At 39.4% G+C, this 58148-nt stretch overlaps 3 protein-coding genes across 4 annotated transcripts; 1 reads left to right on the plus strand and 2 right to left on the minus strand.

Moving 5' to 3' along the window:
* The first annotated feature begins 5313 nt into the window (after positions 1 to 5313).
* tmem125b (transmembrane protein 125b) lies at positions 5314 to 7094 on the plus strand. The gene is made up of 2 exons (XM_017420245.3): positions 5314 to 5771; positions 5853 to 7094. Exon 2 carries the CDS (start codon positions 5878 to 5880, stop codon positions 6565 to 6567), a length of 690 nt encoding a protein of 229 aa, XP_017275734.1. The 5' UTR covers positions 5314 to 5771; positions 5853 to 5877; the 3' UTR covers positions 6568 to 7094.
* A 1329-nt stretch (positions 7095 to 8423) lies between these two features.
* Positions 8424 to 12791, minus strand: LOC108238269. The gene is made up of 3 exons (XM_017420235.3): positions 12654 to 12791; positions 9970 to 10156; positions 8424 to 9817 (listed from the first exon to the last, which is right to left on the minus strand). Exons 1-3 carry the CDS (start codon positions 12774 to 12776, stop codon positions 9426 to 9428), a joined length of 702 nt encoding a protein of 233 aa, XP_017275724.2. The 5' UTR covers positions 12777 to 12791; the 3' UTR covers positions 8424 to 9425.
* A 14621-nt stretch (positions 12792 to 27412) lies between these two features.
* On the minus strand, positions 27413 to 35194 carry shisal2a (shisa like 2A). Of its 2 annotated transcripts, none has more exons than XM_037981773.1 (3): positions 34904 to 35194; positions 34230 to 34366; positions 27413 to 31976 (listed from the first exon to the last, which is right to left on the minus strand). In XM_037981773.1, the coding sequence occupies exons 1-3, from the start codon at positions 35083 to 35085 to the stop codon at positions 31795 to 31797; spliced, it is 501 nt and encodes a 166-aa protein (XP_037837701.1). In that variant the 5' UTR covers positions 35086 to 35194; the 3' UTR covers positions 27413 to 31794. The 2 variants fall into 2 exon arrangements, with proteins under 2 accessions (XP_037837701.1, XP_017275733.1); XM_017420244.3 differs by having other exon boundaries at positions 27413 to 31979.
* Between the last annotated feature and the right edge of the window lie 22954 nt (positions 35195 to 58148).

The following is a 58148-nucleotide window of genomic DNA, read 5'->3' on the forward strand; positions in this document are numbered from 1 at the left end:
TGGGAAGCTTCTTTATTTCTGTGATAGAGGTTTAGGTAGAGATATCGGCCTATCACAGATACATATGTATATGTCATTCTGTTCTTCATTTATATGATTATATATGTTTGTGCTTGCGTCTGTGTGTGTTGAGAACTGTAAGAACAAATAATCCTTCATTAGCACCCTCAATAAAATGCTTAGCACCCCCTTAGCACCTGCAGAAAAAAATCTCTGGAGCCGCCACTGGTGTCAGATGATATTGAGTCTACAGATGACTTGTCAAAAATCCATAAAATTCTCTTGTTGGTGCAGAATACCAAACCTTCTGACTGTAGGACAATGCAATAAACAGTGCAAAAATTAACAAACAGAACTAAAACAATTTTTTTGTGGAATAGTTATTGCAAAACCCACTTTCCCACCCCCTACTTCTACTCGCCCTCAGCCTGGCGTCCCTAGTCTGCAGCCGCAGTCTGACCCTCCCCACGGGGGCAGATCTTGCAGCGCACGTCCACTGTTTTCATCCAACTATACATTTTCTGTACGCTTTTCTTTTCTGGGTCACAGGGGAGCTGGTGCCTATCTCCTGCAGTCCCTGTGTGAGAGGTGGGGGACAGCCTGGACAGGTCTCCAGTCCATCACAGGAACACATAAAGACAAAGGAGAGAAACAACCATTCACGGTCTCACATAGGGACAGTGTAGAATTACCAATGAACCTAACATGCATGCTTTTAGGAAACTGGCGTACCCGAAGAAAAGCCACATGTGCACTGGGAGAACATGTAAAGTCCACCCAGAAAGGTCGGGAGGTACGACATTCTTGCTGTGAGGCTTTTAAAAAAATAAAATAAAATAAGGCTGCAGTAAAAATCAGAGAAGCCCAGAATGTGACTTAATTGATACAGAAATGCCCTCTTGAATGTCATTCCTCTCTGATACAATCAGGTGTTCTTATAGTTTTAAGGAGTGTCTTTCTACTTTCTTCCTGTTAAAATCTGTGAGAAAACACAGAGAGATGTCTCTCTTTCTGTCACTTACGTTGCTTATGTGTTTGTTATAGATGGCCGTATTTCAATTATGCCACAATGACAACAGAGTTCTGCTGTGTTCTGATGCTAAAACAGTGCCGATTTCTCACAACTTGATCGTGTTTGCACCTGTGTGTCCATAACTTGGACGGCAGCATGCCCTAACATCTGTGAAAATTGTGTGCGTGTTAAAAAAGTCAGTGATCAAAGTTCTGATGCATCTCTAGAATCTGAGGACCCTGCTGACAGATTGAGAAAGAGAACAGCGATGAAAATACAAAACATGCAGGTGAGAGGTGCAAGCAATGATACCATAAAAATGGATGACAAGAGAAAATGGATGACGTGTCAGGGCACCATGGGATTTCCCTCATCAGTACCGGCTGAACTAAAAAAAACTGAGAGTCGGTTCAGCAGGAGAGGAGACTGAAATACAAGGATTCATCCAAATAAAATGTTCCAGCCTCTGATGAAAGGAGTCCTGCAGGACAAGACCAGAGACAAGTCTAATAGGTGAGAAAATAAGAATGCACTTCTCTGTTCTGTGCTTTTGCAGTCAGACAGCTTAAATGTAGATTTTTTATTTTATTTGAATGCTGTTTTAGGGAAACCATTTTAAAGCAGTTCATTGGAGATGAAATACCTGTTGATCAGTCAGATGAAATTGTTGGTAAAGTTTTCTCAAAGCAATCAGCTAGAGAAAAGTAGTCACAACACAAGTTTGACCTTTTTATTGTTGTATTCAGTTTATCTATGAAGCATGTGCAGACTAGTAAAAATCAAAGTTTGGATGTTGAAAGGCTAATTTACTCACTGCTACTGAAAACTTAGGGGATAAATTATTCAACTGTTACTCTCTGTGAGCCTGTGCTGATAAATGGGCCTTCTTTGATTCTCTCTTTTTTAAAAGGCTCCCACTTTAGAAATTTAGAGATAAATTGTTCTTACATGTACTAAAATACTAAAATCAACCTTTTATTAATTTATTCATTTAAATGAATGCAGCAGGAAACCCAGACATCCCTCTCCCCACTGATACTCTCCTGCTCCTCCTGGGGGATCCCGAGGCGTTCCCAGGCCACAGAGCATACAGAATCCCTCCAGAGAGTTCAGGGTTTCCATCATGCACATCTCCTGACCATAGGTGAGGGCTGGAACATTGACAGACCAATAAATCCAGAGCTTTGCCTTTCCACACAGTTTCATCCTCATGATAAACTGGAGCATCGCTGCCTTTGGTGTGAACGGAGCCCCATCTGTAGATCCATCTCCTGCTCCATCCTGCCATCACTTGTTTAAAGCGAACCCTCACCCCGACCCAGAAGGTGCATTCCACCGACTTGAAAGTACGAAACTTGTAAATTACTGTTCAGCTTTTGGAAAAAGCCTTGACCACAACACCATTAAAACTATGTGGTTTGTGCTTACTTCATGTGTCCAGAGTCAGAAGAAGATTCCACTGATGTGGATGATATCCTGTCTTGATCTAGCTGACTTAAGATCCCGTATTATAGGTTCAGGTTGTGTTTTGGCCTCCTGAGAACACCATACAAGTACCTCTAAGTGCACTTTACTTATCATCCAGTGGTTGAATTTAAAACTGCTTTTATCTACCTGCTTTAGTCGAACCTTATCCAAACCTGGCAGCACCGGGAGGATCATGTTCTTTAAGTTCTTCAGTCTTTAAAACACAGTTCAGCTCGATCTGTTATGTGTGAAGCTCCACAATCACAGACAGACAAAGCTACATTTGTACAAGTGAAAGGTTGTGTGTGTGTGTGTGTGAGAGTGAGAGAGAGAGCTTTGAGTCAGCAGCACAGGAGCACCACAGAGGACTGATCTCTGCTGTTTCTAATTTACTCTGAACACCTCAGAGTCCCGTTGTCTGTAGAACCACTTCAAATCCTACCAGTTCTGGAGCTCCTAGAGCGAACAGGAAAAGGAACATTTTTTAAAAAGTTGCCTAACATAATGAAAAGTCTTTACACAGCAGATCGACGAACCAATAAATGCGTTTAGTCAGTTTTCTTCAGCTTTGCTCCACTATAAAATTCTAGAAATCAGCAACTTTTAGGATCGAATGCCTCGCTTCATTAGTTTGGTTTTAATTTGCCTTTTGAGTCAAACAGATTAAATAACTAGTTTTCGATGTAATTTCAGTTTAGTTGAAAGACAGGTTAGTGCAGATGCATCAGCTAGTTTAGTTGAAGTGCAACACTTTCGTTCAAAAAAGTGCTCAGTCGTTTCAACAAATTATAGAGTATTGTATTATAATGCAGTGATTCCCAACCCTGGTCCTCAAGGAACACTATCCTGCATGTTTTAGTTGTTTCCCTGCTTTGACACACCTGATTTGAATGAGTGATTAACAGGCTTCTGCAGAACTTAAAGACCTGGTGAGGAGCAGAGAAACAATGAAAACACTATTGCAGCCTGCCAGCTGCTGTCCAAACCTAGAGACTGCTTCCCCCTGCTGGTCTTTGTCTACAGGAAAAGTCACAAAAAAATTGTAAAATATTGGTTTAATATCAAGACTGTGTAAACGGAAGAGTAAAGTCACTCTGAAGCATACTGGGTTATTGTCATATTTCTTGGGGACACTAAATGCAACTGAGCCTGTTCGTTAATAATAATAATAATAATATTAAAAGCTATTATTATTATTATTATATCACCTTATAGATGAAGAGAGGATCTTTTGAGATTTCTTTTGTTTTATATAAATCTTTTCATCATTGTGTAGGACTGATCGTGTGTAGCACTTGGTGATTTTATTTTTGTCCTTTCTCCGCACATTTCACTCACAGCAACAATAAGGAAAGAAAAAAGGGGCTAGAAGTGTTTTAGGTTTAGCTCGTCAGTGTGTAAATGTTTAAAAAAAGGGGGGAAATTACTAAGCTATATGAACAATGTGTGTTTGATGAGGACAAATTACAATTTTTATAAGAGTAGCATGAATTTAGAACTGCAGATCTTTTACAAAATAAACTTTCTTTTTGTTTTGCTAGTCAGCTTTGTCAGCTGTGACAAAGAAGTCAGCAAAATATAGAATGATATTATTTATGCTGAGAAATTTAGTTGTTAATTTTTTCCATTAGTTTTTCTGTTAGTATATAAGTTTTCTGTGCCCAGATGTAATATAGCCATGAAAGGTGGCCAATCATTGCCTTGTGTGTGGTTCACTAATGGTAAATGGTAAATGGCTTGCACTTATATAGCGTTTTATCTAGTCCAAGGACCCCAAAGCGCTTTGCACTACAATCATTCACCCATTCACCCATTCATTCACACACTGATGGCGGTAAGCTACATCATAGCCACAGCTGCCCTGGGGCGGGCTGACAGAAGTGAGGCTTCCATCACACCGGCGCCACCGAGCCCTCTGACCACCACCAGTAGGCAAGGCGGATGAAGTGTCTTGCCCAAGGACACAACGGCTGAGACAGCTGGAGCGGGGGCTCGAACCAGCAACCCTCAGATTACAGGACAAACCCCTACCTCCTGAGCCAATGCAAGCCATTTACTAATAATTTACAATCCATTTTTATTCTCTGCTGAATTAGGCTCAGGCAACAAAACTACTTGGTGAGGTTAAAAAGCCTGAATGTGGTTTGGTTTATTAATGATTTCGCAACTTCCACACTTTGGCTGATCAGTTTAGGTCTTATTTGAATGTGAGACATTTTAATATAGTGTAACCAGACATAAATCCAAACAATTAACAATAAAGACAGTTTTGAAGAAGCTGGAGTAAAACTTTACAGATCATCAATTAATGAACCTATTGCAAGTGTGCTATGATACCCTCATTTGGACAACCCAAACCAAAAAGTAGCTTGTTAACTGTTCACATTCTGAAAAAACATCCAATAAAGTTTTTACAGGCATGGGTCTCTGTTATTAAAGGGGGAAACATCTAGCTCGTTTTTGCTAAAAGTTTAATTTGGAGCCAAAGAATTTGCTTAGAGCCAACTAAATATTGTGTTTCCAGTCTAAGCAGGAGTAAATCCCAACAGAGAAATAATCCTGAGATGTATTTTTAGCGCTGCGTTAGCATCACAGAGCAGAAAACAGCCTTCTCTGGCAGATCAACGAGGCCAGCCCAGTGTGTGGATGATGCTATCCTCAGGATCACAGACATGCCATTATCAGGACACACTGACATCACCCGGCCCTCCACAGCACCAACGGAGCCCCCCTCAATGCCCCCCTCTCTTCCTCACACATCGCCGTTCGCCTTCAGCAACACAGTCATTGTGTTCATCGTTCAGCCTTTTGTTTGCGTTGGGGCAAAGTGGACAATGTCTCTGAGCACATCCAACACGGCCATTGTGACCTGCGTTTTTCCCACTTAACCAGATAAGATGGACATGCTGAGTGATGAGAGGAGGACGTGAGTGACGTTCTGCCCGACACTGGGGTGGGGAGTGAACAGAGGACAGAGGTTATTGATCTGTTAGACCAGTGTGGTCACTGAAAGCTTAGGGAAACCCATCTGAAGGGGTTAATGTTGCTGTTATTTCTCTCGAGGAGGATGCTTCTTCCATCAACAAACAGTTTCGTCCCCTAAACCAGCTGCCGTGGATGAATCCTGTAGGACTCCTGGATCACTAGAAGCTCTTTCTTCAAGCAGACATGTTTCTCTTCTTAAGAATGAAACAGAACCATGACCAACGGATCTTTTAAACCATTGTAACGCTTTGACCCAAACTGCTTGATGGGATGCAGAGGCATGGGCAGTATTTTTCTCCAACTCTGAGTAAGTCTACAAAACATTTTTCTTGGATGTGATTGATGTAAAGAGAACATTTTAAATCTGTTAACTGTCTGTACATTGAAGGTGTTGCCCTGGTTTCACCCTTGCCATGTCTGAGATGCAGACCTTCTATTACACCATCCAGCGGTCCCCCGGCCTCTACCCCACGCTCACACAGCAACGTCTCCTGGAAGACCAAGTGGAGTTCTGGTGGTTCAGAGAGCCAAGGCACTCCTTCTGTTACTGCGTCTCACTGGCCCTCATACTGGGGTTGGGCCTCGGTGGCGTGGGTCTACTGTCCACCACCACTACCAGCCTGTCTGGGGAATGGCGTCTCGGGGTGGGCACCACCCTCTGCCTCTTGGCCCTGGCTGTTTTGCTCAAGCAGCTCCTCAGCTCTGCCATCCAGGACATGAACTGCGTGCACAGCCGGCGTCGGATCGAGCAGTTGAGGAGCGGCGGGAGGGCCGACCCAGCACTGATTTTGGCCGTGGGGGTGGCGGTGACGCTGTGCGGGATGGTGCTGCTCTGTGTGGCCACGGTCGGCAGCCGGGCTCGTGACAGCAGAGAAACGCTGGTGTCTGGTATGGTGCTGCTGGCTGCCGGCGCAGGTATGACTCTGGCTGTAGTGGGCTACGGTGTGGGGGTGCACCTCAAGAGGAGAAGGGAACAGAGGAGGAGAAGGATGAGCAGAGCGAGGAGGCTGGGAAGTCGATCTGTTCGAGTGTTCAGTGTCTCAAGTGGACAGATGAGTCAGGCCAGGAGAGACACGTTTGCTAGCAGAACTAGTCTCATCTGAATGACAAAACACTTGTATGTCCTGTTGCTTTAGAGTCTGTCCATCTGTCGGATGGCAGAAGCTTTCTTTGATGTTAGTTCATTGCCTTCTGTGATTCCTGTTAAAAGTACAAAATGTCCCACCTACAGAAATAAGCTGGTTATCTCATGCTCGGCAGTGGACAACACAAACTGTCAGGGGACACACACCAATCTGCTTTTCCAGAAGAACGACCGAGAGCAGAGGTTAAATGGACTGCGATATGGAGCTAACAAATTCTGTACTTCAAGAGACCGAAAAACGTTTAGAAAAAACATGAGAAGTTGATGCACTCAAAAAATGTTTGATTTTTCGTGGGAAAAATTGTCAAATTTACCATCAAATCTCTTAAGAGAGATTCAGCTGAATGGCTTAAAATCTGTTAAGTGTGGAAAATTTGCCCAATTTTGCCTACCCGGACCTTGTCATGGTCAAAGTGTGTTTGGTGTGTGTGTGTGTGTGGCCATGTATTTGATACATTGTGGGGACAATTTTCCTACTATATACTACCTTGTGAGGACCAATTGCTCCTTGTGGGGACCAAAGCCTGGTCCCCACGAGGAGAAATTATGTTTTTGGGTTAGGGGTTAGGTTTAGGACTAAGGTGTGAATTGAGTTTAGGTTTGGTTTAGGGTTAGCTATGTACTGGTAATGCTTAGGATTAGGGTAAGGGTCAGGGTTAGGCTGTAGTTAGGGTGTAGAAATGAATGGAAGTCAATGGAAATTCCCTGCAAAGATAGAGAGACATAACACGGGTGTGTGTGTGTGTGTAGTCAAGTAGGTCTATCAGTACTGTCATTCATCCATCCATCCATTTTTTTACACACTTTTCCAGCAGAGCCACACACAGCTGGTGCCTATCTCCAGCGGTCACCGGACAGAGCACCAGTCCATCACAGGGACACACAGAGACAAACGAGCCAGACAACTATTTATCACACTCACACCTAGCGCCAATTTGGAATTACCAGTACTGTAATGTGTAGCTAAAATATGGAGTGGATTATTTGCTCAGTCTTTGTTTAGGTACAAAGTATAAAGAGGCGGCTTCCTTTGTTGGAGCTGGAAATGGTTAATGTACCTGATGTTTCATGATTATCAGTGGTTTTGTCATGGTAACCCAGAGAAAACTACTTAGAGCCAGAATGTCTTCCACTGTTACAAAAACATGTTCATCTGTAAAGATAATGTTTGTTTGTGTAATTTTGTGTCTTGTCTTTGCCTTAAAGATAACTGGAGAAATATAAGTTTTATGATGCTGCTCTCTCAGAGGGAAGTCCAGATTGCAAGACTGTTCGAGCTTTGTGAAACTGTGTCTCTGGTTGTTTAAATAAATTCTCTTTTGCTGTCAGTCCTTGAATCCTTTTACTTTGAATGTTATTGTTGAGTCTCAAGTGATGCTCCTCCTCTTGCATATCTGACATAGTATGTGGAGAGCTGTAAACAGATCTGTACCATGATCAGGGGTCGTCAAAATAAGGTGAGTGATAAAACTGCTATAAAAAATATGGAAATTAATTGAAAATGTGGTACAAAACAGCAGATGTTACCCTCTAAACTGCAAAACTGTAATCTATTTAACCTCTGCTCTGGGTTGTTGTTCAGAAAAACAAAGAGAAAAGCGAGTTTGGTTTGTCTCTCAATGATTTTGTTCCCTGCCTGTTGCCGAGCAGATAACAATTTTGCTGATATTAGGGTGTTTTTTATAATTTCACAAAATCACACAATGCATAAACTAACAAGAAAGAAAGCTTCTAAGATTGTGTGGTTCTCTGACACTGGTTAGATGTCACTATATGCTGTAAAAACAGAAATAAATATGAAAGAACAATTTCAGATTCTCATTTACCGCATCACTTGTTTTATTTCTAGTTTTATGTCATAAAAACATAACAGAAAATGATTCAAAAATTGTATAAGTGCATATTTTTCCCCCCTTTTTGGGCAGTCTGAAAAAAACTATGTTGTGTTTCAGCAAATCAGTCAAACATTACTGTGCTGGGTGACGTTTGTGAGTTCAGTGCTGCTGGTGCAAACACAAAGGCTGAGGAAGTACATCTGAATGAATAAACGAATAAATTGTTTGAATGGTTAAACTTGTTTACATTACACATTCTGTACAATCAGTCAAAATATGACAAATATTGTTCTTCTGAAGCCATATTATAATGAAGCAACCAATTTAAAATGTGAATAATTTACTCTTGATTAACACATGCAAAAAAAAAATTTCTTGGATGATTTTAAAGACCAACTTAAGCATTGGTAATGTTTTTTATGCATATGTTGTGCTTCACATACAAATTTACATAGACATTATATGATCATCTCTAAAAAGAAATGTTAAAAATGTTGTCTTTGAATTAAATAATTTCAAAGCAACAAACAGGAAAAACAATGAGCTTTTGACAATGGCAAACAATACAGGTCATTTTACAAAATTTGCAAGTTTAGACTTTCAAACTTCAAACCCTTTGTAATTAAAAAGACATTCTTAGTCTAATAACATCTTTATAGCTGTTTCTCGAAATGAAATCCACTTTTATTGAATCTATCTTCAACGTTTTGAACAAATCTTGAGCGCAGCAGGTTTTACATAAACCTAATTCTCAAACTTGACGTTTCAAATAATAAACTTATGAGTTGCAAACTGTATCATTAGAGGGCAGGGGGAAAAAAAATCTGACAAACTTCTTTAATGGCTTCACAGGAAACAGGTTTTTTTGTGACGTTTGTGCACCTGCTTGGCTGCCAAAGCCACAAAGCAAACCTCTCTCTGTTAGAGATTTTTGATTTCAGTTGTAAACCATCAGTTTGTGATCAAATCTCTCTTTATAAAATCAGCCTATGGTGAACTGAAGATCATCATCGCTGTCCTCCTCCTCCTGCCCCTCCTCCTCCTGGATTTCTCTCTCAGCACGGACTTTCTCACTGGTCTGGATGTAGTTGTCCTCAATGAAACCGTCGTCGTCATCGTCCAGGCCTCTGTGAGTCTGTCCCACTACAGCCAGTTGACCTGACATGTTGGGGAAGGACAAGTCATCTTGACCGTACTGGCTGACCCCGTCGGTCTCCTGCAGCAGGGAGTGTCTGTAGCTGGCCAGAAACCGATGGAAGAGGCGGAACTTGACCACCATCACGATGAGGAGTGAGAGGGTGAGGACTGTACCCAGTCCTGCTGCCAGATAGGACCACTGTATGGATGGCTGGCTCTCATCTGCACTGGCTGACTCTGTCAAACATCAAAAATATTTTTATTTAATGACTTTACAATGATTCATTATTGCTGTTTGGATATAGAGCATTAATGTCTTGAAACAGACTTGGTTTGTGAATAATTAGGAGCTGGTAAAATACATAACAAACTGATTTTTTGTGACTTACTTTCAAAGTTCAAAGTTTCATTACTCCTGTTTTCTTCTTCTGGCTCAATCAGAAGACGCCTCCGAGAGCCATGAAGTCCTTCAACATTCAGTATGGATGCAGAATGTGCATTTCTGACCAAAACTTTGCAGAGAAACACTGCCACAAAGATACTGCTACTCCACTTATCCATCGCTCTGTCCTCAGGCTGAATCGGAAGAAATAAAATCAGAAGGATGATCAGAGGTAAAATAAATACATAAATAAATAAAATGTTCATCAGGTAAACATGAGCACAAATAGTTGGATTGAAAGGACTGGAATTAACTTTTAAATGTGATTTGATTTGTGAAACAAAGTCTGAGCCAGACTGAAAGTGATGGTTCAGTCAAGCTAATGCCTTCCTTCTTATAGCTTTTAGGTAGGATTCTGCTTCTTTTAGCTTTAACAAATGTTTTAGCTTCTTCAGCAGATTTCAGCTCTCTCATTCACATTTTTTTTTACAGAAAATACAAATTCTCTAGTTATATTATACCATAAGTAGTTTTTACATCAGTTCTTGAGAGCAGTCTTTTTTAAACCTTTACATCGCCATCAAATTCTTCTGACACAGTTACTCCAGAATAAATATTGTATACCCGCCAGAAAGCTGCAGGTTGCACCTGAACTGCTACACCTAGCGGCTTCATCAACCTAATTTTTTTTAAAAAAGCATTTAAATGAACCACCATAAAATGAAATTATTGGTGACTTGCTTTTGACGAGGATGACGTCACAGCCAGCATGGAAAGCGGAATCATTAAAGTCAGTATCTGCTGTCACATGTGATGTTGTCAGCTGCTTAGAGCACACTTTAAAACTCATCCTTTAGTTGAAAGCTTCCCTGCTGACCGATCTTTAAATAAATACGACCCTGTGGGAGGAATGAATGCATCCTGATTGGGCTCAGGTTGTCTTTGGTGAGAGTCTTTTTATTCTACATTTTAGTATTTGCTAAATTTGAGTTTCATCTTTTCTGTCCACTAGAGGTCCTCCGTTACTTTCTTTGTCAACTCACCTGCTTCCATTGACCTCCTTCATTTCCTCATCTGTATTTCAGCCTTCAAGTTTTTGCTGCTCCTTGCTAAAAGGTATCAGTTCAGCTACTACACCCTGCAGTTAGATATAGCCTAATGTAGTTCATTATTGCTGGATTACTTGGATATTTCTTTTTTCATCGCCCTCTCCAGAAAGGTGAAAGGAGATGGAAATATTTTTGTGTGTGTGTCTGTTTGTTTGTCTGTCTTTGAGCAAAATATCTCATAAATCATTCAATGGATTTTAATGACACTTCCAAAGAGTAATCACTGGATGTCTGCAACTGATTACCTTTGAGAATCAACCCAACTCAAGATGCCTGACAAAACTAATGGACCTTAAACAACACAAAAACAGCCCTACTTCTGTCAGTTTTACAGAGACTGAGCTGAAATTTGATGTGATACAAGCTGAGAGTCGTCCCCACTCATAATCTGAGATTTTTGTTTAAAAGGTTGCTAATAAGTTATTAGCAACATTAGTTCTAAGTTGTTAGTAATAACTATCAACTTGACCTATTAGCAAAATATTGCATGAACCACTAGAGAGATTTAAGTGAAACTCTCAGAAAGTATTTATTGGAGGAACATCTACAACTGATTAACTTTTGTAGTCAACTCAATTCAAGATGGCCACCATAGCTAACTGAGCTTAGAAAAGACAGAAATATCTTTAACTTGCTGAAATTTTCAGATATTGAGGCAAAATTTGGTGTGCTAGTACCTGAGATACATTCCCAACACATTCTTTGAGCACTATCAGACCGTGCAAGATCTCACACTGTCAAACGGGATTTCATATAAAGTTATTTTCACGATTTACCCAAAATGGTTAAAATGCCATCAGTTGTCATCATAAAACCTTAGTTTAAAACTCTGGCAGGTGGTCGGTCATATGTGTTCCTTTAAGAAAAGCTTGGCCTTTAATTGATTCAACCATAAACTTCATCGCTGTTTGTCACCAAACTGCCTCCTGTGCAGGCGTGTTGATTTGGGGCCTTTTTTCCACTGAGCTTGTTGTAAATTTGACTTGAAACTTAGTTTCAAATTTCACTCTTTGTTCTTGGTCCTTTTCCCGCTCAAATATATTATCTGTTCATCATTTTCAACTGTTCAGTTGAAGTGAGAAACAAAATATCTAAAAAAAAAAAAAAGAAAGAAAGAAAACACTTTCTTTATAAATTGTGTAACTTAAAATTAAAATGGGAGCTGACCATTTTTTGGAGGCAAATATGAGTCTTGAATAAAGTAATTAGAAATATAAAAAGTAAGTTTAAAAAAATATGCAAACATTAAGGTGCTTTTGCCCATAAGTGTCACATGATGTTCAAGAACTGACCTGCTGGATGAGTGACACTCATAATTGCAGTTTTTACAAATTAACTTTCAAAATGGATCATAAAGGCTATCTGTCGTTACTCCAAGAGGTCAGACACATGTAACCACAGCTTTTCTTTCTAAAAATAATAATACTTATAAGGATTTATTTGGTGATCAACACACAGTTTCAGTGTCACATGACTCACACAATATGGCAGTATGATCGGAGCTATACCCATCGCAGGAAACCAACAAACAAACATTAAAACACACTAAATACAGAAACAAACAGACAAATAAAAGGCTGACCTGTACAGAAAAGGTTTGACAGTGAAGCTGGAGCCTTCGTCTCAACGAATAGTTTCTGTCTTCCTCTTCTGCTCCTTTGGAAATAATAAAAACTTGCTGGGCAAAGGTTGCAGGACAGAGCATAATACCGCCCTTCCTGCACTTTATTCTTGAGACAGAGACGTTAATCAGTAACTTCATCAGAGTTTATCATTTGTCTCGCGTCTGTAAGTCATACCTTAGTAATAAGTTTCAAACCTGGAGAGGAAGTGAACACGTTTTTGTGTCAGAATTTGAAATAAACCTAAAAAATATTAACGTAGACAATCAGCTGAGCAGAAGTATTAAAGAGTTTGTGAACAAACAACATTGAATTTATGACTTTATGATTCATCCCAGCTGTTGTATTTGTGCTCTCAGGCCAGCATGTGGCACTGTCGCCACATTAGACTTATGGGACAAAATCACTTCTCGGGGTCTACAGGCTGAGGGGACAAGAATGACACCAACATCTGATGGAAAACACAACGTGAAAATGCTCACACTTCTAACTGAGGCATACATTAAAACCAGATAAAACAACATATGGTTACTGCTGCTGATGAGTAAATGTGAGTCAGCCTTTTACTGCAGCTGTTTCTGCTCTGTCAGTTAGAAAAGTGAATCATTTTATGGCTGTTTTATGTTTTATGTGGGCAAAATCCTGACCCAAAGTGTTGTGAAGAACAGGCATCCACCATATAATGGTCAGTGGAGCGCCATCAGGCCTGACCGGACAGACAGCGGTCGTGGGACGTCTTCCATTCTCCAAGACACTACTTCCCATCAAATCACTGCCATCTATTAGAAAGATAAATACATTTTAAAGTGGGGCTGTGTGCAAAGGTTATGAACAATTATCTCACCTGTTTTACCTCTTTGAACAACCTCAGCTTGGAGTTTTTTTTTATTTTCAGTATTGCTTACAATGACAATAATTACAGCACACTGTGAGTACCATGAAAGAAAGAAAAAACAATAAACAAAAACAAATAAAAAAAAACACAAAATGTAATACATTGGTAAAATAGAGGAAAAAACAAAACATAAACTATATTTACAAAAGTGATAAGTTCTTTTCTGTTAATGAATTAAAAAGTAGCGTTTTATGATGTCGTTTTCCTCTGTAATCTATTTTCAAGTTGGGTTGTATGTAGTTCCACGACATCAATCTGTAAAATGTGGAATGGCACCTGTCATATTGAAAGTATGGAAACTAGTGCTGTTGACAGTAACAACTGTAGTGAAAATAAAAACTAAAAATAGTGAATAACAAAAAACAACAGGACAGTGAACATGATATAATTTGATAATGATAGTAACCGTAGAGAACCCCCAAAGAAACCACGAAGCACCCAGACACGCAAAGTCCAACCCCCTGTGACCCCCGCCCAAACTCTTAATGATGTCATTGAACGACACCGTCTCTAACTCTGTCCACAACTCACCAAGTACAGTTTAAGTTTGAAAAGACTGACAAACTAACAATTAGTCCATTTCATAACAGTTCGTGTGAATCCTAAATTATCAGTTTTAACAAAACACAATTTTTGCATTCCATGTTTTTGATATGGAATTTTATGGTTATTTGCAAGCACGAATAGTAGCAGCAGCAGCTGGCTATAGCTCGTCTGGTGCAACCTAATAATACTTCTGTCAAAAATCGATGCAACATTTTTAAGATCCCAGATTTGTTAAGACGACGACAGTCTCCTTTTGGTCTTGGCTGCTGTTAAACTAGACATTAGCTCATCAGTCTGGTCAGAATTAAATTCTATTTCTCCAAACTGAGCTAATTTAAGAAGCTGTCTACAACAGGTGAGATATTAATACATCATATTCTTTTCACAGAAGCCCACTTCAAAGGTCCTGAACATTTGCTTTAATTGTGCTCATAATGACATCTCTGCACCAGTGGGAGGAAATAAAGTGTCTTACTTGTGGCTTTAAATATCTCATGACTTTTGGCACTTGACCCAGACATTAGTCATTAAAACTCAGGGCTTATTATAGTATGAATAGTTTTAATCATTGAGTGCAGCTTAGAGACATCCTTCACCAGGGAAAGCAAAGAATTCCTGGAACAGGGGAGCTGTGAGCCTTTTTACCTCTCTAAAATTACCAGGTTCTTTTTTATGCGCACATAATGAATGTATTTAGCATTTTAAAATAATAGCACATCACATCTTTCAATCAACCCAAAACATTGGAGAGACATTTCTAGGCTAAAAAAAACTCCAACAACTTCAAAGTGACACACAGAAAGTGGGCTATAATCTCTTTAATTAGGGCTGGTTTCTCTCTTCACATCAGTGTGAACGCCTTTTATCTCACATGAAATGACACTTGATGGATTTTTTTTTCTGTCTCTCAATTAGTTCCAAGCAACATTTTCCACTTTCATGTTGGGATTATTTGATCTTGACTTGGATGGAAAAGGTTATTATATTTTAATGTTTACTTTTTAACATTGTGAAACCCTCCTGACTGCAAAAAATTTCCCAGAGATTCTCAGTTAGACAGAGGACTGAGGTCTGGGCTTTGACTGGACATTTGTTTCTTCTTAAACCAGTGAAGTGTCGTTTCAGGTAACTGTCCTGCTGGAAGGTGGACCTCCGTCCCGCCCTTTCAAATCTCTGAAAGACTCAAACAGGTTTCCCTCGAGAATATCTTTATCTCTATATTTTGCTTCATCCATCTTCCCTTCCAATCTTACCAGTTTCCCAGTTCCTGTTTAAGAAAAATATCCCCACAGCATGATGCTTCCAGCACCATGCTTCACTGTGGGATGATGTCCTCAGCATGATGAAATGCAGTGGCTTTAAAAAGTATTCAACCCCTTGGATGATTTCTGTTTTTATTGCTGTCATAAATCAGTCATGATCACAATAAAATGGTCTTCTCTACAAAAAAAAATATATAAAAAATAAACTTCAGCGTCAAAGTAAAACTAAAACTAAATTTCTACAGAGTAAGACCAAATAAACTAAAATACTTAATGTAAAATAGGTAGTTGCATAAATATTAACCTTCTTTAAAAAGACTGTCCTAATTCAACTCAGAGAAAAGATTATTGAAAATTACAAGTCAGGGGGTGAATACTTTTGCAAGGTACTGTAGGTTTGTGTCAGACATAGTGTTAGTCTTCATGGTTATTAAGTGCCATCTGACCACAGCACCTTCTCCCACATGTTTGGGGAATCTCCAATATGAATTTTAGCCAGATCCAAACAGTCTGCTTTATTTTTGTCTTAAAGAAATATCTTTTCCCTGGCCACTCTTCCACGAGCAAAGTTACAGTCTAAAGAAGTCTGTCTTCAATATTGGCTGCACATTGATCAAGTTTGAAGTGGTTTTGGAGAAAGGATGCTGAACAAACTGCTGTCTGCCGCAGCAGCCACTACAGAGAATCGGTCCTGCCGTTTCACTGTTTAACAAAACCTGTCACCTCTGATTGTAAAACAGGCCGCCACTGATTTTTGAACAGTTGAGATCAGATTTTCACATTTCAGGTGTTTTTTTTTGCACCGTTTGAATCATATTTTGAACAGTTTTAATCTTTTTTGTGCAGCTGTCAATCGTGTGTTACACTGTGTTTTGATTGACATCATTTCAATCCGTTGTTGGAAGTTTATTGCTGGATATTGTATTTTTTGTTTGTTGCTGCAATGAAGAAATGTACCAGGCTGTGATTAGCATCTATCTATCTATCTATCTATCTATCTATCTATCTATCTATCTATCTATCTATCTATCTATCTATCTATCTATCTATCTATCTATCTATCTATCTATCTATCTATCTATCTATCTATCTATCTATCTATCTATCTATCTATCTATCTATCTATCTATCTATGTGCACTTTATAGTGGTTGTATAAACAGATACTCCTATCCCTGCAGAACAGTCGCCCAGCTCCATCAGGGCTTGCCAGGCATGCCATTTTTTGGCTCCTTGGTTGCTTCTATGATTCATTCCTTCTCTGCCCAGTTATGCTGGACAACCCTTTTTTAGCAGGTTTCTTGTGGTGGCACAGTGTTTCCATTTTCTGACAGTCAATTTAATGGTGCTCTGTGGAGCAAAATGTTATTTGGAATCAATTTTAAACTAAATCAAGCTGTATTTTATGTAATATGTTGTACTGAGTATCTGAAAAACACAATTAAGTATGTGGTACTAATTCAGATAAGAGAGCACACATGCTGCCTGCTGGCATGAAAGGTAAGCAAGCATATAATTGCCCTTGTGTTTGTGAGTGTGTGCTTGTATGAACCCCTGAATAGAACCAGTTCAAGATGGCTGCCACAGCTAATCAACCTAAAACTAAAATGACTGTAACTCAGTCATTTTAATGATATTACGCTAAGTCTTGGTGTGGTAGTAGCTGGGTTTAGGTTTTTGTGTTCATGTTCACCTGTGCCTGTCACTTTCCACTCCTCCCCAGTCACGCTTCTTGTCTTTCTGCCACACCCATCCACACCTGCCTCCAGTTCGACTAATTGCTTCACCTGTGCCCACTTGCCTCATCACCCTCAGTGTTTAAAAACCCGGTCATCACTTCTACACTCTGCTGGTTCATTGTTCTCATGCCTGTCTCGTTTGCTCCTGTCTTGCCTCCCATTGTGTCATTTCCGGATTTTGTTATATTCAGTTTTTTTATAGCCATTTTAATTTTGTTAAGCTGATTAGCTGTGGCAGTCATCTTGAATAGGCTCTGTTCAGGGGTTTATGAGACACTTTACTTTAGAGTTATATTATGGAGGCTGGCTTTAGATGTGATCATACAACTAAAAATGTCCGAAGGTGAAACATGAAGCTACAAATCAACATTTATTGCAAAATAATAGGCGCTGTAGCTCCTAAAGTAGACAAAACAACTTTTTATCAGATTGATTTTTTTTCTTTTTATAATTATTCTTGCTGTGAAATTCTGCAGCTTTGATTTCTGTTTATATCCTAATCATTTGTGTATGTACCCTTCATCTTTGAATTTCTGTTTTCTTAACTTCCTCAGACAACAGAGAAATGTGCAAGTATAATGACAAAATTACACCAGCTCAATGTAAAATTGTCTTTAAGAAAGGGTGGGGGGAAGGAGTCAAATCCTTTGCTGTCTATCCTGCTGTGAATCTACTGCTAGGCCAAAGCAAAACATGCGGAGTGTGAAAAAAACACTAATTTGACTAAAAAGTCATTTACTTGAAAGCTGTAACATTATTCTAAGAAAAATTATCACCTCTTCATGAGTGTTTCACCACTTTTAGACTCTTGACGTGAATAGATCCAAATATGGACCAAACAGGATTATACAGTGGGCTCCATCTTCAGCCTTTATGAGAAGCTGCTAAAACGTATGGATCCCACGCTGCTTCATCTCACTGCTAATTCTTACCCTCTTTTCTATGTTATTTATTAACATAAGTGTTTTTATTCAGGCAGCTGCTAATGGAGGCTCTTTAAGCAAGGCTGCTGAATTTTGCTTTACTTATGTTTTGCAATAAATGTGCCAATTTGTGAGCAGCTAATGGATGAAATAGAAAAAAAAGATTAGTTTTAACCACTCCAAACATCCCCTCAGGTCAAAGCTAGAAAACATGAATGCAGCATTATTCATGTTTTGGATTTGTTTCGAACTATTGATGATCATTGACCCATATTAATTATTTTTTTGAACACATGAGAATCAGCTTTACTGTCCGTGTTCATTTCTTGTCATGTTTTTTTAATTTTTTTTATTGATATATTTCAATGAATCCAACTTAACCCCGAAATGAGAAATGGTTTAAATGTTTTGTTTAAAAGTAAAAATAAAAAACATGTAATTTTATTATTTACAATACCTGGCTTGTATTTCATTATAAATAGAGTAAATTAAAGATATTTCATGTTTTGTCCGATTAGTTTGATTTTGTTTGTTAAAATACACCCACCTCTCCAACGGGAGTCTGAAACTCTTTTCAATTCAGCTGAGGAGCAATTTAGAGCCCTTTATAAAGATAATCTTTAATTATTTTTTCAAGAGAGCAAAAATGGGTCTTTGTTTCTAAGTACCTGAAAAAAAAATCCCTGTAATGTGATAAAAAGCTATCCCTCAAAACTGTTGTAAATGTGTTTTTTTTTAAATATTTATTTATTTATTTTTGGGTGGGGGGAAGGGTTGGAGGCTAAAGGAGCACCTCGAACTGTGATCTTTCAGCTTTCACTGCCTCAAGAACTGTAATTCAATAATAACTAATAAAAACAAATGAGCAAACAATGACTTTGGCAAACTTCTGTCAAACACCATAACCCTAAAGCCAGCAGCTCACTGGGCTGCAGCTGTGAGAACAGTGTTTATGAGGAAGTCTCTAAAATGTCTCGGGGCTTCTCAATTTCCTTACATGAGTCCCAAAGGCTCGAGAGTTTGTTGCTTAAATTTTGAACATGCTCAAAAAACTTTGTGTCTCCAACAATCACAGCCCAGTGAGGTACTGGCTTGAATCACATTCACAGCTGGCATTTAAAACTTGACTGAACAAAAAGGAAGCCTTACTCTGAGGGCTCAGTGATGTTTCTGGTCTCTGAGACATCGTGGATAGATCAGTCTTCCAGATCATTCAGGAAGAAATTTGAACAACGGACCGGACCACAGACAAAAAGACTCTTTCCGATTGATATCAGGGACTAAATCCAGTCCCTGTAATGAAACTAGAGTGTGTTAGAGTTCTTAATCAGACAAAATCTCATAAAGTTTTACTTCAGAGCAGGGGTGTCAAACTCCAGGCCTCGAGGCTCCGCTGTCCTGGAAGTTTTAGGTTTCTCTGCTCCAACACACCTGATTCAAATAGTTTAATTATCTCCTCACCAAAACAACAAGTTCTCCAGGAGCATGGCAACAAGTCATCCATTTACACCAGGTGTTTTAAAGCAAGAACACATCTAAAACATGCAGGAGAGCAGCCCTCGAGGAATGGAGTTTGACACCTGTGCTCTAGAGGATTAGATTTTTTTTCTTATTCAAGCTCCCTCCTAAGGAAAAGATTTTCTTTGGAAGACGTCAAGGTGTGTTTCACACATCAGCTTACTACAGTGAATGAAACACAGCCAAGCGATCATCCAGCTAATGGGAAAAGGTAGAGAAAGACTTTACTTTGCAGTAGCTGGACCTTACCAACTGCAGTAGAAAGATTGTTCAACCAGGCTCAGATGCTAAAAAATACCCCATATTTTATGGCATCTGCTGGTGTTGGAGGAGATCTTGTCTGAAGTCAAACCAACGTTCTCTAGAGAAGAATCTGATGTTTTTTTTCTGATCTGGGACAGCCGCTCAGTCTCAGAGGGGCACAGCTGTACTGCTGGACCAACAAACTCTAATTTCTCTTCAACAACCTACAGAACATCTGTTTTCTCTCGAACAACCTGGAGAACAACTTCAGAGTTTTTTTTCGTAAGAGAGGAATGACTTAATCAAAACTCAGTAAACCTGGAGTGTTTTTTATAGAAATATTTTCTTTTGCCTATTATTTTTTTCTCCATTTCCACACTGGAATTTGATGCCATTTTCCTGTTTGATGACATGCTGGCTCACTTCTTGTACTGTCAATCAGCTCATTGGTGTAACACAGGACAGAATTAAAAACCACAAAAGATTGTGACTCTGATGTAGACCAACTTTGGTCATACTTCTATTTTTTTTGCTGGGTAACATATTGCCATTTAAAACACTTTTTTCACAAACTAAAAAGTGATTTTTTTTTTTTTTTTGTCTGCCACTTGCTTTTTATAGGCATAAACTCTTCTTTTTGAATTGAAAGCATCTCATCTACAACTCAAAACTCCATATACTTGACACATCAAAAGAGTGCCAATACAAGGACAAGCACATGCTTTCAAATCCCTCAGACTCTTTATTGTTTTCTATCCTCAATACCAGAATATCTTTTCAACGTTACCAGGAACAAGATTACATCAAGGTAAAAGATTTATTGTGTCAGTGTCTTTTGGATTGTGGTGCAGGATGCCTGAATAGCTGAAGTAGATGTGTATTACTGATTAATCTAACTCTTCCGCAGGCTCTCAGCTTTACATGATAAAGATGAGCCAAACAGAGCTTCATTGTCAGAGTGGCTCAGCTGGATGAGTTTCCCATGACTCAGTGTCGGAGTAGATCATCCGACTGCTTCATTAAAAAAAATAAATTATAAAACTTATAAAACGTTTGGATAGACTAAAAAAACGGAGGAAATTTTCAATGATGCCAACCCTTCTAAAAGAATGTCTGATGTGAAACACGTTTCATACGTGAAAACCTGTAATTTCAACGTGTGAAGTTCATGTGATTTTTCTAAAAGGGAATGCAGCTGAAATGCCGAGTAATTATTACATATGACAAGTTTCTTTAAAGCCCAACAGTGATTTGAGACTTACTTTACTAATAATCTAAGCTGACAAAATGCTAACATTTTGATGTATAAACTGTATAAGAAGTGTAAAGAGAACAAAGACCCAAAGAAACGTTAAAGAAATAGTTTCATGATTTTTGAAGTAATTTTTTGACAAATAGTTATCAATAGTTAGTATCTTATTAGCCATGACATCAGTCATAAAGCTTGGAGTATGGAAAAAGAGGCAGAAGTCTTCATCCAGGCTAGGCTAATGGCTACCTAAGCAAAGGCCCTGCTGCCAGTGGCTCATTAGGGTCACCATGGTAACCACACACCTGTGTCTGTCATTCCCTGACAGCCCTTTTAATAGGACAGGATGAAATAAATCTCCATTAAAACAGTAAGGCTCAGACAAACAGCTACTGTGTAAAAAAGTAGCTCATATTAAAAAAAAAACAATTCTAAACTCGTATAAAACAGGATCCAGGAGTACAGACTATAACACTGGGACTCGATGACTCAATGTCAAAGCATTTTAATCACCAAAATAAAAAGCTGGCGGGGCAGCACATGGATACAAAAGAAACCAAACAACATGGAGCATGTAAGGAATAGGCAACACAAACAAACAGTATGACACACTGATGAGTAAATGAGAACCGGGAGTGTAAGCACTGGGAGGTATGAGAAACAAGTGACTGCAGCTGCTCTGATTAGTAACAAGGAGCAGGTGAGCAGGGCCGCGTGCATATCTGAGGGGGCATCATGCGTACACATCGTGCTCCAGCACATTTTCTTCTTGTTGTTGATAAGTGTTTTCTTCATGGGATTGAGGGGCATCATGCAGCATTAACTGAATGAAACTTTTGGAAGTTCAGTGGCAGTGCTGTGTGTTGAAATCCTACGCTACACTACGCTGTCGTGTGCAGTTTGATTGGCCAAGTCACTGAGAAAATGGATGCAGAGACACACATGAAGCTCTTTATGAGCTGCTGAAAGCTGTGGGAGCAGAAAGTAAGTAAAAGCTTTGAAAAAAAAAAGCTGTGATTATCCTCAAAACAGCATGCAGAACTAGAGGCTGGGTGGGGGTTTATGTAGGGGGCGGGAACACACAGGTCATGATGCTCCATCTCTCTGCATGACTGAGAACCACTCTGACAGGCTCACACTGGCTGAAGAACAAATAGATGCTATATCTACATTTGTTTTTTGTTGTTAATTATTTATTAAGTGTCTTACAACATGAATCACTACAACAAATTTAACAGAGTTTCACTGCTTACTCAAAGTTTTACTGTTTCAAGTAAAACTAGACACATTGGGGTCCGTGATGGAATTTGACGTTTTTGGGCAATTTTATGTTTTTCTTTTATATTTCACCCTGAAAATGGTTTAACCTGCCATGTTTGGAGTCAATTTTTCAGCACAACTTCGCAAGTGTGATATTCCAATTATTTTCTACTTTTGACCTACTGTGTTAATACAATAGACCTAAAAATCACACAAAAAACATAAAATCTGAGTTTAATTTTTTTAGTTTCTTTTACTGTAAAAACCTCAAACATACTTAATTAAATGTTTTTGCAACTTAGAATCCAAATATAAACAGTAATATTCATAAAGATATGAACTAATTTAGCAAACAAAAAAGTTACAAACACTATTTCCATTAAAATGCATAAATATTTTTAGGAGTTTTTTTGGACAAAACAAGTGCCATAAATTCTTTGTGCCACTCATATAAACAGTTTCTGACCAAAACAAGGCTGAGGGGCACATCACATTCTTAGTTTTGTTCATTTTCTATGATCCTGCTCATGCAGGATCACTCAGGTAAATGATCCATAATATGGATCTGAATCTGTCTCTGTCGTTATTTTGGCTGTAACAAGAACAGACAAAAAAAAAAATAATTGATCACCTAGTTCATCAACAAAGTCCTCCGTGTCTCAAATTCTGTTTTTTTTTTCTTGTTGTTTTTTTTATCTCCATCTCTGCCTCTGAGTTTCTCCTTCTGTCTGAGAGGTTCTGACTGCAGCTCCCTCATCTCTGGGTCTGAGCCTCCAAACAGAAGATGGAGCTCTATGTTCAAAAATCATCTCATTAGTTTGACTCAAACACACTAAAACTGACTGAACTTCACACTAAACACACCACACTACACCCTAACTATAAAATCCAAACATGATAAGTATCTCAAATCTTATTACTCATTCCTGTGCTTGCTAATTTGTTATTGCCGCAGAACCCTCAACTTTTGCGCAGTCATTTTTCTTCCTGTAGATTTTTTGTCGCTCTGGGGGGAGGGGTTTCATTCGGCAGGGTTGGGGGGTGAGATCGGATGGAGGATGGGGGTGTTTTCTCCCGGTGAGTCTCCGTCTTCGCTGCTGCTTCTCAATCTCATGCGCTTCAAATAAGACAATGATTTTCATAAAAGAAATGTGTCATGAAATATTTTTTTCTTAACCCAATCAACACAATTTAAAAATTGTTGTAAAGCTTGAAGACTGTAGTATTGACACAAATTGAAACAGAGTCTCAGAGAGTGCGCATCTTTCCCACTAGAGCGGTGCCTAGGCTCTTTTGCATACTGAACGGTGATTGGCCGTTTACTGGGGGGAGGAGCTCTGCTAACTGGAGACAGCCTCACATACAGCCGGCACACAGCACGGAGCTGCAAATTTGATTTGAGGGGGCAATGCCCCCTTCTTGCCCCTGCATATAGCCGGCCTTGCAGGTGAGTGATGAAGAGCAGGACTGACTGAGGAAATGAGAAAGACACAGGGGGAAAACGCGGAAAGCAACATGGAAGTAAAATATATATATAAATATTACAAGGAACAGTGTCACAAAAACAAAAATCTACAAAATAATACCCAAAGAATCCAAGGATCATGACAGTAACCCCCCTCTAAGGGACAGCTCCTGACATCCCCAAAAATGTCAATTTAGAGTCAAGTGGTTGGGGGGGGCAAAACAACAGAGTCCATAAAACAAAGAAACATCCGGGCACCAAGGCCCAGGGCTAAAAAAGTCTTGCAAAATAAGTTCTGGCAGAGACAGCTCAGGGCAAGTCCAGAGTTCAGACGGACAGCCCTGTGACAGCCCCCAGGGGAGGGTAGCACAACTCAGAACAAAGGCCAAAGAGGACAGACACAGACCCCAAGGGTCAGTAGCACAACACAAAACAGAGGCTGAAGTGGACAGAGGCCAATCCCTAGTAAAAAGAGATGGGCCCCAGTGGATAGTAATACAACACATAACAAGGTCATAGTGGACAGAGATTGCCCTCGGGGGGAAGTAACACAATGTAGGGATCTGGAGTTTTTAGCCCCGCCTTGGGGCGGCTCCTCCAGACCTTCTGTTCACAGGTGATCCAGATTCCAGTTAATGAAGACTGCCAGTACTTAAGCCTCCAACTGAGACCAGACCTTCGCTGGAGCATCGAACCTCCTGGGTTAGATTCTCAGCCACAGTCTCTAACCTAAAGTGATTATTTATTGACTACGTTCTTTGTGTACCTTGACTTCAGGTTCTTCGCCACGCTTCGGGACTACGATTATCACGGATACTTACCTGGGACCTCTGGACACTCACCTGGACAGGATTACTTGCTTGTCGACCTCTGGATCACCTAACACCTTCGTCATCCCCTCCACGCCACTGGACACCTCCTGGATCTGTAAGGACAAAAGAACATTAACTAGCCATCTCGCAGTGCTCGGCTGATATTAGGATTGGTACCCAAGACTCACCCTGTTCCTCTTATCTTGCAGATCATTCCACGAACATCGCACTGTATATATCCCTAATAGACACCTGTAAATAAATTACACTTACCTTCAGCTGTTGTCTCTGTGTCTGGTTTTGGTCTCGCTCTCTGGACAATATTACCCCTGCGTTCATGTCAGAATGCTCCAGCCATAAACAATTGTCCTGAGCGACTCCAGATCCAGAACTGAGTAAGGACTTGTGTTGAAATAAGTATTGAGAACCTACCTTCGCGTCTAATTGCTTTTAGTAATTATCTGGATAAGTTTTATGTGGGTTCGGAGAATCGCGTTCAAGATGGCGGACACCTCTCCCCGAACCGAAGGCTCTGAAGCAGCTTTCTTGCTGGCCCGACATGAATCTATGATAAATGCACTTTGTGAAAGACAACAGTCTGAAACCGGTCGTTTAGATCAACTAACTATTCTCACTCAGGATATCCACCAAGTGTCAGTAACGCAACACAATGCCACAATAGACAAACACAAATTGAAGATTTTCTCAATTATTTCACCAAAAAAACATTTTTGTAAATCTGGAATTTTTTTCAGTTTTTGGCAAATTTTGTCTACACTGTAGAATGTACTACTATCAAATTTAGCACACTATTCCTGATCAAGTTTGATCAATTTCTGCATGGGTTTTTCTGCAGGAGGAATAGCAAAGCAAAAATTGTGATGAAAACAGAAGAATAACGGGTGTGTCAGTGCTTATACATTGGCATCATTACCTAAAGTGCTGCTGTTTTGAGGATTTATTTGAATTATCGGTGTTCACATTGAACTTCTGTTATGGATTTCAAACATCTGAACCAGATTGCATTAAAATATTTTTTTCCGAAGTTAGTAATATAAGATGTAATTTGTTAGTTGTTTTTTATCCAATCATCCATCAATTCATCTTTTAGCACTAATCAGCGATCGGATCACAGGGGCAATAAGTCCAGGGGGGAAATCCAGACATCCCGCAGCGACACTCTCCAGTTCCTCCTGGGATATCCCGAGGCATTCCCAGGCCATAGCATGGATGGTCATGGCATAAAAACACCAACAGAACCACATCATGTGCAAAAAGCAGAGACAAGACTCTTGTCTTCTCTTCACGACTGCACCTTGAGATCTTGTCCATGAACATCACAAACAAGATCGGAGACATGCCACAGCTCTGGTGGAGTCCAACCTGCCCTGAGAATGAGCTCGACTTTGTGCTGAAGATGTGGACACAGCTCTTGCTTTGGTTATACAGTGACCAGATAGCTCTTAAAAGTGGCCTCCAGCATGCCATACTTTTGCAGCACACCCACAGAATGTTTCGAGAACACAGCCATAATCCTTCTTCAGATCCATAAAACACACGTAGACTGGAAAACCAGTTAGTTGACCACTGCTCTTCTCTTTATTGAAGTTTTCAAGACATTGGTCCGCAGGTCTGACAATTACAAAATTGATCCTCGACCTTTGGCCTAAGGTGGCCTGGTACATTTATGAACCAGCTCATGTTCAAACATGATGTTTGTTATGGACAGCCCATGCCAAACACAGCCGTCCAATAATAGGGTTCAAATCAGGGAGGCCATTCCTCCCAATCACCCCCTTCCAGGTAACTCCGTCATTGCACACATGGGCATTAAAGTTACCCAAGAGAACAACAGAATCCCAAGATGGCACATCTTCCAGGACTCCATCCAGAGACACCAAGAAGGTCAGGTAATACGAACTGCTGTTTGGAGCACAAACAACAGTCAGAACCTTTTCTCCTGCAGCTCCGAGTGAGAGGTGACCCTCTTGTTCATCGGTGAGAACTCCAACACAGAGGTGCTGAGATGGGGTCTTGTGAGTATCTCCACACCTGCACCTCTCTCCCTGGGCAACTCCAGAGCAGAAAAGAGGTGAACCCCATTCTAAAAGCTTGGTTCCAGAGCCCAAGCTGTGTGTAGACATAAGCCCAACTATATCTAGTTGGTATCACTAAATCTCACAGGTGGTGGGCTCACATGGAGTTGGCCTCTTGTCTCTCTTTTGGGCTAAGCCTGGCTGAGCCCCGGGAGTCAAAGTTTGGCCACCAGCTGCTTGCTGGCAAACCCCCCTGCCCCCCAGGCCTGGCTCCAGAGGGGTGTCGTGGTTTCCTTATTGCGGGTGAGGTATCCTGACACACTGACTGTTTATTCATTGAGGTTTCATATTTGCTTTTAGTATAATCTTTCCCCTGAGGCCAATTTGCTGTGGGAGACCCAACCAGGCTGATGCTCCAGACAACATAGTCCCCAGTATCACAGGGTACTCATATCCCTCCACCATGTTAAGGTGGAGATTCTGCAGAGGGGCTGTTGTTTTTCCACAGCATAAAATCTAAATAATGTGAAATGGCAGCACCAGCGCATAAACATTCTGTTTTTGAATCAAAATTTATTGCTGTTCTTTCTAAAACTGCATGAATAAATCACAGAGCACACCCATGGATTGCATCTAAAAATATTGTTATCAAACATATATGAACAGCAGATGACAACAAAGCAAACTCTCCCCTTTTTTTCCACTTTTTGAAATGTAAAGGACTGTCAGGTGAGGAAGCTTTATATAAAAACTTAAATTTATTGATCTAAACTGAGCGAAGGACGACAAGCAATTTTACACATTTAATTCTGCCTACATAAAAAGACTGGTCAACAAATGATGGATGTGTTCATAGAAAGAATACACGCACAGAATTTATTCACATGAGACAAGAAAACGAGATACCTTTTCAATACGATTCAGTATTTTTATATGAAGGTCACTTTCATTTAAGGCAAAAATTAGTCACTGTAATGCAATTTTTTTTACATGAATGCCTTTTTATCTACAACAGGACTTTGAAGTGATTAAAAAAGACTTTTTAGACATAAAAATTATAAATTGGTAAGTTATAAGGCTGTTAAGTATGCAGTGAACCTTTTAAAGAAATGACCCTAGTAAAATTTATATTATTTTTTTCACAACGGGCTCTATTTAACAAAACAAAAATGTCTATTAATTTACAAAACATGACAGAAGTGAGTGGATGGGACGAGTCACATTTTTTAGGCTCTGTAACTGCTTAAGTTGTATTCAGTACTATTTGCATCTTTTCTTGTATAAAACTAATCAGATTAGACTTAGTCACATTTAAAATACATGAGCTCAACCGATTTGATACTTTCCATGTTTTAGATCATTCAGTCAATCCTCCTCAGCTTGGAGGACATCCGTGCCATACAAATTTCTGAAGTCTTCTGAGACTTTATTTATTTATTTCAGTGCTCTTTGCTGGAAGGGTTGTGTTGCCCTTCTTTTATCTTCAAAATACCTCAGAAGAATTCAGTTGCATTAGAGTTACAAAACACACTTGGCCACTTCAAAATTTTCCTTTTCATCTCCACATGTGGTTTTGTCTCGATTTTGTGAGGCTGTTTTGTTTGTTTGTTTTACCTTTCTTTACTGGATGTTTTTAAGTTCCTGCTGAGTGCAAATCATTTTGTCTGTCAGTATTTTAGTGTGAACTCAGCAGTTGATATGGATCCATATCATCACACCCCCTCCTCTGTGCTTCACTACTGAGATGACGCGTGATCATCTTGAGAACTACTTTACTTGTCATATCAGAAATAGATTGTACTGAAAATGGTATTCTCACTTTCGTTCTGTGTTCTGTGTATTTTGTCAATGTAGCAAAAGACAAAGAAAGGTAAAAGAGATTGTATCCCAGTGGCATCAAAGTCATCAAAAGGCTCTGTTTCTGACCTTAAAAATGTTTTTATTCAAATTATCTTACCATTCTTGTGACTAGGTTTACATAAAAACAAAGTTGTTAATGACACACTTGTGGATGGCCCCGATGATCTCTCCACGACATATTAGAGCGTGGCTGGATTGTGGAAAATTTGCAAAACCTCCTTTAGTGTGAAGAGAGTCATAGATGGATAGAATACTTTGTTGATTTGAAAGGGAAATTCCAGTATCAATTAGCAGCATGACAACACTTGATTATGATGTTGCTGCACTAATGTGGCTAATTTCCACATCCTCAAGATGCTTTCTTGCACCCTTATAGTGTTTTATATGTCCGCTTTGGCAAAACTCTTGGACCATGCAGCTCCGGGTATGATGTCTGGGCTAGGTTGTTTCCATGATCTTTTCACAATCGTAGCCTAAGCATGAGGCCAACGTGGCCAGTCCTACTTTAAATTCTTGACGACCAATCTATGTCGGTGTTTGCATGGATATGCTGCCACTGCTTCCACATGCACCACCCAGGAGCACCACAATGATAAACCACCACAAAAGTTTTATGCACCTATTCATGTCATGTTCTATCAAGCATAGTGGGCAGTCCACTGTATTCTTAATACCAATCTGAAGACCTTGCTAAGACCCCACAAAGACCATCCCCATTTTGGCTGATTTTTCTACATTGTAGAACAACAACAACCACATACCTGTGATGGTAGCGTCATGCTATTGTAGCAGGACCTTCTAGAGCGTAGCTGCTTCATAATGTGGTTTGAGAGAGTCATGCCAGGGTGGGGCACAGGGCATTGTGCGATTGCGGGCGTAAGTGGCATTATCACCATTGGAACATTCTGCTGACATATGGAGCAAAGTGAGGGCATGGGAGAACGTCTTGGAGACACAGAAAATAGCAGGGAAACATCTATTTGGCAAGTACTTAGAGCATAGCTGCAACATGATTGTCTGTGAGAGGTTTTTCAAATTTGCTGTGACCCAGCTACATTCACATAGGTCGTGTTGGTTGTGGAGAGAGTAGTGGGGTCATCATCCAGTGTCTTAGGCCTCGTCCACATGAAAATGCTGTTTTTCCAAAACAATTTTTCTGTTTGTTGTTTCTAAAAAATATTCTCATAAACATTTCTAGAAACGTTTTTACCCACACAGAAACCCAGAAGATTACCCAAAAGGCTGTAGCAACTTTGATATGTGGTGCTGTAACGCTGCCATAAAAATACACTAAAAGCAGGGAAACAAAGCTTGGAGCATATACATAAAGCTTACATGAACATGGGTATGAACTGCAAACACAGGCAGAAAAAGACAGAGATGGTGAATATAAGGGCAAAAAATGAGTATTGTATGGACTGATGACAAAGGGGAACTTTAAGTTTGTGTCACATTAAACTACAGAACCACGAAAGTGCAGAACACAGGATGCAGGACATCATGAATGCTTTTCAGGCACAATATCCAGTGAGGGATGGCTGGAAGGAACATCTTTCCTCATGATGTTTAAAGCATGTCGGACTAAATTTTTTATAACAAACTTCGGTCTTGTAAAACTATTCTCATTTCTCATGTTTTTTAAATGTAAACTTCATGTACAGCTTTGATCTTTTTCTGCAACATTTGCTTAAGTATTGTTGACAGTTCAAAAAAGAGAAGAAAAAAACCCCTTTTTGGCCTGATATTATTTGGTGTAATAATAACAGGGTTTTTGTTCTGCTCTATTCAAGGCAAAGTTATTGTTCATCAGCCTTGTCTGCTCATTACCATTTTTGCGTGACAAGACTGACACAATTTAAAAAAAAAGTCTTTCCCAAAATGCTGTTCCCGTGCAAACAGCGCCTTAGTTAAAGCTTTAAAATACATTTAACCCTCTCAGGCTCAAATTAAGTTTTAGTAACAGGAAAATCAGATATGTTGTTGCAACGCCTGCCTTGAGAGGGTTAAAAAGTAAAGTTTGTGACATATGTGAGCAAAGGCTATTCAGACACCCAAACCCTGCACACCGTTTCAACAGTACTCAAAGAAAACCTTCTACAGCTCTAAATGTTGATATCAATAACTGATTCATCTGTCATAATGGTGGAAACAGTTTTGGAATGTGGTATACATCACTATTGCAAAGAAATCCAAGATTTGCCAGCCCAGCATGCTACCAGCTGATTTTCTAGTAACTTTAGGCTAAAGCAGACCCTTTTACGTCTCCCTATGACTAAAATGGTTGACATGAAAGGCTTAGTTGTATTCTGTTTGTAAGCAGCTGCAGTCTGATTAGGTTTTCTCTGAGTTTAACTCTGTGGAATTACAGTGTCGGTTCAGCCACAGCTCAAAGGCTGTTGTTGAACTAAAGCTAATTGTGTAGTTCGAGTTTCACGGTCATTCATCAGCTGACTGATAGCATCATTACCTTGTGATATTCACTGGAATACTCTCAACATCACACAAAACCTAATAATGTTAAAGGAGATGTTCCAGAGAAGATTTATTTGCTCTTGGTTAAGAAAAACACAGCAGTGATGACTCAAAGAAACACTGTTGATTATGACCAGGAGATGAAATACTTGAGTTTGTTCAACAATCCCATCCAGCATTGCTGAGATGTTTATAAGAGAGTGTTTGTCAGAAAGGTGTGAACACAAGTCCTTGTAAGCAGTAGAAAAACCAGCTGATGATCTTGGTTTTAGTTATGTCGAGAAGGAGTCGAATCGTGCTATAGGCTCTTACTCTTACCCTTTAAATCCCTGAGACAATAACGATCCACATCGGCGTCACTAAGCTTCATGAGAGTCATTGCACAGACCCAGATGTTGTTTTGTTGCATCTAAACATGTTTTCTTGCCATATGAAAGATCTTCAGCATCACCTCTACAATTCCAAGAGGATTTTGCTGGCTTTCAGAAAGCCATATTTACAGTTCGTGTTCATTTCCTGGAGGTTGGAGGATAATTAATTTCTGGTTCATCAGGTGCCATGTAGAGGAGAGAAATTCAGTCTTTATAATGAGTGATTTGTTAGAGTGGTCACAGCAATTGCAGGGTTTTTTTTTCACCACTCACTGGAATAACTGGGTAATTACTCCACTTAACCACCATGATTGTAAAGCACATCACATCAAATTCTGCTTCTCTCCTCCCACTTGCAGTTGTTCAGTCGCAGGTCCGACCTCCAGAACCACCTGCCAACCCGAAGCAAACGCTGCTGCCTGGATTTATGAAGACAAAGTTTCTCCATGACCTATGAGGGACTTTCCACTTTCACACCAGTAACCGTAGCTGTAAAACACCTCTGGAACAGGCGCTCGGGGTCCGTCGGTTCGTTGTCAGAGTCCACTCTCCTGCTCGTCAAGTGTTTTCTGAATCCCTGTGGACCGAAGCCACCGGTCACTCTCACATTACTGGGTCCCTCACTGGGATCTCCTGCTGAAAAACACAAGACAGCTGTATAAAATGAAGAGCTAAACATCACCTAGACATAGTGTTGTTATAAGTTTTTTTTCTATAGTCTTTCTTCTGAATTATTATTTTTTTCATTGCTTTTTATATCAGTGAGTCGTTTTCTGGTTTACAACCGAACTTTGCCAGTTCCAGTAATACCTCAGAGATCCTTTGTCTGGGTTAGCTCGATGTACAAAAGGTTACGCTACGGTAGGATTAGCGATGAATAGGATTGTCTGCCCAGGGTTTGAAGAGACTGAATGTCTCATGTGGAGGACTTTAGAAATCCCTGGATCTTGTTCACAAAAAGTGGCAGGACAAATTATGAAACTGACAAACAGATTGGTTCAGAGTCTGCAGGGTGTGAGGGAAAGATAAGATTAAGTGATGTGTCCCCTCTAGGTGCAGCAGAAATATTCTGTAGAGTATGTGTTGGGTTCTGATGACAGGTCATGCATCTCTGCCAAGGCTGGTGTCCACTGTCCACTTCTTTAAATGCAGTTTTCCATTATCTTAAAGCAGACATATTCTGCCACTTGTCTTATCATTGGGATTTTTTGTTTATCATTTCTTTTATATTAGACTGATAAAACATTAACAGACTGGGTCTTCTGATCATCAGTATAACTGCATAAAGCTTTGGATTTACCACTTGATCATTGCTCCAACTCTTTACCTATGGTAATAAACTAGTTAAAAACAAACATCTTTAGTAGGCTTTAAAATTTTGTTTGTCTTCACCTGGAATTATCTTTCTCATGGTGATAGTACGAAATGCCTGCAAGATACAGTCCCATAGTCCCACAGGTGTCTTGCTGAGATCAAAATGAAGCCCAGGTTAAAAAAGTCTACTCTGGCTGAAGCAAACAGTTGAAATTCTCTTCAAAGAAAAGGTTTGAAGAGAATTTCAAGGTGATGAACAATTAATATTTTGGCTGTTGTAGATAGCTCTTTGACTTTGTAGAAATAAAGCTGAATTCTGTCAGGATTAACAAGATAACAGCTGGTCAGAGCTGCCTTAAAACAACCCTAGACTCAAAAGTTCATAGTAGCTCATGCAAACACTAGTTTAAAAAGTGTTACACCACCATCAGTTTTGCATTACATGTTTAATCCAGCTGTAGTTTTATGATACTCCTGCAGGAAATGTCCCAGGCCGTACTGGAAGTGCTGCAGCTGCCTGCTGCTGCTGCTGCTAGTTGTGCTTACAAATAACTACAGAGTTCTATGCAAATAACCATGTAATGTGAAACTGACAGCAGTAAAAAAAAGGGGTTACAAAACAGAATAAAATAATGTTTGCATGAACTAAGACACTAAGACATTTTAGAGATTGAAACTGCAACAATCCACTTTGTTCTCTGGCCTCACTCAGACTAGCCATCAATCAATCAATCAATCAATCAATCAATCAATCAATCAATCTAGCACTTTACAAACAACAAAGCTGCACCAAAGTGCTATACAGCAAAATTACAAAGAGATATAATAAAATTAATATCTTAAAAGACAAAGACAAGTAAAAACAAGATAGTAAAGTCATTCCTTGAAAAAGAAAAAAGAAAACAACAAAACACTATACACTACAAATAATGAACCAATCTGTAACAAACAAGAAGCCAATGAAGCAAAGCCAACACTGGTGTTACCTGCTCATGTTTCTTTTTTTTTTTTTGCTCCTGTTAAAAGTTGAGCAGCAGTGTTTTGTACCATCTGCAGGCACTGAAGAGGCGACTGATCTCAGTCCTACATGGACTTGTAAAATTCTATGCATGTTGTAATAAATGCATGAATTACTTTTTCAAAATCTTTAGAACAAAAGAAGGACTTTACTTTGGTTTAAAGATGGAAGTGAAAGAAGCCTGATTTAACACCTGAACCGACTGACAGCTTGTCAGTTGTGTCAGAATTTAACGTGGTTATCAGAACTGAAGTCAGGCAAATATTTCTTATAATATTTCCACAGAACCCAGCTTCCAAAGATCTAAACTACTGCTTTAATGTTGTTGTAGCAGATTCTTTTTCATTTGCACTGCATAAAACAGGGATCTGATGTAAAAAGATGATTTTTCGCCATCACTGTGGCCCAAAAACCCACCAGTGCCACAACTGGTTCACAAAACAGTCTAGGCTTTGGTGCCCACAACAAAATGTTAAAAATTGTCCTAATGTAAGGCTTCCAGAGGGTTAAAAAGCACACAATAAAGAGTATTTCTTCCATACACGCATCCTGACCTGGAGCTCTGAGGGGTAGGCCGTTGTCAAGGCGACTGGGTTTGGTGGCAATGAAGAGGTAACAGAGGACACATACAGTGATGAGGAAGGCGAGGAGGACCACCGCTGCAATTGACAGACCCACCAGAGCACCGATACTGAGAGGAGAGGAAACAGGATGGGCAATTAGGAAACAAGAGTAAGGAATTAGTGAACATTCAGAGGAACTGAGGCATGAAAATCTGTTAAAAGCAAAAGATGAAAAAGAAAATCAGCATTTAAACAAGTGCGACCACTTTTCCACCTGTGAAAAAGACACATGTAATGGAAAGAAAAAAGAAATCCATAGTACCTGCAAAAATCAGGCTGTTCTGATGAGAATAAGTGAAGAGGTGGGTGTCAACCATTTCTGATTAGCTTTCCACAAATAAGTCTCTTTTTTTTTTTTTTATTTTTCAAAAAAAAATCTCACAAGTGACTAGTTATTTCTAAACTGTCAAACATATTTTTAAAAATGGCCAAATGTAACTTGTTACACATGGAGCTTGACAAATAACCTCACCAACTCAATTAACGGGTAAAGACTAACTAATGAAAAAGCCAAAATGTTTTAAATATTCATTCATTTTAAATGCATAACTAGCCAAAACATGAAGGAAAATAAATCATCCTGTTAGAAAAAGATAAAGTCTTACCTCAGCCACCACATGTACCCATACTCATAGGGGAAAAAACTGTTGGGATCATTGCAGCAGTACTTCACATCATTAAAGCCACAGCAGTAGACCGCGAAAGGAGCGTTGCCCGGCTTGGGGCAGGAGAAAGCCTCCACAAACACCCCATCAGGGTTGTAGTAGCTGCTGCATTCGGTGCTCATCCTGCAGCGGGGGGAGGAACGAACCAGAGGAAAAGACTGAGGAGTTCTGATCACCAAAGTGGAGATCTCTGCGTCAGAGAGCTGAGCGCTCCGGCGTGTTTCTTCCTCAGCTGAGGGACTCTTGGTGAATGGACGCTCAGAGACACAGACAGAGGGAGGGGAGGGGATGGAGAAGGGTGGGGGAAACTTTGAATCTAAAGAAAAGTCTCTCTCTCTCTCTCTCTCTCTCTCTGTGTGACTCACACGCATTGTTTCTTAATAGAATCTCTGATTAGGGTTAAACCACTGAACAAATTGATATCACTGCTGTCAGATAGTTACTGAACACATCGTGTGCTGATTCAATAAACAACTTCACAATACTTTATTCCGAAAATACAGTGTAAAAAAAATGTTTGTAATAATAAAATAAATTTTGTTATTACTGACTTTCAGAATGTCTGATGACATTCTGCTGAAATAGAAAGGGCAACTCTGTCTGACTATGTTTCTGCTCAGCATTGCGGCTGTATAAAAGCTTCCATTTATCATGTTAAAGGGATATTTTGGCCATTATGAAGAGGGTTCTGTGAACAATGAATAGCTTTCCTGTTGTCGAAATGCTGGGTTTTGTTTATCTTGAAAGCTGGAACTTGGGAAAGGCGTCAATTTAGACTTAAAGGGGACTTATTGTGCTTACTTGAACAAGTCAGGATAAGTCTGCGGGCTATACAAAACATCTTCATTACATTTAATAAACAAAATCATGCTGTTACCTTGCTGCTGTATGTTCAAATATAAATTTTTATCATATAAATATTTTTTGTTGTGATTACCATATTTTCCACACTATAGAGCACACTGTCAATGAATGATTCGTTTTCAAACTTTTGTCATATATAGAGCGCACCGGTCTATAAGACGCATCGTCATACACCTCCCAATTTTTGTAACTTCGCACGGAACGCTCTCCATTCAAAATGGATGATTTCAGTGCTCTAGCGGAGCTGGTTCGCCTGATCAGCATTTATACATTCCCTCTATGAGAGATCACAAAGATAATCAAACGGTTCAAAACTCATGGCACTACAAAGCGCGACTATAATTGAGTCTTAATACTGCAAGCAGTGCGGCTTTGTAGTTTACCAAAGTAAAACATTATGACTTCTTACATATATAAGGCGCACTGTCGGTTTTTGAGAAAACTAAGTGTACCTTATAGTCAGGAAAATACGGTAGTTGTTTAATTTTATTTTAAAGAAAGGTCATGTGACACCATGACTGTGTGTAGGGAATAGGTGGAACTTCAACAAATCCCTAGTGTGCGGACTCTGGTCCCAAAAATAGACCAAGGCAGCTCCTATAAACCAGCTCCTGCTGGCTTCAGCTCCCAACAGTGGCAGAAGGTGGGGACACTCAGTGTAGTATTTCAATACATGTCAATGGTTGGAGCTGGTAAGGAATCTTTCACTTTCCAATTCTGATTTCAGGGGGCAGTCCAATTGATTTTTCCGACTTGGAACTTAGAAATCCAACTTCCCAGTATCATCATAAATAACCCTAGCCTAGGAGCACTTCCAGCAGGATCTTATATTTCTGTCAAAATAACCATGTAATGCTAAATTGACATCAATGTAAATGTTCAAATAACAGGGTCTGGATGAACTACGATGACATTTTAAAAACTGAAGCTGTTTTGAGATGGCAGCAATTCACTTTGAAAGTGGGTCCACTCAGGCTAGCCTTTAATATAGTCTGAGTGAATTTACTTTCAAAGCATTCGTCTTAAATTAACGTCCGTCTTTAAAGTTTTATTGTGGTTCAAGCAAACCCTGGTCTTTTTTCTTTCCCAGCAGAAACAAATAAATTCCTGTTTGAAATGCCCCCAGTCTGCACCAGAAGGGCTACAGCTCGCTGTGGCTGATGCTATTCATGCCTGCAGACAACCATAGAATAAATGTGTAATGCAAACTTGACAGCAATGTAAAGGTTGAGAACATTGTGTCCTCGTGGACTACTATAAGATTTTTGAGACTTAAGCTGTTTTAAGATCCACTCTGGTCTTGGATGTGTTTAGTGTCTAGCTGTTAGTTTGTCAGTCCTGTCAGAATAATTTATTCAAACTGAGGTTTTTACTAGATATTCAATGTTCATAATTTTCAATTTTTTCCCTTGAGAATAGCCAAAATATCCCTTCAAAGCAGACAAACAAAAATTTTCCAACCATTATATGTCATTTCCTGCATGTTTTTTTTCTCCTGTCCCTCTTGGTGTTTTGTCACGACAGTACTGACATCCGCAGTTTTTCAGTGAACCCTTTATTCTGTCTCCATGACATTGGTTTCATATGACTCATGCAATTTTGTTTTTTGTTGTTTTTTTAATGGAGTTCAAGCAAACTAAAAGTAATTTTCCTGCTTCTAACCTTTTTTAACTTTCTAGAGGAACAGGAAGAATTATGCAATTTGGTGACGCACATCAAAAGCAGCTTGATTTAAAAGACAGTAAGCTCATATCTAAACAGACTTTCATATATTTAAATGACAAGAGTGTCTTACTTTTGAAGTTGCAGCAGCAACACAGGTTGGTTATGTCATTATCACTTGCTGCCAAAGGCGATAATGTTTTAGCTTTAGCAAAATATCTCATGAATCACTGAACAGATTTAAATGAAACTTTCAGAAAGTAATTACTGGATGTAAATACATACCGGATTAACCTTTTGGAGTCAACCCAGTCCAAGATGGCTGCTACAGCTTGTGCTAATCATAAGTTTTAAAGATATTGAGATTTAAAGATATTGATATTGATCATTTGGTGTGGTAGTAGCTGAGAGTCATTCAAAACTAAGGGTGTAATGAGATCTTGTGGCGCAAGATATTGCAAGACTGAAACACTATGAGATTCTCATCGAGTTAAAAACTGTCTCACGAACCTAAAAAAAACCTTCCATGAATTTGTCAGGTGAAAATATCAGTGAAAACGCTCCCCCCCACCATAAATCGTTTGTGTGGCAGCAGTTAACAAACATGTCGGACACTTTCTAGTGTCAGGCAGTTATGTTGCTCATGATATGTTTGTGGTGATCTTAAGAGTTACTTCCTGATGGGCTGTTCCAGCTCTCTCCTGCGAGGGAGTTGCCACTCCCCATCCCACCTGCGGCAGGTTAACCTCATCAACTTGACTGGTACTTAAGGCCTTGGTGGAGCTCAGATCAGCGCTGGAGCATTGTTTGCCGTGCGGTAATAATCTCTCGGCCACTTAGTATAAGAAGAGTAAGCTAAGAAAGTTACTTGCTAAGACTTTTTCCCTTGCCTGTGTGTTTTCCCATTGCTACCTGTTACCTCTTGAAGTCCTGCCAGAGCCTGACCCGAAACTACCAAGCAAAGAAGTACCGGTGTCGATTTTCGGAACCAGTCTAAGCAGCTGCACCTGAACCTGAGGAAATTACCACTTATCGGATCATCCGAACCAGGTAAGTGAGGAACCTGTGTTCCGTCTCTGGATCGGAGGGTCTAGTTGTTACTATCACTGACTGGAATCGAAAACCCGACCTCACTCACCGGCTAACACCTTACCACCTGGCCATCTTCCACGACAGAAACTCCCTCTTGCACCGTAAGCTAATATCCTTACCGAACTCTACCGTTAATTACCATCCAGACCAGAGACTTATCTTACTTCCATACTTACCTGCCGCCTCTCTCTTCCAGATCCTGGTTCCAGTCGTCATTCTATTTAGTCACTGTAAATAAAATCACTTACCGTTATTTGAGTCACTAGAGTTTGTCCCTCTCCTAGCCGCTCTTCTCTTTTGGCAAACCTTTTTAAGATCCTGACAATGTTGTATGAGGAGGTAAAGTCTGAACCTGTTTGAGCTGAGAGAATCAACCTTTGAGGGGGAGGGAAAATAACTAAATAAATCAGACTGAACTGATTTATTTCTGTGTTCATCAGTGTGAGCAACACTTCTCTGTGATGAAAAAATAAAAACTCACACAGTTGCACAGCAGCTTACCAGAAACTTGAACTATGAAAAAAGAATCTTTTTGAAGTTTTATTTCCTCTTCATTGTTCTGTTAAAAGGTCGCCATCATAAAAGAGCTCACAGGTGGTGCCAGTTCTTCTCATCAACTCAGGCAGAGTTAATTTAAATGAACAAAAAAATCATAATTATGAAGCAAATTTCAGTCTGATAGCATTTGGCATTTAGTGTGGGGTGGAAATGTGAAGTTTCTTGCTTCTGTGAGCTCAGTGAAGGCCTTGAGAATGTTATTTACCTTACCTGTCTGACAGTAGTTAGACTTTCAAATATCATTATAGTTTCTTGAGCTTGTTGAATCAAAATGAAAAGGGTGAATGGGAGCTTCATATTTGGGAATCATCTAAATGAAGGTTCGGTCGGTCTACATTCTTACCCTCACCTGTGGTCATGAAGTTTGGGTAGTAACCAAAAAACAAGATCATAAATACAGGAGGTCGAAATTATTTTTTTCCACATAATAGCTTGGCTCTCCCTTAGAGATGGGGTGAACAGTTTGGAGGGACTCGGAGCAGAGCCACTGGTCCTTCACATCAAGAGGATGTGCCCTGGACACCTCGCTAGGAAGATGTTTTGGGCATGTCCAACTAGAAGGAGACCCCGGTGAAGACCCAGAACACAACAAAGAGACTATGTCTCTCAGCTGGCCTGGGAATCCTCCTGGAAGAGCTGGAAGATGTGGCTGTGGAAAGACATGTCTGGCCTTCCCCACTAAAGCTACTGCCCCTATGACTCGATTCTGAGACAAGCAACAGATGATGGATGGATGGATGGATCAAAACAAGCTTGACTTCTTAATGACACCTCCAGACTCTAGATTCAGAGGTGTCCATTTAGGTAACAGCAGAGAGGAATATCCTATGAATGATTAGAGACTTTTCATGAAATTCAGTCATACTAAAAAGCCAGTGGACCTCTTAGACATCTTGTTCTGAGGTTATACACCATACTAAAGAGAAGACAGACCTCAGACACTTTAGTCTTTATAGTTTTAATGTAATATCTTGCTGCACACAACACTGTGCTTCCATCCACGAACAACCCCTGAGGTGAAAAATATCTTAGAACCAAAGTGATGAAAGGTAACATTTAAGACTTTGACTAGAAAAATACAGTCAACATATTTTAATAACTAAAGAACAAAATGCTAGTTTGCAATGTGATCATGCCAGAAATAAGTGTCCTTGAAATCAGCTTTTAATTTACAAAGGAATCCAAACAAATATAATTTCTGGTACTTCACATTTTTGAAATATGACACATAATGGCACGGGTTGTCTTTGGTGTGAATTGTTGGTTTGAAGCCTTGAATGATATGAAGAATTTTGGAAACTTCTTAGTAGAAACTAATTGTAATTCAAATGTCATTTCATTGTTGCACAAAGCTACCCAAAGCATCTTTAAGCACCACCATCACACTGAATGATGATCCTGTTAAAGCACTGAAAAATTAGCCAGAACATGGGTGGTCTTTGCAGGGTATTGATGAGGTCTTCAGGCATGTATTGAGAACACTGTGGGTTCTTTACTGACAGAGCGTGATAGGTTGTGGAGGGTTTGGAACATCCACAATTCGTACTGAGGTTGTGGTGCATCTTATCCTCTCACCTCTGTCGCTGCAACCAATAGGATTGTACCACGCTCTTACAACATGGCAACAATTATCAATTCACGCTCTCCACACAACAGTAAATATCACACATCACTCAGCTGTCCTTTCATCACCTTTAGGACACAAAGCAAGAAGCAATTGTACTCATTATGGTCAGACCTGCTGGACAAGGAAGGAAAAAGAGTGGGTGTGGTTGAGGTTCTGCACAGAAAACCCCTTCACCTGCTGAATGATGTTTCCTGCTCCACATTAAGGCTGAAACTAACGGTGGATGTTCAGAAACTTCCCGAATGCTGTATATAGTCAAACAGCATCACGCCAGAGTGGCAGGATTTCATTGGTGTAACAGCGACCTAATGCAGTCTGAGAGTTGTGCCAGGGCGAGGCCCGAGGAATGGTGCAATCATGGATGTAAGTGGTAGTACCATCGTGGGAATGTGCTTCTGATGTATTATTTACAGCATGGTGAGTTTGCAGAGTGTCTCAGGGACACCAGAAGTAACAAGAAAAGCCTTGGTGAGTACTAAGCCTGTGGCAGTGGTGTGATTGCCTTCACATTTTCAGAGGTTTTCCAAATTTGCTGCAGTCCAGGCACATTCTATAAGGTCACAAAGGTTGTGGAGACCAAAGCGGGATCGTCATCCTGCTATACACAGTAAATTTTTCAAGGTAAATAAATTTTAAAAAAACAATTGATAAGATTCTTTAAAGTCTTTTTTGTCAGCAGTGTCTGTCATGATCACTCTAACACACAAGACAAATCATGCTGGAATTATATGCCACAAAGAGATTGCAGCAACACCAAACAGAAGGAGAAAGATCCCTCCACCGAAGCAATCACATTCATCCCTGATCTCTGTCATTTATTCCTCATGTGAAGCCACTCACTCCAAAATTTGTCCTGAAATGATGCATAATAAAAAATGTCTAGTCTCCCATCAAAAGACCCATGAATGTTGAACATGTCTGCCTGGAGTGAGGAGCACAGCATCTCTGTCTGCTCACGCTAATCCCAGATTATCTCTGCCAAACCAATCCAGAATCAGGAAAAAAAAAACATTGGCAAAAGAAAGGGGATTATATGACAGTAGTGGGGGGAATATGAATCAGTGTAGTGGCTGCAACACACAGCTACCTCTCACATAGGCATCCTCATTAACTTGTAAACATAAATAGAAATGCATCAATCACAGATGCAGGTTCTGATCCATCCTTCTCTCATATCTAGTTCTTTCAGAAACATTTTACTTTGAGAGGCAGATGATCCCAGCAGGACCACTCGACTCCTCACCTAACACCACCTAACCCACAGCTTTACATCTAACTTCCTTTTTTTCCCTGCTTCCGATTTCGACACAGCTCTCTAACAACCTGCAAAACCCATCAGGAAGCATCAATCACTGCTTCTGACTGCCACATGACAAATGATGCAGTCCTCTTTACCTGCTGTGGGCTGCCTAGCAACAATCACCAAGCAAATGATCGACACTAAGTAACATTACTTTAATAGGCATTTTGTTTATAACACGTTATGCAACCAACAAACTAAAGTGTACAATTTATTAACGAGATGCTCCTCTCTGAATGTATTTTATTTGTGATACTGTGTACACCTGAATGTCATCAATGAGCTCCGTCTGTGTTCCTGAAACTCAAATTGGTACATGAGGTTTAATATGATGGATACCAGCCTGAATGAATAATAACAGGCTGAGTAGTTATGGAACATATGACTGGGAATCAGAAAAGTGCAGAGTAAAAAATAAAAAACAGGCTGGCTTGTTAGGGGTTTAAAAATCCCCAAAGAAAAAAAAGACTAAATAAAAACACCAGAATTGATGTTCTCTTGGTCACACCAAGAACATGAGGACAATGTATATCATGATGAAAAATATCTACATAAAACTGTGTCCAGTTACATCATTTATGAATTTGACGTGTTACCAAAGCTAGTACATATACAGTAACCCGTTGAAAAGACAGAAATATAAGAATTGAGGGATCTGTTGAGGGTTTCTTACAGAAAATAATAAAACAGAAAATATTGCAGTTAAACACTCTAGAAACAGCTGTTGGCTAACATCAAGTTGACATTTTGCAAATTTTTTTTTGTTTGTTTTGTCGCAAAACAATCAACATCAACTGACTGAGCACTCTCACAACCAAAATTGAGAAATGACAAATACCAAGCTGCAATTCAAGATGGCTGCCACAGAAAATCAGTTTTAATAAACACAAAAATTGCAATAACTCAATCAGATATTGGGCTACAATTGACATGGTAGTGGCTGAGAGTCATCCCTAACACGTACTACAAGAGCTAACATGTTGCGTGGGATCTTTGTGCAAGCAAGATGGCAGATGATAAGCATTTCTTGAAGGAACAGTTGTCAAATGTCAGCTGTAAAGCTCTGAGTCATGTGTTCATTTATCAGTAGGAATACACCTAAAAATGTCAACATCTTTGTCTGAACCCTTTTGTTAAAGAAAGAAAAAGCCACAATGGTCCCTGAAGTAACTTGGAACTGACAGAAATAATAAAAACAAACTAATGAAACTGACCTTATCTAAAAGGATGGTACCTTTAACCTAATATTTTGTTGGCCAGCCTTCTGAGACAATCCCTGCAGTCAGGTGATTTCTGTCCCTCTCTCTGAGACGTCTTCACCTGTCCACATGAACAAACTGCTCCATCTGTCTCAGGTTTGAAGGTTTCAGCTCCTTCCACAGATGTTCAACAGGATTTAGATCAGGGCTCAGAAGGACACTTCAGAACAGTCCAATGTTTGGTTCTGATCCACTCTTGGTGTTTTTAGGTTTGTGTTTTGGGTCATTATCCTGTTGGAGGACCCATGATCTGTGACTGAGACCAAACTTTCTGACTCTGAGCAGCACATTTAGCTCCTGAATGTTTGATAGTCTTGAGATTTTATTGGACCCTGAACAGATTCAGGACCCCCTGTGTCAGATGCAGCAAAGCAGGCCCAGAACAGAACCGAGCCTCCTCCATGTTTCTCTGTAGGTACAGGTTCTTTTCTTTGGATGTTTCATGTTTGACTCTGTGAACACAGAGCTGATGGGACTTGTTGCCAAAAAGCTCCAGTTTTGTCTCATCTGTCCAAAGGACATTCTCCCTGAAGCTTTGTGGCTTCTCAATATGCATTTTGATAAAGTCCAGTCTGGCTTTTTTATGATTTGGTGTCCTCCTTGGTCATCTTCCATTTAGTCCATTTTGTCTCAAACTGACTGATGGTATTATCTGACAATGGTGACCTTTGACCTTAGAGTGCACCTTTAATCTATTTGGAAGTTGTTCTGGGCTCTTTGGTTGTTTTATTTCACTGTGTTTTGCATTTAATTTTTTTAACTATTATGTAATTTATAAAGGACTGTAGATGTTTTTTTCCTACAGAAAGTTTCTTTATAACCTCACTGCATCTTGTTGAGTTTTCTGTGAAAAATTATTTCTGAAGGGTTTGTTTCACTTGCTTCGGTTATTTCTTTACTATTTTTAACCTTTTTATTTAACCAGGAAATAGAAACCTCCTGAGATTTAATATCATTTTTACAGGTGCAATCTAGCCAAGTCTGGTAGCAGCTCAAATGTAGCAGCAATGACACAACAATACAACTGTATACAAATCAGTATGTATGTTGAGATATATAAATGAAGGGCATGGTCTTAATGTCTTTACCTTTAACACGGTTCTAAGACAACGCTGTCCGTAGCTTTCTGTGCTCCATGTTCAGTGTTCAGCACAGTGACTACTTTTCACCCTTTAAACAGGCAGATTGACTAAAAACAAGATTGAAGACACTTGTGATGCTGATTACAGGACAAGCCTTAGTTTCACATGTCCCTGTGGTCAAATTAGTTTCAATCTGTTCTTGGGGTACCATTATTTTGTCAAGGCCAGATTCATTAATTTGATGTTTAAAATAATCCTGTTGAACTTAAGTTCACTGAATGAACACTTAGCAGATGGACTAAAACAGTCAGATGGTATTAGATTGTTCATCTATCAGTCATCAGTTACAGCCCAGGGAGGATCATTGCAAAAAAAAAAAAAAGCCTGAGATAATTAATAAAGGTATTTTATTTGCACTGCAGAGTCAGATGTCTCAGAAATACAAACAACAACAACATTGCATTAAAGGGGCAGTCTAGTCATTTTTGAAGGATAGTTACCAGTAGTATGACTGCTGTCACAGCTGAGTTTCTACTTCCAGAAACACAATAATGGTCTGTTTTATTTCCAGAACACCATTTGCTTGAAACAATAAATGGTGATTTATACGTGTCAGTTTTTTCTGCAATATTCCTGTTTATTTTATTTTTGTTGTTGTTGTTTCTTTTGCAATAGAACTGTAAAAACAGAAAGACATGTCAGTACATCCACGGTGATAAGATTAAACTCCCACAGACTAAAAACATGCATGTTAGGTTAATTTATAATTCTAAATTGTCCCTAGGTGTCAGTGAGAGTGAATGGTTGATTGTCTCATTTGTCTCCATGCGTCTCTGTGATGGACTGGCGACCTGCGGCTGGTGTCCCCAGCCTCTCACACAATGACTGCTGGAGACAGGCACCAGCTTCCCTGCGACCCTGCACAGAAAAGTGGGTAAAGAAAATGGATGGATGGGTGTTAAAAAAAAAGAAGGTCTGAAAGGGTGATACGAACAAAATAGACAAGAGAGTACACTACAGTAGCTTGTTAGCACAGTCACAAATCTGTGATTGTGCTAACAAGCCCCAGCTCTCGCCTCCTACTCCCCCATCCCCCCAACTCTGGCTCACTGACCCGCTCACTCATGAGTTCTCCTGCAACATGTGATGAAACACACTGCTATTTTGTTATATTTGTTTGGAGACATTTTGGAGCATTTCACAAAAGTTTACAGAGACCAGACAGAACATTTTCTAATGAAGTGTTAAGATAGATCCATGTTTGCTAAAAAAAAGACAAAAAACTGTTTTTAGAGTCATAACAAATCTCATCAGTGTTTTGTTCCATGATGGGTATGATGGTGTACTGCTCCACAGTAAATGAGAGCAACACAACTCCAAAGACGGAGATGATAACATGAGCACACAGTTTCAGTATTTCAGCAAATAGTTATTAAATATTGTGCTGATTTTACTAAAGAAACCTTTTTCAGGATCGCCAGCTTTGTTGTCACTGACGTTTTTACCAATAGACTGCTGTTCTGAGACTGAAATGCTGTGACCTTTTGGTTCGTACAAGACCTGGGGCCTAATCTATGTACACACAAAAACGCTGCATACGTCATGTTCCACACATGTCAGAATGTGTGTAAACAAACGTTGTGTGAATACACACAAATTTTTTCAGATGACAATATCAAACTACAAAGTCCTGAAACTCGCCTAAATAGACTAAAATGTGACTCCATTCAGTTTTCTGAACTCATATAGGGACTTTGAACACAATGTTTTCTCTAGTTGGAGCATGTATGGTTTAACCCTCATGAAGCCCTCAAAAGATAGAGAGATAGAGAGAGGTAGAGAAGTCCTTGTAACTTCAGGTCAATTTGATCCAAAGGCCACTGGAAGGTTAGAGCCGAGGGATGAAATTTAACTATATTCAACCTCATACAACAACATATAACACCTCAAAAATGATCAAAACAACCTCAATCCAATGTAAACTGTAAAGTTTCCTCTATTTTTCTCCCTTATCAGTGACCGAACACTTGCGAGGAGCACAGACAGCTGAGGCGCATAAAATGCATGTGAATTGTTTAAGGAGCATTTCAATTCTCATTGAGAAGAAAGCACCAACCTTAATAAGCCAGGCATCACATGATGATGCCTGGCAGAAGGAAACTAGGAGGACCTGGATGTTGCCGAAGCCAGTTCATGTCCTCACCACACCAAGGTTTTTTGCGACTGGAGCCTTTCAGACGGAGCTGGCAGACAGTTCAGGTATTTCACAGTTGTCCCTGAAGTGTGCCATGCCAGCTGTATGGGATGGGCTCATCCATACAATGTTCAAATATATCATGCCCCCCNCCCCCCACACACACACACACACCATGGCTGAAAAGTTCAGAGATTTGATTCTTGACATCAACTTTGATGCTGGACCTTTCCATAAAAATATTCAGCCAAGCACATGAGTTTGGATCCTTCTGCCTTAACACCACCACCTTCTGCCATGCCATATTTTTACTTTTATTACTAACCCTAACCCTTGTATTACAAACTACCAAACTACCAAATAAAATTTTACCTCTTGCCTCCACCTCCAACACTAGTACAGCTATTTACCATTCAGTAAAATTCTTTTTTCTTTTTTTCTGCTTCACTCAATGCCTTTGTCATGGTTATTTGGACACAGGGTGGAAGCCTGCACTATATTTATACTAACTTGCATATTTATTTATGGGAGAAGACAAAAAAGGTCCAAACAGTACGTGCAGCTGGACTCTATTCCACATAACTTGGGATGTATGAAGGAAAGGTGCATAGAAACATGGATGCACGTGGTTTTATAAATCTGAATACTTTTGTGTGTACACACTTTTTTATACATATAAATATATTAATATATATATTTATAAATAAATGTACCTACCTACCTACCTACCTACCTACATAAGGTCCCTGTTCTTAGCCATTTACAAAACATGGCACAGATATAATAACAAGGATAATACATATATATATGTGTGTAAACATCACATTACAGACCGTGTCCAGCCCAGGGATTTGTTCTGAAGTCACTTTTGTTTATTGCTTATTGTCAAAAATAGTAACAAATATTAATTTCCACATCTGCTGTTGATACTGTGTGATCTCTGTTGGATTTCCGGGACTTTTTTAGCTCTAACAATCTTTTAAAACTGTTCAGCACAATTTGTTCAATTACAAACTAGCTTTTAATGTAAAAAGTCCTTGGATTTTCCATCTATTACCACTCTTTAAGGTTCAGATACTGAGTTTTTGTTTGAATACAAATACTTGTGATTGATGGTTCTATCCCCTTCAAGTCTAACATCCTGCAGCTGGTAAAGAAAAAAAAACTGAAGCTAAAACATCAGTTATTTGGAAACTAAAAAAAGAGACTTGTGCCTGATACTTGTATGTGTTAGATTAGAGTTATATGCATCTTCTTCACAATACTTACTTGTCCTTGATGCAGTCTACAAAGCAGCTTTAGGTTTCATTACAAAACTTAAAACTCACTCGTTGTATTCTTATGTTTGATTGAATCTGTTTTTCAGAGATTAAACCATTGATATATATTGTCATTTACAAAAATATTCTTGGCATTCTCCCATGATTTTCAAGCCTACATCTTTCAAAAAAAGTTAAAAAGATAACTGTTCACTCACATCTTGTTCCTTTTAACTTTAGCAAGGACTTATACTGAATTATATTTTGCCCCTGGTTTATGGAATCAGCTCCCGAACCAGCTGAATCTGAAAAAAACTCTTTCTGAGAGAGTTAAAATAAATAAATAAATTAAAAATTAAAATTAAAAAACATTTGGATTTAAAAGTTTTGATGATTTCTGTTAATGATTGAAGTGCTGTGCAAACCTACAGAGTCTGACTACTTTTTAATTTTAATTTTTATACTTTTAATTACTTTTTGTGCTTTTGATGTGAAAACTTTTTTATTTGTCTGTGTTTTAGTGCTGTTTTAAATTCCTGCCTGACTTGACCAGGACACACTCGTAAATGACACGTCAAATTTAATTTAGAGTCTTAACATTTTCTTGATTAAATTAAGGCAAACCAAATACAATAATCCACTTAACAATTATGTTATTTCAGTGCAAAAAAAAGGTGCTTGTTAAGTTGTTGCTTTTCTCATTTGGCGATTTAATATATATGTATAAACAACACAGCGAATGGAAGTAGCTTCGCACTCTGTCAGTATGTGTATGTAGATATGAAACTGAGACATTAATGAATCAGCAAAATGACGAGTCTGACAGCAGCTGATGCTGACAAAAGGCAGTCTTGTTATCTGATGGTATGCTTTCTTTAATGTAGACAGTTGCTAGAATAAATCCTATGATATGTAATATTTTTTAAATGCGTGTCCCTTTTTTGTCAAATACCTGAAGTATTGGCATTAACCCTGTTTGTCTGTTAGCAAAATATCACATTAACCACTGCATATATTTAAAAAAAATTTGTTTTAGGAAGTAATCATTGGATGTACATCTACATCAAGTTTTAGAGTCAACCAAATTCAGGATGGCCACCACATCTAATCAACATTAGCCAACACAAAAATGCCTTTAATTCAGACAGTTTCACATATATTGATCTAAAATTTGCTGTGCTAGTAGTCAAGCATCATTCACAAGTCTGAGTGCTATTGCACTTTTGCTTAAAACCTTAACTGTTAGAGTCAACAGTGTCTGTCTGTTAGCAAAATGCCTCATAAACCAGTTAACGAAATTCAACAAAACTTAAAACGTAATCATTAGATGAATATCTCCAACTCATTAAATTTTGGAGACAATCCAAATCAAGATGGGGGCCACAGGTAATTGACTTTATTAAACACAAAAATGGATAACTGTAACTGAAAGTCCATCTCAACATACTCCAACCACTAACACATCTCGCAAGATCTTGAAATATCCCTTGAGATGTTACTATGAAGGTTTGACCAAAACCAATGATCTTAGTTTAAAATTCTGGCATGAAGGCAGAGGGTGGCATGCATTCCTTCAAGGAATGGAAGGCCTTAATGGTTAAGATCTAAAAGTCATAAGGAAAACACCTGCCATTACAAACACAAAATAGTAAAATATGGACCATATGGTGATTCTTTCATTTACTTTACGTTTAATTTCGCTGCAGATTGTCATGAGGCGTGGAGACAGAGGTGAACCCAGAGCGCAGACTCATGTTTTAAGAAAATAAACTAATTTATTACTTTACTAAACAAACAAAACAAAAGGCTGACGTGGCAGCAAAATCCTAAATACAACAAAATCCAAACTTAGAAACAAGGCATGACATGGCAAGGTAGAGAACAAAGAAACGACAAGCATGACAAAACGGAATGACCCAGTGATAAGTGACAAAACAGAGACCGGTTATAAAGACAGAGCGAAGATGATTATGGGATGCAGCTGTGGACTGAACGAGGAGCAGGTGAGGTGGGCGTGGCAGGCAGGGGTGGAAAAATACTGGGGAGGTGAATGGTGACGAGGCATGAAATCCAAAGAACAACTAAACCAAAAACAGCATGAACAAGAAACAAACAAAGAACCAAAACCCAAAAACACTTACATTCATGACAGCAAATGGTAAGAACCCACCATCGTTCATGTCTCGTTTTGTGAATTTACTAGTTAATACACATTCTGGCTGTTACTCATTTGTAAGCTGCTCCAGTAAACTGTTTTGGGTGAGTTCTTGTTTCAGTCTTTTTGAAAGACTTTCACACATTTTTTCTATCAGGGACAGGTCAAGACTGCATGCAGTTCAGTCTAGTACCCTTCTCTTCCTCAGTCGTGGGACTGTAATGTTGCTCTGAAATCTCTGCTTGACTTTTCTGCATTCTTGCCGCCATCACAGGAGTGGAAATAAGCTTTGCACTGAACACTGATCCAAGTCTGAACCATCACAGAGCCTGGATTTGGACTTGCTGTTGAAAACCGACTAATTGGGTGTTTTTGTCTGTTGTCTCGGGGCATACAGCGATCAATTTCTCCAAAATACATTTAAACTATTTAACTAGTTTGATGACAGTCCACATTTTCACTTTGTGTTGGAAAAACTTTGACCCAAAAATAAGCCCCTTTTTTCTGTTTTTCTTTATTTTCTTTTTTTTTTCTATGAAATAAAAATTAAAGTAGCAGTTGTGATTATAACTCTGTATTCTTGGTGTTACTTTTCTCAAAGTAACCTCTTGTCAATGTGGCTAAATCATTTATTGATACATATTGATCTGCTCCACTGAGTAAAATAGTTTTAAAATATGTAAATATTTTTTTTTCATGTGTTTGTTGGTAAACTACAGATTTTGATTCTCAATAACTCAGCCTTCAGCTTTTCTAAAAATATAAATATATAAATATCAGGCTAATAATTGGATTCATTCAATACTTTGCCTCTGTTGTGCCTCATTCTCCCTCCTGCAGCTTTTTAATTTGGGCTGAGTCCCTCTGTCCCCTGGCTAATATCACCAGGATGGATGTGGAATCTGTCAGTGTCTGGGGAGAGGCTTCATTTTCCACAGGGCTGCCAAGACTTTGTAAAGGCGTTTTTTTTCTAAATGATGACTAAGGAGGCTTGTGGATTATTTTTTAGTGTTGTTTTATTTTTAATTTTTTTAATTTTTTGCAAAACTAAAATACAGCTGTGGTTTTCCGACCACTCATCGTGATCTTGAACATCATTAATTCAAGGCTTTGATTTACATGATTTGTTATTTTTCCAGGATGGGTTTATTACACAACGTACAGCTTCGATTGATTTTAAAACCAAGGATTGTGTGCACAAGTTTAAATTTATTGAGTTTTCTCTAATGCACACAGGATCAAAGTTATAAATACAGGCTCAAATATATGCATACTAATATTTGGTTAAACATTCCTTAGCAAGTTAATCTTCAACCACTTTTCTATTCAATCAGCAATCTTCTGGTATAATTCTGGCTGACATTTGTTCTCTCTTCTTGGCAGAATGGGCAGAGTTCATTTAAATTGTTTGGTTTCTTGGCACACACCAGGCTTTCGAACTACCAGCTGCAGTTAATCGTGATCAAAATGTTATCAGGCCTTTGTCTAGTCAAGTTAAAATAGATTTTAGAACCTGTTAAAGAAGTTATCAAGATTTTTAGGTGAATGTACAGTATGTATATATATTTTTGTATGTATACATATTTTCCACAATAAATTTAAACTTGTGCACCCATTTCTTGTTTTTAAACTCAGTGAAGCTGTAAGTTGTATAATCATTCCACCCTGGAAAAATAAACAGCTACATTCATGCCCACGCTGGGTGTATGTAGATTTCTGACACCAATGGTAACATCAGTGATTTAAAGTTTGAGACTGTGAGTAGGTTTTGCTTGCAGGGACCTGATTACACCCGAGTCCACATGTGCTGCTGTCTGCAGCTGAACATCTTGGAGCCCAGTCACAGATTACACAACAGATGTGTCACCTGGGATTATAATTACACTAATATCACACATGTGAAAGACTGTTTTGTTAACAAAACTGAGGAGGCTGTGGTTTTTCCCATGTGTCACACAAGGGGATTTATTGCTGATTAAATGAAATGAACCGTACCATTTGTAGCTTGCAAAACTTCAGTGTAATTGTGATAAAGACAGGTTTGTGTCAGACAAAAGGATGTGATCTTAAACTGTTAATGAGAGCAACTTTTGAACTACTGTTTTATTGCCCTCTGCCAAGGGTGGAGGAGGAGTAATAATGTTTTTGGCTTTGTGTGTGAATATATGTGAAAGACGTCAAGCTGTCTGCCAATAAACAGCAAACCATCAACTTACTGATCCATCTCACCAGTGTCAGGATTCGAAAAACTTTCTATGTGAGCAGTTCTGGTCTGGTTGCCACTGCAGCCTTAAGTACCCAGGTGCCTGACGAGCCTGATCCACTGCAGGTGTGGAGGGAGTGGAAAAGGTGCTGCCTATCAATGGCCAAGACGGCCCACCAGGAAGTATCAGCAAAAATCCAAAATCACCACAACCAGGATATATAGCAAGGACATTGCTATGTCATTCGGACTTGATAAGTGCAGCCGAATGGTGTCCAAGACAGGCAAGGTGATCATAACTGAATGGGTTGAACTACCTGAAGGCAACATTGTAGATGTCCAGGACAGCTACAAGTAGCTTGGCATCCCACAGTGGGAGCTTGAGGGTTCTCCTCAGTATCTTAGCTGTTCCTAGGACTGTACTCTTCTGAACAGAGATCTCTGAGGTTGTTCCTGGGATCTGTTGGAGTCATTCTTCCAGTTTGGGGGGTCACAGCACTAATTGCTCCGATGATCACTGGTACCACTGAGGCCTTGATCCTCTACAGCTTTTCTATTTCCTCTTTCAGCCCTTGTTATTTCTCAAGCCTTTCGTGCTCCTTCTTCCTGATGTTGCAGTTGCTTGGGGCAGCTACATTTATCACCACTGCTTTCTTGTGTATCTTATTGATCACCACAATGTCTGGTTGGTTAGCCATCACCTGTTTGTCAGCCTGGATTTTAAAGTCCCACAGTGTCTTAGTCCTGCCATTGTCCACCACTTTAGGTGGAGTCTCCCACTTTGACTGTGGGACTTCCAGTCCATACTCGGTACAGATGTTCCTGTACACTATTTCAGCCACTTGGTTATAGTGTTCCATGTATGGTTTGCCTGCCTGCTTCTTACATCCTGCATCTTATGTCCTGGACTGTCTCAGGGGCATCTTTACACAGCCTGTATCTTGGGTCCTGTCTGGTATGATAGACCCTGGCCTCTATTGCTCTTGTGTTGCCATGATTAGTACCTCTGTGCTGTCCCTCAGTCCAGCCCTTTTTTAGCCACTGGTAGGACTTGTTCATATCAGCCAATTCCTCAATCTGCTGGTGGTACATGACGTGCAGGGGCCTGTCCTTACATGACGGTTCCTCTTTCTCCTCTTCCACATTGGGTTTCTGCTACCTGAGACATTCACTTAACAGATCATCATTGAGGGCTTTCTGCTTTCTCAAAGCTCTCAATTTACTGGTCAATCTACATTCCTACCCTCATCTATGGTCACAAGCTTTGGGTAGTGACCGAAAAAATGAGATACAAGCAGCCTAAATGAGTTTTCTCCACAGAGTGTCTGAGGTCTCCCTTGTGTTTCGGCATATCCCACCGGGATGAGACCCAGAGGAAGACCCAGCACATGATGGAAGAACTATGTTTTTTGGCTGGCCTGGGAATGCCTTGGGATTCCCCTGGAGGAGCTGGCCCAAGTGGCTGGGGAGAGGGAAGTCTGGGTCTCTCTGCTTAGGCTGCTGCCTCCACAACCTGGCCCCTGATAATCGGAAGAAAATGGATGGATGTACTTGTATCCAGTACCTTTAAACTGAAAATTCATTTAAATTCCAAAAATAAATACAAATAAATTTTAAAAAGTACAAAGGGGGTAAATTCTTTTGTAACCCACTCTTTGTTTCTCTAGGTTGTTCGGGCCCTTTAATCAGGTGGTGGTATCTAAATGCTCATTTAAGCTCAGCTCGTGCTTTGTTCCTGTCATCGAGTTGAGAAACAGTAGAACAAAAAAATAAGAGAAAACTTGCCAAGGACACAAAAAGGAGCCCAAGATTCAAGATCAGAAGGGACAGTGCTTACAGGCAGGCTTTAATAAAAGGAAAAAATACAAAAAGCGAAGTGAAAAGTACAAATTACAGGTTGCTATGCTCTAAAAACTACAATTATTTAAGACCCAGCATTCCTTGAAGGAATGCATATTGCCTTTCATGCCAGAATTTTAAATCAAAGTTATCTTATGTTGAGAAATGACAGAGAACTTGTGAAGATTGCTACCTGTCCAGGGTGTGGCCTCCTCTCACACAGTGACTGCTGGAAATAGGTAGCAGCTCCCTCTTGATCCTGCATGGAAAAGCGGATGGATGGATGGATGGATGGATGGATGGATGGATGGATGGATGGATGGATGGATGGATGGGAGTTGCAGCTATTTTAGTCAAACCTTGAAAATAATGCTACAGCAATAGCTAATCTTGCATGATCTGTTAGCACTTGCAGTGTTTTGTGAATGACTGTCAGTTAGTAAAATTCACTGAGATATAGCTATTTTTTTCGGTAGTTTAGGATCACTTAATTGTATCAGCCATCTTGAATTGGGTTGACTCCAAAGGTTAATCAGTTGTAGATGTCAGTTCAAAAATTATTTTCTGAAAGTTTCCTTAAATCCGTTCAGTGGTTCATGTGATTTGACTAACAATTCAACCAAATGGACACACACACATTGACACAGACAAAAACAATATAATAATCCATGTGTCTGACCTCACTTCACCTTGCTTGGGAAAAGTGGTTGAAGAGGTGCCAGGGAGCTAAAAATCAGTTGTTTATCTTTCTCTGTTTGTGTCAGAGGTCATTAAGCTTCATAAATCACTCAGTCATTTTCTGTTCTCACTTAATCCTCTTCAGGGTCATGAGGGGCACTGGTTTCTGTTGCAACAGCAGTCAACAGGGTGAGGGGATAAATCCTGGACAGGCTCAGTCTATCACCAGGCCAACACAAAGACACATGAGACAGAAAAACCTGCATGTCATAAAATTAGCCTTAAATAAACTTTTCATTTCTGAACCCAGGAACTGACACAAGAAGGTTAAAAAAGATTTATTTACAATATGTACAAGTGAATATTGCAGGTTGTGTGGAGGTAGGTCCAAGGTCTGAATTCAAGGTGTCTTGAGAATGTTGTAGAGATAAGATTTATTGTTTGATTTCTCTTTCTTACTTGATTCTGTTTGCTATTCAGGTTCTGAGGAGGAGGTAGGATGATCCGGGTGTCTGGAGGAGTGAGATGTTGGATAGACGGAGAGTGGGTCAGGCAGGGATGTGGTTTGGTGAGTATTTTCTTGATGGGGATTACAAACTTTTTTAAGTAGGACATCTCAGAGGAATGCAAGGAGGAGGAAGAGTTCATCTGTCTAGCAGTCCACGAGGAAATCAGAGTTGGTTCTGCACAGAGAAGATATGACTGAAAGTAGAAAAAATCTCAATGCCATAAAGAATCTAAGAATGTTCACAAGGGTTAGTCACTAAAATTACTGGTATGACAGCAAGGCTGTGGGAAGTAAGGGTGTTGAGGGTGCTACAGCACCCCCTGATGGAAACAGGACATGCATGTCCAAATACATAGTTAAAGAATTAATGAAAAGAAAAAAAAAAAACAGATTTTATTATTGCTGCATGTGTTTAAACTCCACTATTATTGAGTTTTGTATATCTGGTATATATACCAACACTGTTATTGTAAATCTGTGTACAAAATTTTTCAGCAGTTTAACACTGACAAAAATTAGGCAGATTATCATTTGGTCATGATTGAAATTTTAGAAATAATATCTATTTGAAATATATAGCATATATTTTATTCAGATAAGACAAGTTTCACTGCCAGTGTGCATTTTATTTACTATATTTGTTACCATAATGTACTTCATACAAAGGTCCATTTATGCTCAGTGTTAAATATGCATATGGATAGAGCATTCTGTTCATCCTCTGTGTTCATTTGGTGCATATTTCAGTACATTGCCAGATAGCTTGTGGATGCATACCCAAATGGAGCAGTCCCAACAAAAACAGTGGGACAGTGTTGCACAATATAGCTTAGATACAAAGATGACAACAGAAGTGGTGGGAGTAAGTGGTACAACCAGGGAGAGAAGTTCTCCTTACAAAAGCTGCACTGTATTTAATGGTGCACACCAACAATGGTTGTCTATTGCGCTGGCTCTTTTGATGTTTCTTTCTGAGAAGGCACAATAACATGAGCTCCTCCATCACAGTCGCAATGTTTGCTATTGTCTAAAAGTGACCTCACTCGGAAGTGAACTCTGAACTCTACATCCAAAAAAAGGGTTAAAAATCAAAACTCTATACTGACCTCTACTGGATGTGTTGCATAACAACCATGCCAACAAACAGCAGGCATGGGGAGTATGTGTGCATTAATGTTTGACAACATTTGAAATGGACATCCCTTTTTATGTACATAAAGTGAGCAAAAGTGAGTGTTTAGGATCATATTAGTTCACATATGTTCACATTCACAGCACCCCGTACCCCACCCACTCCCCCAAACTGAGACATGTTTCTGTAGTTATGTGTGACAATCCAGCACTGAGTTGTGGTCTGAGCTGGTCTTCCATAGCAGCAGGGCTGATGAGTGATTGGTCAACTCATAGATTAGGAAATGAGGCAACACCAGGAAGGACCAAGAGATAAACATAGAATTCTCACAGCACACACACACACACACACACACACACACACACACACACACACACACCTAAGGTCAATTTACAGTCACTAAATAATCTAACATGGATGTTCTTAAACAGAGGGAGGAAACCAGAGTATCCAGAGAAAACAACAAATGTATGAGGAGAAGATGCAAGAAGATCCAGTCTGTGATTCAAAGTGAGACCTGGCTGTCAGAAACAGTTGAGAAATTTCAGCTGGTGTAGCTTCCACTTTATCAATTTAAATTGCATTTGTAGCCTCCATCTGTGAAAGAAAAACTATTTTTGTTCTGTTTATTTTTTTTGTCTCATTCTTGGTGCAATACTAATAGAATCTAAAAGAAACAAAGAGAGTTGATTTTAGTATGCAAAGCAGGATTTTTCCAATGAACAAAAGGACATGAAGATAGGAGAGATCATTCTCACCAGAACAGAAGAAAACAACCCTGTCTTATAGTGATACACCGATTAATCAAATCCAGCAGCCACTTAAGGTTGTTTCTGCTTGAAGTGGCAGACGTATGCATGTTAATGCTGGGGTTTAATTTTTATAATAGATCTCATTAGCGTCGCTCATTGTATAATTGCTCTTCTTATGCAGAGTTTTATATTCCTCTTGCTACACTTTTAAGGTTTTTATAACATATTTAATGGAGTTCTTTTAAATTTTACAGACAATCTACAAGTGGTTCTCTTTCTGCCAGGCGGTCTATCTGAAATTGTTCAAATCAAATTCTTCAAAGCTAGTATGTGAAGAAGAAAGCTAATTAAGGGAGATTCAGAGAAAGGGGACCAGACTTCTTCTGCAGAACATGCTCTGAATAATGTTACATAAATGTCTGCACTGTGAGTGTTAGCTTGATGAGAAAATACTCTCTTTCTAAATGAACTGTGAGGGCTGGTTGTAGAATGCATATATAATACTTTTTTATGTGTATTTTGTGTGTGGGGGTGTGTGTTCATCTTTTTACCTTTGGGATTCTGAATTATCTACACTGTGATTTATACACACGAAGCCCAAAGATATGCAGGGATTATTAGTCACCTTCATTGTACAGCAGAGTGTGTTCTAATTAAAGGCTGAGAATTCCTTGAAGGTATGCATATTGTTGCTGCCTTTCATGCAGAGTTTTAGACTAAGATCGTCTTACAGTATGTTGAGAAATTAAAAATTAATAGGTATTCTGGTCAAACCTTCAAAAAAAAAAATAAATTACACTCACCGGCCACCCTCTCCCTGGGCTGCCACCTTATCGTGGTGGAGGGGTTTGAGTGTCCCAATGATCCTAGGAGCTATGCTGTCAGGGGCTTCATGCCCCTAGTAGGGTCACCCAAGGCAGACAGGTTCTAGGTGAGGGGCCAGACGAAGTGCAGCCCGAAGACCCCTTATGATGAACATAAATATTGGACACAGTGTTCCCTCGCCCGGACGCGGGTCACC

This window comes from Kryptolebias marmoratus, linkage group LG20 (genome assembly GCF_001649575.2).
Source record: "Kryptolebias marmoratus isolate JLee-2015 linkage group LG20, ASM164957v2, whole genome shotgun sequence".
Lineage (NCBI taxonomy): Eukaryota > Metazoa > Chordata > Actinopteri > Cyprinodontiformes > Rivulidae > Kryptolebias > Kryptolebias marmoratus.

What these genes read in the sequence shown, in the direction of transcription:
- tmem125b (XM_017420245.3), top strand. Translation starts at nt 5,878, where the DNA reads ATGTCTGAGATGCAGACCTTCTATTACACCATCCAGCGGTCCCCCGGC.
- LOC108238269 (XM_017420235.3), bottom strand. Translation starts at nt 12,776, where the DNA reads ATGCTCTGTCCTGCAACCTTTGCCCAGCAAGTTTTTATTATTTCCAAA. An exon ending in GTCAAACCTTTTCTGTACAG is followed by an intron (nt 10,157 to 12,653) that starts GTCAGCCTTTTA and finishes CTTCCGATTCAG; the next exon opens with CCTGAGGACAGAGCGATGGA. An exon ending in TGAAACTTTGAACTTTGAAA is followed by an intron (nt 9,818 to 9,969) that starts GTAAGTCACAAA and finishes GATGTTTGACAG; the next exon opens with AGTCAGCCAGTGCAGATGAG.
- shisal2a (XM_017420244.3), bottom strand. Translation starts at nt 35,085, where the DNA reads ATGAGCACCGAATGCAGCAGCTACTACAACCCTGATGGGGTGTTTGTG. An exon ending in GGGTACATGTGGTGGCTGAG is followed by an intron (nt 34,367 to 34,903) that starts GTAAGACTTTAT and finishes CTCTCCTCTCAG; the next exon opens with TATCGGTGCTCTGGTGGGTC. An exon ending in CCTACCCCTCAGAGCTCCAG is followed by an intron (nt 31,980 to 34,229) that starts GTCAGGATGCGT and finishes TGTGTTTTTCAG; the next exon opens with CAGGAGATCCCAGTGAGGGA.